This window comes from Lolium rigidum, chromosome 1 (genome assembly GCF_022539505.1).
Source record: "Lolium rigidum isolate FL_2022 chromosome 1, APGP_CSIRO_Lrig_0.1, whole genome shotgun sequence".
In the NCBI taxonomy this organism is placed as follows: Eukaryota; Viridiplantae; Streptophyta; class Magnoliopsida; order Poales; family Poaceae; genus Lolium; species Lolium rigidum.
Genome location: NC_061508.1, coordinates 116242114 through 116314202, shown reverse-complemented (window position 1 = coordinate 116314202; position 72089 = coordinate 116242114). Strand labels below are relative to the sequence as shown.

Here is a 72089-nt window from a genome sequence, read left to right as displayed (position 1 = left end):
AAACAAGCGTCATAGGGGTTATGCCGAGGCTGCCTCCGTTGAAAGTGAATTGATGTGAAATGACGTGAATGAGGTGAACTGTCCGGCCCAAGCCCTGTGCAGTTCCCAGGCTGACGGTTTGTCTTCACTGGGAGGCCAAGCTCATGGGGAGAGGTGCCTATACTAGGGTATGTAAGTGAAAGGTTATGATTGGTAGTCCGCATACGGAGTATGATAAATCAGGGCCAGTTAACCCTGACGGATTATTGCAAATGTTGTGGCACAAGTGTACGACCTCTGCAGAGTGTAGAACTATTCGAATAGCCGTGTCCACGGTTACGGACGATTGGAAAGGCCATACTGTTCCGTCATCAGACCATTTTCAAAGATGTGACATATGGCTTGTGACTTGAATTTGAAAGGTGAATGGTGACTTTGAATTGAATCACAACAGAGTTGTGGGAATGACACTAATGTTCCCACTTGAGTTAGTCTAGGGATTCAAGCATCTTTACTAAATGTTTATAAAATAAACTTGGCTTTATGCAAATAAACCTAGAGCTTAGTATCCCCTTACCACAATTGATAGTACTTACATTAGTATTAGTTTGCGAGTACTTTAAAAGTACTCATGGCTTTGTCCCTGGCTATTCAAATGGCCAGACTATGAAGGTGAACAGCTGTACGAGGAAGATGGACAGCAGAACGTCTACGACAACTAGGACTGCTCCTGACGTCAAGCGTTGGCACTACTAGGAAAAGGCCTAGCCGTAAGACAGCCAGCAGTGGCGCACCATGACTGCCGTGCGCCACTACTACTTAGCAGTGGCGCACCACAAAACGGTGGGCCACTGTTACAAAAGTAGTAGTAGCGCACCTCGAATGTGGTGCGCCGTAAGTAAGTGGTGACAGGAGGCCAGTGATGTCTACGGGTGCTTCTATTCTTGTAGACAGTGTTGGGCCTCCAAGAGCAGAGGTTTGTAGAACAGCAGCAAGTTTCCCTTAAGTGGATTACCCAAGGTTTATCGAACTCAGGGAGGAAGAGGTCAAAGATATCCCTCTCAAGCAACCCTGCAATCGCAAAGCAAGAAGTCTCTTGTGTCCCCAACACACCTAATAGGTGCACTAGTTCGGCGAAGAGATAGTGAAATACAGGTGGTATGAATAAGTATGAGCAGTAGTACGGCGCCAGAAAATAGCTTGCTGGCGTGCAGTTGATGGTAGTAATATTGCGGGAAGTAAACATGCAGTAGAACAGTAAACAAGCAGCGATAGCAGTATTTAGGAGCAAGGCCTAGGGATTACACTTTCACTAGTGGACACTCTCAACATTGATCACATAACAGAATAGATAAATGCATACTCTACACTTTTGTTGGATGATGAACACATTGCGTAGGATTACACGAACCCTCAATGCCGGAGTTAACAAGCTCCACAATAATGCTCATATTTTAGTAACCTTTAGTGTAAGATAGATCAACATAACCAAATAGATCACATCAATACCATCATAGTAATAGTTAACTTCACAATCTACAAGAGATCATGATCATAGCCTACGACAAGAACCACACGGGGCACACACTAGTCACCTTTACACACGTGCGGGAGGAATAGAACTACTTTAATAACATCACTAGAGTAGCACATAGATGAATTGTGATACAAAACTCATATGAATCTCAATCATGTAAAGCAGCTCATGAGATCATTGTATTGAAGTACATGGAGAGAGATTAACCACATAGCTACCGGTACAGCCCCGAGCCTCGATGGAGAACTACTCCCTCCTCATGGGAGCAGCAGCGGTGATGAAGATGGCGGTGGAGATGGCAGCGGTGTTGATGGAGGAGCCTTCCGGGGCACTTCCCCGCTCCGGCGAGGTGCCGGAACAGAGACTCCTGTCCCCCAGATCTTGGCTTCGCGGTGACGGCGGCTCTGGAACTTTTCTCGTATCGTGGCTTTCTCCGTAAGGGTTTTCGATGCAGGGGCTTTATATAGGCGAAGAGGCGGCGCAGGAGGGTCGAAGGGACGCCCACACCATAGGGTGGCGCGGGCCCAGCCCTGGCCGCGCCACCATGTCATCTGGGGCCCACAGGGCCCCCCTCTGGCGGCTCTCGGGTGTTCTGAATGCTTCCGGGCAAAATAGGAACCTGGGCGTTGATTTCGTCCAATTCCGAGAATATTTCGTTACTAGGATTTCGAAACCAAAAACAGCAGAAAACGAGAACCGGCACTTCGGCATCTTGTTAATAGGTTAGTTCCAGAAAATGCGTAAATACGACATATAATGTGCATAAAACATGTAGGTATCATCAATAAAGTAGCATGGAACATAAGAAATTATCGATACGTTGGAGACGTATCAGCATCCCCAAGCTTAGTTCTGCTCGTCCCGAGCAGGTAAAACGATAACAAAGATAATTTCTTAAGTGACATGCCATCATAACCTTGATCATACTATTGTAAACATATGTAATGAATGCAGCGATCAAAACAATGGTAATGACATGAGTAAACAACTGAATCATAAAGCAATGACTTTTCATGAATAGCATTTTCAAGACAGGCATCAATAAGTCTTGCATAAGAGTTAACTCATAAAGCAATAATTCATAGTAAAGGCATTGAAGCAACACAATGGAAGATTAAGTTTCAGCGGTTGCTTTCAACTTGTAACATGTATATCTCATGGATAATTGTCAATGCAAAGTAATATAATAAGTGCAATATGCAAGTATGTAGGAATCAATGCACAGTTCACACAAGTGTTTGCTTCTTAAGGTGGAGAGAAATAGGTGAACTGACTCAACATAAAAGTAAAAGAATGGTCCTTCAAAGAGGAAAGCATCGATTGCTGTATTTGTGCTAGAGCTTTTATTTTGAAAACACATAGAGAGCATAAAAGTAAAGTTTTGAGAAGTGTTTGTTGTTGTCAACGAATGGTAGCGGGTACTCTAACCCCCTTGCCAGGCAAACCTTCAAAGAGCGGCTCCCATTTTATTTTGTTTTTGTGTGGCACTCCTTCCATCCTTTCTTTCACAAACCATGGCTAACCGAATCCTCGGGTGCCTGCCAACAATCTCATACCATGAAGGAGTGCCTTTTTATTTTAGTTTTATTATGATGACACTCCTCCCCACCTTTGCTTTCTCAAGCCATGGCTAACCGAATCCTTCGGGTGCCGTCCAACAATCACATACCATGGAGGAGTGTCTATTTTTGTTAATTAATTTGGGACTGGGAATCCCATTGCCAGCTCTTTTTGCAAAATTATTGGATAAGCGGATGAAGCCACTAGTCCATTGGTGAAAGTTGCCCAACAAGATTGAAAGATAAACACCACATACTTCCTCATGAGCTATAAAACATTGACACAAATAAGAGGTAATAACTTTTGAATTGTTAAAGGTAGCACTCAAGCAATTTACTTTGGAATGGCGGAGAAATACCATGTAGTAGGTAGGTATGGTGGACACAAATGGCATGAATATTGGCTCAAGTATTTGGATGCATGAGAAGTATTCCCTCTCGATACAAGGTTTAGGCTAGCAAGGTTATTTGAAGCAAACTCAAGTATGAAATGGTGCAGCAAGACTCACATATAAACATATTGTAAGCATTATAAGACTTTACATCGTCTCCTTGTTGTTCAAACACCTCAACCAGAAAATATCTAGACTTAGAGAGACCAATCATGCAAACCAAATTTTAACAAGCTCTATGTAATTATTCATTAATGGGTACAAGGTACATGATGCAAGAGCTTAAACAAGATCTATATGAGCACAACAATTGCCAAGTTTCACATTATTCAAGACATTATACCAATTACTACATGTAGCATTTCCCGTTTCCAACCATATAACAATTAACGAAGCGGTTTCAACCTTCGCCATGAAAATTAAAAGCTAAGAACACAGGTGTTCAAACGAACCAGCGGAGCGTGTCTCTCTCCCAAACAATCATTTATTCAAACAAAAACAAAAACAAAAACATACAGACGCTCCAAGTAAAGTACATAAGATGTGACCGAATAAAAATATAGTTTCAAGAGAAGAAACCTGATACTTTGTCGATGAAGAAGGGGATGCCTTGGGCATCCCCAAGCTTAGATGCTTGGGTCTTCTTAAAATATGCAGGGATGAACCACCGGGGCATCCCCAAGCTTAGACTTTTCATTCTTCTTGATCGTAGTATATCATCCTCCTCTCTTGACCCTTGAAAACTTCCTTCACACCAAACTTCAAGCAAACTCATTAGAGGGTTAGTGCATAATCAAAAATTCACATGTTCAGAGGTGACACAATCATTCTTAACACTTCTGGACATTGCATAAAGCTACTGGACATTAATGGATCAAAGAAATGAATCCAACATAGCAAAAGAGGCAATGCGAAATAAAAGGCCGAATCTGTCAAAAACAGAACAGTCCGTAAAGACGAATTTTAGGATGGCACCAGACTTGCTCAAATGGAAAAACTCAAAACTAATGAAAGTTGCGAACATATCTGAGGATCACGCTCGTAAATTGGCAGATTTTTTCGAATTTTCTACAGAGGACTGTGCCCAGATTCGTGACAGACAGCAATGCTGTTTCTGCGCAGCGATCCCAAATATAACATCAACTTTGACATAGAAACTTTACTTGGCACAAAAACATGATAAGGAGAGGTTGCTACAGTAGTAAACAACTTCCAAGACACAAATATAAAACAAAGTGCTGTAGTAAAAAAAACACATGGGTTATCTCCCAAGAAGTTCTTTCTTTATAGCCATTAAGATGGGCTCAGCAGTTTTAATGATGCACTCGCAAGAAATAGAAGTTGAAGCAAAAGAGAGCATCAAAAGGCAAATTCAAAACACATTTAAGTCTAACATGCTTCCTATGCATAGGAATCTTGTAAATAAACAAGTTAATGAAGAGCAAAGTAACAAGCATAGGAAGATAAAACAAGTGTAGCTTCAAAAATTTCAGCACATAGAGAGGTGTTTTAGTAACATGAAAATTTCTACAACCATATTTTCCTCTCTCATAATAACTTTCAGTAGCATCATGAGCAAACTCAACAATATAACTATCACATAAAGCATTCTTATCATGAGTCTCATGCATAAAATTATTATTACTCCCAACATAAGCATAATCAGTTTTATTAGTTGTAGTGGGAGCAAATTCAACAAAGTAGCTATCAAATATAGGAGGTATATTGTAATCATAATCAAATTTATCCTCCATAACAGGTGGTAACAAAAGACTACTATCATTATAATCATCATAAATGGGAGGCAAAGTATCATCAAAGTAAATTTTCTCCTCAATGCTTGGGGGATTAAAAATATCATGCTCATCAAAGCCAGCTTCCCCAAGCTTAGAATTTTCCATAGCATTAGCAACAATGGTGTTCAAAGCATTCATAGTAACAACATTCCCATTAGCATGCATATAAAGTTCCATGGGTTTCTTAATTCTTTCTTCAAACACATCATGTCCTAATTCAAGATAAAGTTCATAAAGATCTCTCATATTTTTGTTGTTTTCCATTATGCCTAACTAGTGTAAACAAGAAACCAAATGTCGCAATTGCGTAGTCTAAAGGAAATAGCTTCGAGCACACACACAATGGCGCCAAAAAAGTACTTGCTACCTGGAACCGGAGTATGAGTGCCTTTTACCTTTCCTCCCCGGCAACGGCGCCTGGAAAAGTGCTTGATGTCTACGGGTGCTTCTATTCTTGTAGACAGTGTTGGGCCTCCAAGAGCGAGAGGTTTGTAGAACGAGCAGCAAGTTTCCCTTAAGTGGATTACCCAAGGTTTATCGAACTCGGGGAGGAAGAGGTCAAAGATATCCCTCTCAAGCAACCCTGCAACCGCAAAGCAAGAAGTCTCTTGTGTCCCCAACACACCTAATAGGTGCACTAGTTCGGCGAAGAGATAGTGAAATACAGGTGGTATGAATAAGTATGAGCAGTAGTACGGCGCCGGAAAATAGCTTGTCGGCGTGCGGTTGATGGTAGTAATATTGCGGGAAGTAAACATGCGAGTAGAACAAGTAAACAAGCAGCGATAGCGATATTTAGGAGCAAGGCCTAGGGATTACACTTTCACTAGTGGACACTCTCAACATTGATCACATAACGAATAGATAAATGCATACTCTACACTTTTGTTGGATGATGAACACATTGCGTAGGATTACACGAACCCTCAATGCCGGAGTTAACAAGCTCCACAATAATGCTCATATTTTAGTAACCTTTAGTGTAAGATAGATCAACATAACCAAATAGATCACATCAATACCATCATAGTAATAGTTAACTTCACAATCTACAAGAGATCATGATCATAGCCTACGACAAGAACCACACGGGGCACACACTAGTCACCTTTACACACGTGCAGGGAGGAATAGAACTACTTTAATAACATCACTAGAGTAGCACATAGATGAATTGTGATACAAAACTCATATGAATCTCAATCATGTAAAGCAGCTCATGAGATCATTGTATTGAAGTACATGGAGAGAGATTAACCACATAGCTACCGGTACAGCCCCGAGCCTCGATGGAGAACTACTCCTCCTCATGGGAGCAGCAGCGGTGATGAAGATGGCGGTGGAGATGGCAGCGGTGTTGATGGAGGAGCCTTCCGGGGCACTTCCCCGCTCCGGCAGGGTGCCGGAACGGAGACTCCTGTCCCCGGATCTTGGCTTCGCGGTGACGGCGGCTCCGGAACTTTTCTCGTATCGTGGCTTTCTCCGTAAGGGTTTTCGATGCGAGGGGCTTTATATAGGCGAAGAGGCGGCGCAGAGGGTCGAAGGGACGCCCACACCATAGGGTGGCGCGGGCCCAGCCCCGGCCGCGCCACCATGTCATCCGGGGCCCACAGGGCCCCCTCCGGCGGCTCTCGGGTGTTCCGGATGCTTCCGGGCAAAATAGGAACCCGGGCGTTGATTTCGTCCAATTCCGAGAATATTTCGTTACTAGGATTTCGAAACCAAAAACAGCGAGAAAACGAGAACCGGCACTTCGGCATCTTGTTAATAGGTTAGTTCCAGAAAATGCGTAAATACGACATATAATGTGCATAAAACATGTAGGTATCATCAATAAAGTAGCATGGAACATAAGAAATTATCGATACGTTGGAGACGTATCAGCCAGCTCCTCCCCCAACCTAGTAGTGGCGCACGTCTCCGGGGTGCGCCACTGCTACATTACTTACCTATGGCGCACGTCAAAGTGGTGCGCCACTGCTAGGAGGTGTCCAGAGCCCGTTTAGACATGATAGGCTTAGCAATGGCGCACATCAGTGGTGCGCCACTGCTACATAGGTTACCTATGGCGCATGTCTTTAGGTGCGCCACTGCTAGGGGGTGGCCAGAGCCCCTTTAGAGATGAGAGGCTTAGCAGTGGCGCACCACCTGGCAGTGCGCCATTGCTATGTCACCCTAGCAGTGGCGCACGGCTAGGTGGTGCGCCACTGCTAACCCGGGACCATTTCCTCGCTTTTCACCCTCCACTCACATGTGCCACCCACTTTCCCCAAACACTCTTCCACCACCACCTCCCACCAAATCTGGATCTGGTCGTGTTGCCCCTCCTTCCCACCTCATTTTCACCTCTTCATTCACCAAAATTAAGTTGGTAAACTTAAATTTTCTTCATAGGTAAGTAATGGTGAAGCTCTCTTAGCTCAATACCCTACTCAATCTCAACTTTTCACCTCATCCAACACTCTAGGTCTCGTCGTATCGGTAACTTTGTTGGTTTTATGCTTTGTGTGTGACCGGTTCCGATCGTCTTGCACACACACGTGTGTGTGCACATATGTTATGTGAAGCTCATGTGTTGTGCGCATGCGCGAAAAGCGTCTCTATCACGTGCATGTGTGTTGTATGCGAAGCCTCTCCACACATGTGTTGTATATGCGAAGCCTCCACACATGTGTTGCATGCATGTTTTTGTTTGCAGGGATTTGAAATGCGATGGAGTTGCCAATATTTTGCCGAAATGTTGATTCATTTCCGTTTCGGCGAATTGTGGGCATACTACGCATATACATATGTCCTATTTTTAGGGAAGGTCATGCCAAAATTTTCTTTTGGTATGCTAAGATATCCATTTTCTCTATACCCGCGAGCGACCATGGTCCGCATGATGAGCGAAGGCGTTGTGGCTAGGTTTTTGAAAGCTGCGACGGCCGAGATGATTAGAAATAACCAAAAGGAGATAAGATGTCCATGTCGAAGATGCAAGCTGACGAGCCTTATGGACCCTAAAGCCGATATGGTACGGGACCACCTTCTCGTGCGTGGTTTCATGGATGGCTATCGGTGGGAAGGCGACGAAGATGATTATGAATTTGTCCATGGGATTTCAACAAGAAATAAGGAAGGTGGTGAGCACCATGTAGAAGTTCCCGGACATGATCGGGATGTAGAAGATCCCGGCCATGATCATGATCACAATGTAGGAGATCATGGACCCGATGATATGGAAGATCAAGATGGAGGACCCGATGATGAAGATCATGAAGATGAAGACGATGGACCATCGTCGATGGACTGGGTGCAGGACCCTTATCTTCAAGAGCTGCTTCTCAGCGTACGAGTAACGCAAGGGATGCCGCCCGAGAGAAAGCCAAGATGGATCAACTGGAGGTAGACGCGGTTACTCCATTGTATGAAGGATGCAGGCCGGAGGATACCCGCCCGAAAGTAACGCTCATGGCTCGCAGATGAAGGTAAAGCACAAAATGACCGACACATCCTTCAACGACAACATGTCATTCCGGCACGAACGTCTTTCCAAAGGTAACACGTGTCCGACTAGTATCGAGGAGGCCAAGAAAATCGTGTGTCCTCCGGATTTACCGCATGTGAAATATCATGTGTGCTTGAACGATTGCATCATTTATCGGAACGAGCACGCGGAGTGTACCATATGTCCGGAGTGCGGCGTCAGTCGGTACAAGAAGGGGAAGAAAGCTCCTCGGAAGGTGGTGTGGTACTTTCCGATCACTCCTCGTCTGCAGCGGTATTTCGCGGATCCTAAGCAAGCAAAGCTAATGCGCTGGCACGCGGAGATGAGGAAGGGAGAAGATGACGTTGATGATCCGAAGAAAAAGAAAAAGGACAGGATGTTGATACACCCTTCGGATGCTAGCCAGTGGAATGCGTTGAACCTCGAGTACCCAGAATTTGGGGACGATCCTAGGAACATAAGGCTGGGCGCGAGCACCGATGGAGTCAATCCGTTTGGCAGCCAGAGCAGCACGCATAGCACATGGCCCATGTTTGTGTGGATGTACAACCTCCCCCCCTGGTTGTGCATGAAGAGGAAGTACATTCAAATGAGTATGCTAATTGAAGGGCCGAAACAACCAGGGAACGACATCAATCCGTATATGGGGCTTCGAAAGAGGAGCTAGCCACGCTATGGGACGCGCCTGCCAATACGTGGGACGCCGCCGCGGAAGAATATTTCCCTATGAGAGCCGCGCTGCTCACGACGGTGCACGACTTTCTCGGTTACGGATATGTCACGGGGCAGGTGGTCCATGGATTCAATGCATGCGTCAGGTGCATGGATGACACAACGTACCGCCAGCTAGATAGAGATCCGGGGTCCTCGAAAACGGTGTTCATGGGACATCGAAGGTGGCTTCGCGACGAAGACCCATGGAGGAAACGCAAGGATCTGTTCGATGGTCAAGACGAACCCCGAAGACGGCCACGTACGAGAAGCGGCGAGCAAATAGACGAGCTATTGAAAAATTGGAATGAGTGCCCACCGCCGGGAAGAAGCGAAAGGCGCCGGAGCCGCTGCTCAAGGTATGGAAGACGAGGTCTGTTTTCTGGGACTTGCCGTACTGGAAGATCTTACGTGTGCCTCACAGCCTTGATGTCATGCACATCACGAAGAACGTGTGCGAGAGTCTGCTTGGTACCCTCCTCAACATGCCAGAGAGGACCAAAGATGGGCCGAAAGCAAGGTACGACTTGCTATCAATTGGGATCAGGGAGGAGCTTCACGCGGGACGCCCTAATGATGATGATGATGATGATGATAATGACGATGATGAGGCGGAGGACACGCAAAGTCGTCGCAAGGGCAAAAAGGCCAAGAAGATCGAATATTACTGCCCCCCGCGTGCTTCACTCTAAGTCAGAAGGAGATCGAGCAGTTTTTCGACTGTCTCCTAGGAGTAAAACTTCCCTACGGGTACGCGGGGAAGATAAGCAGGTACCTAGACAAAGCGAAGCAGAGGTTCAGCGGGATGAAGTCTCACGACTGTCACGTGCTGATGACGCAAATACTTCCGGTTGCAATCCGTGGGATCATGGACGCGCACGTCCGTGAAACGCTTTTTGGCCTATGCAACTTTTTCGACGTCATCTCTCGGAAGTCTGTTGGCGTGAGGCAACTTAGAAGGCTACAGGAAGAGATCGTGGTGATACTGTGCGAGCTTGAGATGTACTTCCCGCCCGCTTTCTTCGACGTTATGGTGCATCTCGCTGGTACATATCGTGGAGGATATCATCCAACCGGGGCCGACGTTCCCGCACAAGCATGATGCCGTTCGAAAGGATGAATGGTGTCATCAAAGGGTACGTTCGCAACAGGGCACGTCCAGACGGAAGCATAGCCAAGGGCTTTCTGACCGAAGAGTGCATCTCCTTCTGCACGAGTTATCTAGAAATCGAGAACCCCGTTGGCCTGTCCGTAAACAGGCATCTCGGGAAGCTCGCTGGATGGGGTCACCGCGACGGTAGCCGCGAAATGCATGTCGACTTCAAGGGTCGAATCGCCGACTTTGAAAGAGCAAACCTAGTCGCGCTACAACACATAGACGTGGTCGATCCTTGGGTGGTAGAGCACAAAACCTTCATCGCAAAGACGTACGGTGATCGGGGCCAACGAGAGGACGGACGGAGATATAATCAAAGAGCACAACTCAACCTTCACGCGGTGGTTCAAGGACAAGATGCCGACGTACCCTATAGACGAGGATTCTTCTGCGGAAGAAAAACTCATATTCGCCTTGTCACAGGGCGCCGAACACAACCTCGATGATATTTCGGGCGTACGATATCAACGGCTACACATTCTACACCGAGGAAAAGGACATGAAGAGCGATTATCGAACTCCGGGGTAACGATGGAGTCCTACACCGGTGACGTCAAGCGGAGATACTACGGAAAGATCGAGGAGCTCTGGGAGCTGAGCTACGCCGGAGAGAATGTGCAAATGTTCCGTGTCAGGTGGGCCAAGAACGTCATAAAAGAAGACCGGCATTTCACCACCATGGTTATACCCGAAGCCAAATCCAAGACAGCGGGCGCAAAGGTCACCGCAAAATATGAGCCATGGGTACTAGCTTCCCAAGTGGACCAATGCTTCTTCATTACCGACCCGCAAAAGCCCAGCCGTGTTGTCGTGAGGAGAGGCAAAAGGAGCATCATCGGAATGGATGGAGCAGCCAACGAGCTAGACTTTGACCAGTACGGCGATCCGAAGATGGAAGATGACGACGACGATGATGAAGAACCATACACAACAAGAAGAAGCAGGACCACCCTACCTAAAGGCCGCCCATTCAAGAGAAGAAGTCTAGGAGTTCCGGGGCTAAATTATTCAACCGCGAGAAAGAAGGGCAAGAAGATTGTGAAAAGATAATTATGTATCATTTTCTTGTATGAATAATGGTTGTCATATTGTTAATCTACACATTGTACCGATCAAAATAGACATATAATTTATATTTTTGGATATTTTCTAGATTCTATAGTATTTTAAATATTCTACATAATTATAATTATTTATGCTTTTTATTTTGGTGTATTATGCTATGTACTATAGTGTTAAATCAATTTAATTAAAAAGTGAAAAAATGGGGCCGCCAGGGTTCGAACCTGGCCGGCCAGGTTTGGCAAACCAACCAGGGGACAGAGCCAGTGCGGTACTAATCGATTTCTGTCAAACGCTGGTCTGTTTGCATTTTGACCCAAACCTATACTGGTAGTGGCGCACCCCTAGAGGTGCGCCATTGCTAAGCCTCATAGTGGCGCACCCCCGGAGGTGCGCTATTGCTAAGGGGTCTCGTGACTTAGACAAAAATCCCCCATCTCTCGACCATCCTCCCCATTCCCCACTCGATCTCGATTCACCTCCCACCGGCGACGCCCTCTCCGACGCCACCTCCCACCGGCGATACCCTCTCCGACGCCACCTCCCACCGGCGACCGCCCCTCCCTCGATTCACCTCGGACCCCGGCGACGCGCGCAGACCCCGGCGACGCGCGCAGACCCCGGCGACCACAGACCCCGGCGGCGTCGCGCAGGTACCCCTCGATTCACCTCCCCGCCGGCGGCCGCCTCCCCCCTCGATCCCCACCCGCCTCACGGTCTCGCCCCCAAGCAGATCCTCTCAAGCTCGCCGCGGAGCAGGAGCAGCACGTCGGCGTCCTCGTCTGCGACCTCGTCGGCATCCTCGTCTGCGACCTCCTGCCCCATCTCGCCGCAGTAGGTATCCGCGGAGTAGGAGCCACCGCTCGACCGCTGACGCCGCCACGCCCTCGACCGCTGACGCCTTCCAAGGTAGCCACCGTGCCCCTCCTCCTCCTCGATGTTAACTGCTAGGAGTCACCGCCAGTTTGCTTGCTACTGCTGCTGCTCCCCCTCGATGGGTTATGAAATTTGACAACTTTTTTTTGCAAATTTGCATGAAATTTGACATGGTAGTATCTAGTAGCTGCATTATCCATTTATAATTTCGGTCAATTGCTTGTAGTATACTACTACGATGGTCAAAATGCAGGATGCAACATCATTTAGTCCTAGTACTGTGCCGTAGTACCTTGAGTGCTGCTAATTTTAGTGTTTCATCTGCTGCAAATAAATATACTACGTAGAAGTTAATTGGCACTGGTCATAGTTCCTCATAATTTGGCACTAGTGACACAAAAATTCATCTACGTACTACAGCAACTTTTCTGAAACTTGATTTGGTACTCCTAGTACTCTTCACTTGCAAATGAAGCAAAAACACCTGAAGGAAATGCACTACTTAGTTCTAGTAACAGCTCTTGGTTTCTCTTCTGAATCAAATGATGTTGTTCAACCATGTTGTTGCTTGCTTGCTGATGTTGTTCTGGTTCCTAGATGTTGCTTGCTGCTACACTAGCTATTGCATGCTACTGGCTGCTTCTAGTTGCTGTTGTTGGTAGCTTGCTGCTGCTACTGCATGCTCGAGCTGCTGCAAGAAAGAAGAAAGTAAAAATACTGAAGATAAGAGAAAATTAAACAATATGGTACATCTGTAGTGTTGCTGCTATGTGCTTGCTAGCTTGCTACTACTAGTTGATCCATCTGTTGACATCTACTGCATATAATTTAGATGCTAAAAATTTGCTACTGCTAGTTGATCCATCTGTTGATATGTGTATCATTTAGTTCATTGAGCCCATCCTTTATTTTGATGTTTACATGTATATTATGTTATTTTGGGAAGTCTATGGTGACTTTACCATGCAACCAATGCCTCACACACACTAATTAGCAGTATACTGGTTCATTCTCTAGTTTAGTTCATACACACTAATTTAGTTCTAACTGTTGATGCTCACAATGTTCATTTTGATGTTTACAGCACTAGTTGTAGCAGCACCTGACCGCCAGGCGCACCTTGGAGCAGCAGCTGGAGAAGCACGCCGTGCCGCCCTCGACCGCTGACGCTGCCACAGAGGACCGCCGCCGCACTTGCAGACAGGTAGCCCCCGATGCCCCTCCTCCTCCTCTAGTGCTGTTGCTTGCTGGTGCTACCTAGGCTGCTGCTAGGTAGCTCTTTTATTTATAGAGGTGAGGTGCTGCTAGGTGCATGTGCTAGGTAGCTCTTTATTTTTAGAGTTCAAAGCTTACTGACTTTTTTTATTTTGAACATTTGCAAGGCTGAGACTTGGAGCAGGAGCAGGAGAAGCACGCCGCGCCGCCCTCGACTGCTAACGCCGCTGCAGAAGACCTCACCTCTCGACCCGGAGCAACACCTCACCTCTCGGCGACTCCCCGCGACTCACGGTGAGCAACACCTCACCTCTCCTGCTTGCTGGTGCTATCTGCTAGTGCTGCTGGTGCTTGCTGCTGGTGCTTGCTGCTGGTGCTTGCTTGATGCTGGTGCTTGCTAGTGTGCTGCTGGCAGGCTGGTGCTGCTGGCTGGTGTGCTGCTGGCTGGCTGGTGCTGCTGGCTGATGTTGCTGCTGCTGGCTGGTGTTGCTGCTAGCTGTTGCTGGTGCTGCTAGCTGCTGCTGCTGTGATGTGATTCCCCTGTCGTGCACCTATGGTGTATTTTTGTGTCATATTCTTGTGCAGGGATCGACAGAGTTGCCCATTATCGCCGAAATGTTGATTCATTTCCGTTTCGGCGAAAATGGGGCACTCATATGTCCATAAATTAGCATAGGTCATGCCCAATTTTTCCGTGAAATCTTGCGCTAATTTTATGCATTTTTTCCTACTTAGTTCGAACATGGCCAACAACGAAGAGGCCGGCGGCAGCGGTAGCAAGCCATTCCGGATGCTAACCGATGAAATGGAGGTGATGGAGTCACAACCTCGCCGCGACGACGGCGAGGATGATGGCACCGATCCGAGTACCGAGCGGATGATGCCGCCGAGGATGACACCACCGATGGTGCCGCCGAGGATGACACCACGGATGGTGCCGCCGAGGATGACACCGGCGCACCGAAGAAGCTACGGAGGGAGCGTCGCCCGAATGTGCTCGGCACCGTGAAGCGGGCATTCACCGAAGTGAACGCCAGTGGGCATCCAACGGCGCCCCTAATTTAGTCAAAGGGTACTCGCCCAACTCGGGTGCATCCTCCGGTGCACGGTCTCGATCAACACCGAGAACCTCGGGCATCCCGACCGAGCGAATTTGCGCACCCTCCTCTTCAAGAAGCCGCACGAACGATACGAGTTCCCGGTGGACTGCTCGAAAAGCGTCTCATGCGGAACAAAGTGCACAATGCCGCCCTCACGAAGATGAGCACCGCCCTCGCTAGTTGGAGGAACCGAGTGAAGAAAATGATTAATAGTGGTGCGAGTTACGACAAGATCAAGGAGTCAAATCCCTCGATCACCGAGCAAGACTACGCTGATTTCAAGATCAAGTGCGAGAGCGAGTCAACGTCGGATTCTAGTCAGTGGGGGAAGGACATGCGAAAACTGAACTTAGGCACCCACAAACTAGGTCCCGGCGGTTTTAGGGTGGCGCAACCGAAATGGGACGCCGCGGATGAGGAGCGTGTGAAGAACGGCCTCGAGCCCCTCTTCTCGCAATACAAAAACAAGCAAACCAGGAACTTTCTCCTGGCTCGGTACCGTATTGACCCGAAAACAAAGGAGCTCACCACCACTCCGGAGGTGAAGGAGTTTGAGGCTCTTCTGGTCAGGAATGCACCCGCTTAATTAGCTCCATTATAGTTGCATTCTTATTGATGAATCCAAATTTCTAAATGGTTCATGCATGTTCCTCCCGTAGGCTTGGGGATGGCGTGAGCGAGCCTGGTGTGATGGTACAAATATCCATGTCTTGTGCATCCTACCTGGTCTCGCTCACTCCATCCCTAAATGTTAATATTTTTTTTGACCGACAAAGTATGAGGCATTCCATTTAGTTCATACTAGCTACTTATCTTCTTATTTGAGTTGGCACTTCTTAATTGCATTGGCCGATGATTAGAATGGTTGGTCACTTGTACACTCCGGGTGTCGCTAGTGAGCCTGGTGTGATGGCACAAATATCAATCTCTTGTGCATCCTACCTGGCCTCGCTAACGTCATCCCGGGATGTTCATATTTGTTTCGACCGACAAAGTATGAGGCCCTTGTCATTCTTCCATTTGCTTTCGCACCATTGGCCGATGATTAGAATGTTTGGTCACCTATACGCCGCAATATACTTTGTAGACGGGCCCCTTTCGCCGGCCGCCGTTCGTTGAACGAGTCCTTGACGAGACAACAACGCCGACATGTCTCTTCGGCGCAGAACCACGCCGAGTCCAGCCGTCTCCCTTGTGGCCGTGTCTAATGGGCTCTGCGCTTTTCTCCATGGCCGGACCACGATTGGACTCACCGGGAAATACGGATAATCGCCATCACCACTATCGCCGAGTCCACAGTGTAGAGTACTTTGCAGCGGATGCCGCTTTTCTTCTCTCGCCGTCCAGTGAACGAGTCCTTGATGCAAAGACCGTGCCGGCCTCCGGGCAGGCCGGCACGGTCTTTGCATCAAAGACTCGTTCACCGCACTGCAAGGGAAGAAAAGTGGCATCTCGCTGCAAACTGCTATGCTCCCGTGGAGTCCGGCGATAGTGTTGATGGCGATTATCATTATTCCCCGGTGAGTCCAATCGTGGTCCGGCCATGCGTAAGAGCGCAGGAGACGCGGCCACAAGGGACGCGGCTGGGTCTGCCGTGGTTCTGCGCCGGAGAGGCAGATCAGCGTTGTTGTGTCGTTAAGGACCCGTTCACGGAACGGCGGCCGGAAAGGGGGCCCTTCTGCAAAGTATACTCGCGGTGTATACTGCAACTATGGTTTTCGACCATAGTATTTGTGTTGACCAATAATGTATGAGGCACTTATTCCATTTTGTCATTCCATTTGCTTTGAGATTTTCAAAATGCCGATGATTATAATGGTTGGTCAACTCTCTGGGGAGGGGCAAGTGAACCTGGTGCGATGACACAAGTATCAATCTCTTGTGCATCCTACTTGGTTTCACTTACCCCTTCGCGGAATGTTAATATTTGTTCCGACCAACAATGTATGAGGCATATGCTATTTAGTTGATACCACTTGGCTCTTTCTTCCATTTTAGTGCCGATGATTAGAATGTTCGGTCAATCTGTACACTCCGGGGTGTCGCTAGTGAGCCTGGTGTGATGGCACAAATATCAATCTCTTGTGCATCCTACCCGGCCTCACTAACGCCATCCCGGGATGTTCATATTTGTTTCGACCGACAAAGTATGAGGCCCTTGTCATTCTTCCATTTGCTTTGGTATCTCAAAATGCCGATGATTAGAATGTTTGGTCACCTATACACTTGGGGAGGGGTCGGTGAACCCGGTGCAATGACACAAGTATCAATCTCTTGTGCATCCTACTTGGTTTCACCGACCCCTTCCCTAAATGTTGATATTTGTTCCGACCAACAATGTATGAGGCATGCCTTTTAGTTCATACTACTTGGATCGTTTTTGAGTTTGCTCTTATTCGTTGCAAACATCTATGAGCGTGCACTAATGTTTCTTTGGCTTGTTCATATATGTGCGGATATGACGTGGTATGTCGTGTACAAGGGCAAGGTTCCCGGAGTCTACAACGACCGGGAGGAGTGTCGGAGACAGAGTTCACCGTTTTAGCGGTAACAGCTACAAAGGGTACACCACTAGAGCGGAGGCCGAAGACAGATACGCACGCTATCTGGCGGGAGAGAGGACGGAGCGGAGGAGGAACCGGATGAAGACCACTTTCATCGGGACGATGCTAGTAGTGACTCTAGCTCTCTTCTATGTGATGCTAGTTTAGATGATCGACCTTGTGTAACCGCCACTAGCTCATTTGTGACTTGTAACACCGTAACACTTATCTAATATTTGAAATCTTGTGAATCATGGAGGCTAATGTGAAGGACTATGTATTGGTATACTGTGCTAGCTGCTTATATGTGTTATATATATTGTATTTGTGTTGTTATAGTCTGATATACAACCTGTACAAATACCTGCCAGGAATACAAAAAATAAAAACGAAATACTAGCAGTGGCGCACTAGAGGACCATCGCGTGGCGCACGACCAGTAAGTAGCAGTGGCGCACTAGTTTGGACCTTGTGGCGCACTACTCTCTGATCCCCTCTCGAAAGTAGCAGTGGCGCACCGCTGCTGCCACCAATGGCGCACGTCTGAGAGACTGCAGTGGCGCACTCGTACAGGCAGCAATGGCGCACCAGAACGCCATAACAGTGGCGCACCCCAGGAGGTAGCAGTAGCGCACCGACACCATAGAGTTGTGGCGCACTACTGCAGAACAACAGTGGCGCACCCCTTTGGGGTAATAGTGGCGCATCACTGGACTTGTCAATGGCGCACCACGTAGTGCGCCACTGTTACTTAGGGTAGTTGTGGCGCACCACTAGTGCGCCACTACTAAAACTTAGCAGTGGCGTGATAGTAGTGGCGCACCAGCAGTGCGCCACTGAAGGGGAAGAGTGGTGCGCCACTAAAGAGCTTTTTCCTAGTAGTGTGGCCTGTGGATTAGATAGCCACTACTACTTCGCTTCCGCTTTTCGTGATGTTCGTTGATCAATAGATCAACTACTATTGTAATATTGGATCATGTGATCTATCTTTGTAAGAAGATTATGTGTTGTAATAAATGATGACTCTATGATATTCAACTATTATGTCTCGCAACAACAATATTCCTGGGATTGCGATGTATGGCATAATAGGCATCTGAACTTAAAAATCCGGGTGTTGACTAGTTGGTATCAGAGCCATTGTTTGACCTTAGGAGACCCTAGTTTAGAATGGACGTTCTGAAAAATTTAGTTTCTAAAACAAATAAAGTGATTATGTGTGAAAAACTTACTCATGTTCTCTTCTACAAGATCTTCTTAAAATAATAAGCCATGATCCTCCTTATAAATCCATCTAAAATTTTGCCACACCTGCTCACATCTCTAACTTACTTATCCATTTCACTTTCAGATGGAGCACTACGCCCAGACGGAGTCCTACGAGCTGGAAAATGGAGGAAGTTTGGTGTTCGAGCGAGACCTGTTCTTGGTGTCCGAGGAGCTTGAACGCCCACCTCCCCAGTTCCACGGAGTCCGGATCCACAACACCCCCGAAGGGGAACAGCAGTGGATGATCACCGCTGACTTGAAGGGAAGCCCGGAGCCTCCCATATCGGAGAGGATCCTTTTCTCCTTCAAGGCATGCAACTGGGTGGACGGGCTTGCTCATGCCCTTCAGGAGGGACTTGCCCGGGTGTGCGGACAGAACATCGCCGCACTCCAGGGAAGTCGCTTCGCCCACTTCGCGAGGCACGACACCATGGGGGAGCCCATGGCACTCTCTTCGCACCCGGTGCTCAAGATTCATGTGGAGCATTTGGACTTTATGCTTCATGAGACCCGGAAGGACCTGGAGCTGACGCGTGTCCACGCCCACCGTGCCTAGATGGCTTTGGCTCATCATGCCGACGCCATCAGGCTACTCGCCAAGGACCGCCGGTCACTCCGCCTACAGCGCGCCAAGAATGTCGCTACTATCACATGTCTTCGCGAGAAGATACGCACCTTGGAGGTGATTGTCCGGACCCAGCAGGACCAGATCCAGGAGATGGAGGAGGATGGAGAAGACATCCAGGGAGGCGATGACTTCCTGAGCGACGACAACGACTTTGAGGAGGATGAGTTCACCGATGAGGAAGACTACGAGTTTCTGGAGGCTGCGGAGGATGTGATCATTCCCATCGATGTGGATGAAGACGATGAGGAATAGTTGCACTAGCCTCACTTACGTAGGTGTGAGTTATATCCCGCACCATGTATCGTAGTTTGTGGAAGAAGGATTCTTAAAACCCTTAGTGGTTTAACTTGTAATGTGTGATGTTTGTTGTGAATAAATAAAGTGTGTGCTATGTTCATCATGAAAAGATTTCAAGTGTTAAGTTTAAAACTAACTCAAAAATAAGCCATAGAAAATTCCCTCTTACCTCATGATCTATCTACATGTTCAGATGGCCCCACCAACCCGCAACGCCACCCAGGATGCCATGATGCAACTGCTGCAAACGATGATGGCAGACCGAGAAGTCGAAAGAGCTGAACGCCAAGCCAACATTGCTGCACTGCAACAGATAGCTCAGAACAATCAAGGCCATGGAAACCAAGATCACCCTGGGTCAAAGCTGAAGAATTTTCAGAACACCAACCCTCCAATGTTCAGCAAGACCGAAGAGCCACTTGACGCTGATGACTGGCTCCAGACAATAGAGAACAACCTTGAAGTTGCGGGAGTTGAAGCCGCAGAAAAAGTACTGTTTGCCACCCACTACCTGTCAGGACCTCGCGCAGCCTCGGTGGACAAGTGCCCGTGCAATGAATGCGGGACAGATGATGACATGGGAAGACTTCAAGCTGAAGTTCAGCAAGTACCATGTGCCCCAAGGACTAATCAAGAAAATGAGAGACGAGTTCCGCGAACTCAAGCAAGGAAGAATGTCCGTGGTGGAATACCGCGACAGGTTTCTCACTCTGTCAAGGTACGCCCCGGACGAGACCGACACAAATGAGAAAAGAAAGGAAAGATTTCTGAACGGACTGCATGACGAGATGCAAACGGTGTTAGTGAACATTCCGTTCGCTGACCTCGAAGCCCTCGTGGACTCAGCCATACAGATGGAAGGAAAGTTGCATCAGGCCAATGAGAACCGCAAGCGCAGAATGATGAACCAGAGTGGACCCCACCATACCCAGAAGCACCGCAATAACTCCTTTGGAGGATTCACCCCCAGAAACAACAGACCACCTGCTCACACTTATCGCCCCAATTACACCAACAACAATGGAGGACCCCCGAAGCCCGGAGGCAACAACAACAACAACAACAACAGCCACCACAACAACAACAACCACAACAGCAACAACAACAATGGGAACAACACCAACACCAACACTGGCCCGAGGACTGGAAGCAATGCCATCCCCGTCACCCCGAAGGACAAGTCAACTGTAAACTGCTATGAATGTGGAGTTGTGGGCCACTACTCCAAGGAGTGCCCCAAGAAGCTTGCCAAGATCGCCGCCAACACCGCTGCACCTGCCCAGCAATAGCGCCGCTTCGCAGGTAGAAGGAACCAGAACAACAACAACGGCCGTCTCTACCACATGATCGCCATCGAAGCTCAGTGAAGCACCCCGCACCCCGACAAGTATGCCTTCCTGTTAATCAAAATGCTCAATCTCTCTTAGGAACCTAACTTTTCTTAAAATCTCGGGACGAGATTTGTTTAAGGGGGAAGGGTTTGTAACATCCCAGAAACTCAAAACAAAATAAATATATTTCCCTAGTTCCAAATTTTGGAACCAACAAAAACTTTTATTAAATTAAGTCTGATACATAGTGATCTTGTTTAATTCTTGTGCTATTGCCATGATTGCTTGTTATTAGTATTTGAAATAATCTTAAACCCTAAACCCCACCCCTCTTTTCATCATCCATTTTAAAAATAAAATAAAAGGAAGTTAAATAAGAAAAAGGCATATGTGCCTATGGCTATCTCTATAAATCTTTACCCTAAGATTTTCTACTTTGCTTAGAGGTTTGTAAAACCTTCATACACCTTACCAAAGGCTTATCAAACCAAATCCAAGTTGTTTCCAAAGAAAATAAAAAGAAACTAAAAATGCCATAGAGGCATATGAGAGTAAAATAGCAAATATGTGAATTTAAGAAAATTGACCCTAAGAGATGTTGTGAATGGTGGGATCACTCCTATATACCATTTCAACACTCAACAACACCAATTGGGTCAAGCCAAGTCAAATTAAAAATCAAATGCAACATATGCATAAAGGCATATGTAACACATAGCCATTTCATCAAAATTTGATCTAAGACTTTAAACCTTGATCAATTAATGTGAAACTATCCCTCAACCTAAAATAACACTAAATTGACCCCAACCCATGTCCAAGTAAAGCAAAGCCAACAATTTACAAGAATAATGAAAAGTGACACATCACCTCTTATGTGTTATGGCCATTTTTGCAAATCTTTGAACAAGACCTTGTTAAATGGATTCAATGGTTTGGAAATGTTTCTAAACTAATAAGAATCACCTTAGAGTCAACAAAAATCAAATCACAAAGAGAGAAATCAAATAGGGAGAAAATCCCCAAAATTCACTCACATACACTTAGCCAAATTTTGCAAATCTTCACCAAAGGCCACCATTGCTTGATCTATTGCTTGGAGAATACTTATATATGATAAACAAACACAATTTCATCAAAGAAACAAGAATCAACCCAAGGCAAATCTCAAAACCTACATACATGTGATAATGGTCAAAATGGAGTTTTATAAAATGTTCCCTACTTTACCCCATGGTTTTGACTTTTCTTCCAACCAAACTTGGTCAACCAAGGCCATGTAATCCAAGACCAGGTCAAGGTGAGTAACTTTCATGTTGACCACCATGGCCAGAGTTGACTAGGTTGACCAGAATAGTTTTGACAAGTGGGGACTTTGAAACTATGTGAAGATGACCCACTTTTTGAATTGTTGCAAAACTTCACCAAGATGAACACCAACACCACCTTTCCATCACATTAAATATATGATTGAGCTCCACCAAAAATAAACCCAAAATTCGACCAAAAGTTTCATGCGGCCATTGTGTCGAGCACCTTGCAGGCATGATTCTGATTGGGTAATCCACCTCTTTGTCCAGCAGATTTTAGCCTCCATCCCTTTAACCTGGTGATCATCAACCCCCCTGTACCCTTCCTGCATCATCCTATGACATGCAGCCCTACTAAAGTCGAAGCAATGATCAAGAACTCACCATGCCGGCCATGAGAGACCTCACCATGCCACCCTACCTCAACACCTCTCTCGGGTCCATCCAACCTTGTCAACTAGACTCACCGGGAGGTACTGAGCATGCTAGACAAGATCCCTTGTCCAAACCATGCACGACAAGCCTTGGCCACGCCGTGATCACCGCGTTTGGGCGCGCCAGAGCGTGCATCGGCGTGTCACTGAGCGCCGCAGTACACCGCCTCGATTGCACGCCCTCGTCCTTCCCTTCCCATCCACTTGCGCATGCACACTCCACACCCTTCCCGTACCTCGCCAGACACCGCCATTGGCCGTCGGCCGCGCCGTAGCCATCGCCATGATCAGAACCTTCCGCCACGGTACTGCAAGGACGCCACCATCACTAGCGCGCCACAGACCATCATTTGATGTGCCATCACGCGCGCTAGCTCCGCCTAGACGTCGCCTACATGATGCGCTCCATAGCTTGCCCCTTCGCTCCCTGGAACGACCTCGACGTCGTCGACCCCTTCTCAGCACCCCGCGGCCACCCCTCGACCCTATAAATAGAGGCGATCGGCTCCTCCTCTCTGCACACCATCTACTCCCCTCTCCTCACTGAGCCTCCTCCACCAGTCAATTTCACCACCCATCGCCGGAGGAGCTCCAATTGCGAGCTCGAAGTCGCCGGAGCCCGCAGATCCTCTACATCGCCTGGAGCCGCCCCGAGCCTCGCCGCTGTACCAGGGGCCTCTACACCCTCGACAACATCACCTCGACCCTCTCCCTCGACCGCCGGCGACCTACAGCACCCTTCGACCCCCTACCTCTGCCGCCAGCACGCCCTCGTCTCGCTGGAGAAGAAGACGAGCCACGACCGTGCGATCCTCTCCTGATCCGACGGCCATCACTCACGCGTACCGCTTCTGTTGAGGTAAGTCGCTGACGCGTGGGACCCCATGTCAGGCGGCCCGTGGCGTGTGAAACGCTACTGGGCTGGTTGCTCCCTTTTCAAACCAAATCGGCCCATTTGCTTTCCGCCTAGCCTACGCATTCAAATCTGGATTTAAGATTTATTCCAAAAACCCTGCAGATGCTTTAGTAAATTTTGAATAGTTTGAAATCTACCAAACCAAATCTAGCAAATTTTATATATTCGGAAAGCTCATGAAATTATCTAAACAATGCCACTGGCCTCATGTCCAAATTCGCAATTAAATTTAAATGATAAAAATAACAAGGCAGGGCCTTTTCTAACTTCAAATAAATATTAAAAATTATCTATAAATCATTTTAAGTTGATTCCAACTCTAATAAATCACATTTGACATAATCTAATTGTTTATGCAAAAATATAGCATAGTTGTTTTGCATGATCATGGACTAGAGTCAAATAATGGCTATGGAGCCATTTCTAGCCCATTTAACACATACACATAAACTTATTTAAATAGTATGGGGGCTTCTCTCTCATTTAAATTGTGATCCTAAGTAATTCAACTAGAGGTACTGACCTTGGTCTAATAAGCCTCATGCTTGGTTACTTAGAGATTTTAAATCATTTAGATGATAGTTTTAAATTATATGAGGTATAGCTTCTCACTTAAATCATTACTCAAAGTGCTTCAATGAGAGTTGATGACACATGTATTAATGACCCATATGTTCCTATTTGAAAATATTAAATCCTTCTCATAGTAGTATTTAAATTGTTCAAACCTATCTATTAAATCATATGAGATATTTTGGTCTCATTTAAATCTTGTCTCAACCAAGTTAATATGAGGTAGAGACCATAGTCAATTAAAACTCACATTAAATTAGTTGATGATATTAAACCATTGCAAGGTGTTATTAAAATGGTATGAGGTGCTCACCTCATTTAAATCATATTTCTCAAGTAATATGAAGTAATATGATGACCTCTACTGCATAGGTTCATACTTGCTTAATGGTGAAATTTAAACCAAAATAGAAGTAAAATTGCAAGGGTTATTTTAAATCACATGAGATAATGAATCTCAATTAAATATTGTTTCTCAAATGATGAGTGTGAATTGTTGACCTTGGTCAACATGTGATCATCCATGGTTGTTTGAGAAGATTAAATCTTAAGAAGATTCAATGAGCGGAAATTATTTCTCACAAACTAAAGAGAAACCCTAACTCCATTTTTCAATGAGAGGAAATTATTTTCCTATTACTAAATAAGGAAACCCTAGCATAATCTTGTAATAAATGTTAAGTAGTGATGCTAGATCATTTGTGTGAGCCACTAAGGCTAATTAAGAGTACTTAAGTATTGTTTGGTGATTGTATCCTCGTATTCGTTTATAGACGCTAGTACCGGAGACTATCAAGAGGAGGAGGTATTCTACCAAGAGGAAGAAGAACACTTTGATCACCTCACCAATCAAGGCAAGCTAATATTCTTGCAAGCTAGACTAATGCAAGCTATTTTGTTTGCAAGCTAACCCTCTTGCAAGGTTCCCTTGTGCAAAGCTCTACAAGAGCAAGGCCACATTACTTTTACTTTATGCTTAATGCTCCTATCCCAAGTTTTCACCTTACAAGCTTTACTAAAACTTGTTTATCAAAGTTACTTTTTGATTCATGATTCACTTGATTTAGATATAGAGTGGAACAATAGCATCAAAGTTAGCCTAGAGCAAGACAAGCTAGTTAGCACCCATCATGACCAGTTGCCAATGCTAAACAAATAAAATTGACTACTCTAGATGGGAACAGGTGAAATGAAAGGACTTTGAAAACCTGGGAATGATGAATCATTCTATTGAGATATATTGAAGGTGAATATGACCTATGAATGACTTGGTGAATTTTACGAAAACTTATGGTTGGGTTCGGATGCGATACCATTCCAATTTTGAAAGTACCCCCACAATACCCAACATGGGTAAGGGCTTAACTAGAAATTTATGTATCTTAGTATGGGTTCCCTCTAAACAAGCGTCATAGGGGTTATGCCGAGGCTGCCTCCGTTGAAAGTGAATTGATGTGAAATGACGTGAATAAGGTGAACTGTCCAGCCCAAGCCCTGTGCAGTTCCTAGGCTGACGGTTTGTCTTCACTGGGAGGCCAAGCTCATGGGGAGAGGTGCCTATACTAGGGTATGTAAGTGAAAGGTTATGATTGGTAGTCCGCATACGGAGTATGATAAATCAGGGCCGCTTAACCCCGACGGATTATTGCAAATGTTGTGGCACAAGTGTACGACCTCTGCAGAGTGTAGAACTATTCGAATAGCCGTGTCCACGGGTACGGACGATTGGAAAGGCCATACTGTTCCGTCATCAGACCATTTTCAAAGATGTGACATATGACTTGTGACTTGAATTTGAAAGGTGAATGGTGACTTTGAATTGAATCACAACAGAGTTGTGGGAATGACACTAATGTTCCCACTTGAGTTAGTCTAGGGATTCAAGCATCTTTACTAAATGTTTATAAAATAAACTTGGCTTTATGCAAATAAACCTAGAGCTTAGTATCCCCTTACCACAATTGATAGTACTTACATTAGTATTAGTTTGCGAGTACTTTAAAAGTACTCATGGCTTTGTCCCTGGCTATTCAAATGGCCAGACTATGAAGGTGAACAGGTGTACGAGGAAGATGGACAGCAGAACGTCTACGACAACTAGGACTGCTCCTGACGTCAAGCGTTGGCCTGTGGATTAGATAGCCACTACTACTTCGCTTCCGCTTTTCGTGATGTTCGTTGATCAATAGATCAACTACTATTGTAATATTGGATCATGTGATCTATCTTTGTAAGACGATTATGGGTTGTAATAAATGATGACTCTATGATATTCAACTATTATGTCTCGCAACAACAATATTCCTGGGATTGCGATGTATGGCATAATAGGCATCTGGACTTAAAAATCCGGGTGTTGACAAGTTCGGGTCGCAAACCCTACTCCCCTCCGCCGTTCCTCTCCCTCCGCCGCCGCCAAGCACCATCTCCGGCGAGCAATCCAGCGTGGCCCAGGCAGCGATCCACCGGCCGACGGTGGGCGATGGCGTCCCGTGGCGGCTCCGCAGGCTGTGGCGTCGGATTGGGCGGCGGTGACTCGCCGCCGCGTCTACCCGTCTTCCGCACCGATGCGGAGCGGCGCAAATGGAACCGGTCGGAGGGCGCGCGCAAGCGCAGCGCCCGCCGGTGGACGAACTGGGGGCTCACGCCCGCAGGGAAGCTCGCCAGGTACGACAACGCCGGTGAGGGCTCCTCGTCCGGCCAGTCAAGCCGCGCACTGCGGCTCCCCGTCGCGGACAGCAGTGACGACGAGGACCTCGTCCCCGCGCGGTCGCCCACCTTCTCTGCCGGGGACTATGTCCACGGCAGCGACGAGGAGGACGCCGTCCTCGCGCAGACCAAGGCCATCAGCGCGGTGGAGGCTCGCCAGCGTTTCCGCCGGGAGGAGGCGGAAGCCGTCCGCCTCGTCCCGCCGGGAGGCCCGCTTCCACCGCGTGTCGAGCTTGACGCCGACGACGCGTGAAGATCATCAACGACAGCGTCGGCGCCCTCTGCCGCTGAAACGCTGCGCCACCACAGGAATCACCGCGCACGTAGGTCACTATATTGGCCGCATTTTTCTTTAGCTAACTAGCGCCCGCCGGTGTACCAGTAATGTAGGTTTAATTTTACGAACAATGTATGTTTTGATGCTCAATCGGAGCATCAATTTGATGTCGAACTATGATCATCGCCTAGTTTACCCGCCCCCTTTCAAATTCCGCTTTTCAGTTCCATTTTTACGGTTTCTAATCTGCGCCACTGCCAAATTCGAACGAACTATCGTTTTCGGAAGACTGAAAATCACTTTTTCGGTTTGCACTTTTTCGGGATCTGTTAGAGATGCTCTTAGCTTGGCTCTTTGGATTCCCGAGCGGAGGCTCCATATTGTGGGCACGACGACACCAAGCGGTGGGTGCCGCGTGGTCTGCGTGGGAGGCACTCGTGGTGTTGGCGACCTCGTGCTCCCTCCCAGATCTTGGCGTTGTCTACCTCCACTAGTAGGAAAACCCTTATAGGCAAAGCTTAGTTCTGTGGCGCACCGTTTTGAATGCGCCACAGAAACTTATTTTGTGGCGCACCAGGAAGTGTGCGCCACAAAAATAGCTTATTTTTGTGGCGCATGGCTGAACCGTGCGCCACGTAAATTATGTGGGGCCCACATTCTCGCCACCACGAATTATTAGGGTAGGTATTTCGTGGCGCACAGCGCTTCGCGCCACGTAAATAACTATTTCGTGGCGCACCGGCTCGGTGCGCCACGTAAGTAGTTATTTCGTGGCGCACCGGCTCGGTGCGCCACGGAGTAGTTATTTCGTGGCGCACTTCGCCGGTGCGCCACGGAATCAGGGTAAGTTATATCATCCCCGTACCCCTCCCCTCCCCTCCCCACGCCCGTACGTTCACCTCCCCTCCCCTCTCCCCCGCCGTCGCCGCCATGGTCGTCGCACTGGCCGTCGCCGCCGCCGCCTCCTTCCTCCGTGAGGGCCGCATGCCGCCCCGCTCCACCCATCCCCGCCACTCGCAGCACAAGCCGCTGCGGCGTGGAGGAGGAGGGGCCGCCGCATGGAGGAGGAGGGGCCGCCGCGTCAAGGAGGAGGAGCCGCCGCGTCTTCCTCCTCCTCCACCCCCGCCGTCGTCGTCAACCTCCTCCTCCACCCCTATCGTCGGTGAGCTCCACCTCTCCCTCCCCTCCCTCCTCCTCCACCCCTGCCGTCGTCGTCAACCTCCTCCTCGATCCACCCCTAGCGTCGGTGAGCTCCACCTCTCCCCTCCCCTCCCTCTTCCTCTACCCCCGCTTCCGGATGTGTTGATGTTGTGCTCGATCCGGATGCTCTTGTGCCGCCGTTGTTCTCCGGATGTTGATGCTGCTCTGGACAAAATTACGGAGAGGATGATGTTGTGCTCGATCCGGATGTCGTTGTGCTGCTCGTTGTGGTCATCATGAATAAAAACAATCAAACATTCTTTTTGTTTTATCGTGTCGTTAGCTATATATTTTTTCTATGCTCCGCCCGTGATGCTTGTGTTTTGGAGCAAGCAGCCGGCATGGCATGTGAGAGAGAGCATGAGAGAGTTCTTGGGGGCAGAGATGATGGCAACATCATGACTCGGTCCCGCATTGGTCCCGCTTTGAATTAGTAAGATCAAGTAGTGGCTTGAGTTCCCGTTGGTAACCAATACCAACAGAGAGCTACTTCATTTTAAGTAGAATTTCTTTTAAGGACTCTAGCTAGATTAGAGGGGAAAAAGATTGCTGATTTGTTGCCTATGATAATGGATCATCAAATGTTTCCCTTTGTCCCCGGTTGCCTCCTTAATTGATGCCTTATGATCCAAATGATCCAAGTCCCTTGCATGATCCCATTTGTCCCTAATGTTGCTTAATTAAGATGAATAAATTCCCTCTAATCACCATTTGGAGATCAAGACTAGTTCTTGATATCCATTAGCTAGACTCCAATATTAAAAATGTCTCCCAAATATGGAGACAAACATTTTAACATTACCCCAATTGATGCCTTTGTCCCCGGTTGCCTCCTTAATTGATGCCTTATGATCTATTTCTTGTTGGCTTTGATGAAAATAGAGATATCCACGGTAGGGGATCATGTAAATGAATGCCACCGTGGTATCCTTTGAAGAAAAAGGACTGTTTACGATGGTTTTAAAAGGCTAGGTGGTGCTAGGTGATTAAGTTGGCTACCAAGACTTGTCTCATCCGGTTAGCTGGGATATGCTATGTGTTGTTGCTTGTTTAGGCATATCTATCACTTACTCGGATTTACTCGGTTCTTGATTGGCCTCTCTTTTGCCGCATCACTTGGTCTATATACCAAGTGATGAATAATCCCTTTGGAGCATCTCGCTCCATGCATGCTATGTGTGTTTGTGCATCTTGACTTATGTCACCATGGTTGCTGGTTTGGTGGTGTTTTTGTACTTGCCGATGATTAGATGGTTGGTCGATATCACTCGTACACTCGGGGTGGAGCAAGTGAGCTCGGTGTGATGGCACAAATATCAATATCTTGTGCATCCTACTCCGGCCTCACTTACTCCATCCCCGGATGTTAATATTTGTTTCAACCAACAAAGTATGAGGCATATGCTATTTAGTTGATACCACTTGGCTCTTTCTTCCATTTTAGTGCCGATGATTAGAATGTTCGGTCAACTTTACACTCCGGGTGTCGCTAGTGAGCCCGGTGTGATGGCACAAATATCAATCTCTTGTGCATCCTACCTGGCCTCGCTAACGCCATCCCGGGATGTTCATATTTGTTTCGACCAACAAAGTATGAGGCATTCCATTTAGTTCATACTAGCTACTTCTTAATTGCATTGGCCTTTCTTCCATTCTCGTGCCGATGATTAAATTGTTTGGTCACTTGTACACTCCGGGGTGGGGCCACCGAGCCCGGTGCGATGGCACAACTATCAATCTCTCTTGTGCATCCTACCTGGCCTCGCTGACCCCATCCCTGAATGTTAATATTTCTTTCGACCAACAAAGTATGAGGCATATGATATCTAGTTGAGATACCACTTGGCTCTTTCTTCCATTTTAGTGCCGATGATTAGAATGTTTGGTCACCTATACGCCGCAATATACTTTGTAGACAGGCCCCTTTCCTCGGCCGCCGTTCCGTGAACGAGTCTTTGACGAGACAACAACGCCGACATGCTCTCCGGCGCAGAACCACGCCAGCCCCAGCCGCTCTCTTGTGGCCGCGTCTCTCGCGCCATGCACTCTTCGCCTTCTTGCCCGGTGAACAATAGACCGATCGTTGGAATAAGGAAGCCGATGACGGCCGATCGCAATCTAATCTTGCGACCGACCGTCATCGGTTTCCTTATTCCAACGATCGCCTATTGGTTCACCGGGCAAGAAGGCGAACAGTGCAGGACGCGGGACACACGGCCACAAGGGGGGCGGTTGGGACTGCCGTGGTTCTGCGCCGGAGAGGCAGATCGGCGTTGTTGTCTCGTCAAAGACCCGTTCACGGAACGGCGGCCGGGGAAAGGGGGCCCTTCTGCAAAGTATACTGCGGTGTATACTGCAACTATGGTTTCTGACCATAGTATTTGTGTTGACCAATAATGTATGAGGCACTTATTCCATTTTGTCATTCCATTTGCTTTGAGATTTTCAAAATGCCGATGATTAAAATGTTTGGTCCCCGTACACTTGGGGGTGGCGTAAGTGAGCCTGGTAAGATAGCACAAATATCAATCTCTTGTGCATCGGACTTGGTCTCACTTACGCCATCCCTAAATGTTAATATTTGTGTTGACCAACAATGTATGAGGCATTTATTCCATTTCTCTTGTGCATCGGACTTGTTGGTCTCACTTTCTTCCATTTTCATCATAGTAGGAACTGGATATGAAGACCCCGATGCAAGCGAGCCTGGTGGGTAGAGATGAGGGAGCAAAGGAGGAACCGGATGAAGACTACTTTGTATCTCGAAATTGTGAAATTTGTATGAATTAAGAGTTGTATGCAAAACATTTGACACTTAATTGCCACTATATATGTATTCGATCGGGCTCTAAGTAATGTGATGATGATGTTATGTTATATCTCGTGCAATGTACATGATATTTATATTATATCCGAATGTTGCTGTATATAACCCGTGTATCCGTATTGCTGTCTATAAACCGCATGTGTATAGCAGACAGCACAAAATCGTGTATAATACAAGCAAATTCCGTGGCGCACTAAAAACCAATTCTATGGCGCACGCTTTTCCGTGGCGCACCTAAGAACAAGTGCGCCACGTAAACCTTAATTCCGTGGCGCATGGGCAGGTACGCCACAGAAACCTTATTTTTGTGGCGACGTTTCTGTGGCGCACCTCCCATGCGCCACAGAATCCATTTTTGGTGCGCCACTGATGAGGCTTTTCCTACTAGTGCTCGATCTTCTTCGATTTTACCTTGCGGTCTTTGCGAGGTGTTGTGGCTGGTGGGTTCCATGGACGGTGGTCTCTATTCGGGTGAAAGCCCTGCCTGACGTGGTCAGTTTTGGTGATATCGTTGATCGCGAGCGCCGCTTACCTCCTTGGAGGCGTCATTGAGGATTGAGTCCCTCCACCATTGGCTCTAGGTGAAAACCAATAGTCCGGTCTGCCGATCGGGACAGTGGCGGCGCGTTGGCGACGCTCCCTTTCTTGGCCGCCGGACGGGTCGAACTCGTGGCAGAGTCCTCGCGTCGAGCTCGCTCGCCAGAAAGGAATGAACCGGTACGCGGGGGTGCGAGGCCAGATTCCATGCGTTTCCGAGCTCGCCACCTCGGAAACTCGCTAGGCAGAGCGGACATGTGCGGGAGGTGGGCTTGGAATTGGGTCAAGTTTCCGAGCTGCGATTCTGTGGCCACCCAAACACACGAATTGGGCCAATCTGGGTCAAATTCCATTTTCGAGGCCAGATTCTGTGCATCCAAACACAGCATAATAGCATTTGGTCTTGCCTAGCTGGTCACTGTGGGTGTCGTGCTTGGGAAGCGCTAGTGTGATTTTCAGAGTGGTAGGCTTCCCCCACCCCCCGTTGGGCATACTTTGGATCTCTTCTTGTTTCAAGTTTACAAGTTGAGCTCTAGGGTGAGCACTTCGTCGTATGATGGTACGACGCCCTCAAACCTGGGCGAGAGGGTGCGCCCTCTTTGTCTTAGTTCGAAGTTGATGAAGGCATTCCTCCAATGATGTGGTGTCTTCCTCCTGTGTTTCCCCGTCTACCTTGTCCAGCGAGTGTTATGTGTTTGAAGATCCATGCTTTTGCAAGTTGTGAGTCTTGTTGTATTTTGTTGTGTGCTTGTAATGTGGGTGGTCTTTGTAGGTGTACTCCCCAACAACTTGTAAATCTAACCGAAACTAGCTTTATCAATTTAAAGATGGGCCTAATGCCTTATGTTTTAAATAAAATTATCCTGCTCATCTCTTAGAATGGACAAAAAAAAATGTATTGTTCCGCTTTTATTGCAGGTTAAGAAACATAACCTACATGAGGGAACCATTTAGTAAAAAGATTTCTGAAAGAAATAGCAAGAGGGGAAGTGATGACGAAATCAAATACCCACGGATGAACCTAAAAGAACTTCCCCATACGACATTGAAATGCAATTGGTTGTGTTGTTAATTATTAGGATTTTGTTTGTCAGAACCGACACAATATAATATTATGGTGTGCCTTGCTTTGACAATGGTAATATTGTATTTGGCTTGCTCTCTTTAGCCGACGGGGCTGCCACCACAACATATTTTGATTATCAATCTATACAGAGCAGGCAAGTGATGTGGATGGTGCCTTAGTGATCCTGGTTGCTAGCTGCACCTCTGGCCCCTACCAATTATCACCGCCTGCTATTTCTTAGTTTGCTGGCCTATGAAAGGGAAATTGTCCCGTTCGACGGCTGCAGCCCCGACTAAGGGTTGAAGAAGACAACTAGAGCAGCGAACATAGAAGATACCGAAGATGGTAGAAGCACTCCAAAAGCATTATCGGTTACTGCCTCACTGCATCTGTGCACATGATTGGCTTGCAAGGTTCATACAGAGAGCCACACTGATCAAATCATTGCGTGCGGCTTTGGTACCATTGCCACAATTTGACTTCCATCCATGCATCATACAGCTACTATGGGTACAACACAAACCAACACAAGAACACTTGATGTATCTCATCCCTAAAATTCTTTCATATCCATTGTTAGTGTGTGTCAACTTATTTTTTATTGTCGTACTACTTGCTATTTTGCACGTGGTATTAACTAAGAGAGATCGGCTCCTTAGAAAAACTAAGAGAGATCGGCTATCGTCCCAACACTTGTATTGCCTCCTTGTCACAAGGTATGTGTAGTATATAGTTTCGATATTTATACCCAGTGGTGATAAAAATAAGTAACATGCATAGTGGTTACCTCTGACAATTCGATTCAGAGTTATTTGTGTGGCCTGCATGGATCCAATAGGACTTAACTTCTATTCGTATGGAACAATCGACATTTATGCGCATATAACTTCCTCACAATCCACACACAGGCGAACCGAGTCAAGTCCAACAACCATTCAGAAAGTTGGTCTAAGACTACGATATGCAATCTAGATGTTTGAGTCATGAGAACTAAACAATTGGAGGTTGAGATATTAACTCAACATTATGCACGTCTGCAATCAAATGGAGCATTTTACTATATGTCAGCTATTGCCCTTGGGAGTTTTCAGCCAACAAAGGTTATGTTGCCACAAAGAGTTCTTCGAGACACACTTAACTAAATTTTGGGTACAATGCAGTGATAGTTATTTCTCTATAACTTTTTAGTTATTTCCAAAGATCAGCATTTTCTTAGACCAAGGAAGCATTTTTAGTTTTAATTAGCCAACAAATGGGTGAGTCCTCGTTCATTGAATTAACATAAGCCTTTTGTTCAGCTATTGCTTGAAAAGGAGACCTTTTTGTATTTCAAACTTCGTTTCGCTGCATGACATCAACGTGTAAAACTGAAAGGAAAGCACATAGTAACATGCATGTATTTTACTATATATCAGCTATTGACATGTGAGTTTTCAGCCTACAAATGTTTTGTTGCCATAAAGAGTTTGTCATGCCACACTTGGCTAAATTTGGGTACAACACAGTGATAGTTATTGCTCTATAACTTTTTAGTTATTTTAAATGATCAACATTTTTTTAGACCAAGGTAGCACTGTCAGTTGGCTTGTGTGTTTCCATAGACCCCCAAATTTCAAAACAGTATAACCTCCAAAGAAGTATCGTGGTATTATTTCATCTCAACCATCGTATCCGCAATCCCGAACATGTATCGTTTAATCTCAACCGTTCTAGTGTTTCACTCGGGAATATACCTCTTCAGTGTTTTACACTGTTTTGACATTTGGGGGTCTATGGAAGCACAATTCTTTTCAGTTTTAGTTAGCTGATAAATGGGTGAGTCCTCCTTTCATTGAATTAATAGAAATGTTTCGTTCAGCTATTGCTTGAAAAGGAGACCTTTTGTATTTCAAACTTCGTTTCGCATACATCAACGTTGAACTGTGGAAAGCACATAGTAACATGAAGGCATGTATTTTACTATATATCAGCTATTGCCCTATGAGTTTTCAGCCACACTTGGATAAATATGGGTGTAATGCAGTGATAGTTATTGCTCTATAGCTTTTTAGTTATTTCAAAAGATCAACATTTTCTTAGATCAAGGTAGTATTTTAATAATTAGCCGACAAATGGGTAAGTCCTTGTTTCATTGAAATAATAGAAACGATTCGTTCAGCTATTGCTTGAAAAGGAGACCTTTTGTATTTCAAACTTCGTTTCGCATACATCAACGTTGAACTGAACGGAAAGCACATAGTAACATGCTGCCAAGTATTTTAATGTATGTCAGTTGTGAGTTTTCAGCCTACAAATGTTTTGGTGCCACAAAGAGTTCTTCGAGCCACACTTGGCTAAATTTGGGTACAATGCAGTGATAGTTAATGTTCTATAACTTTTTAGTTATTCCAAAAGATCAGAATTTTCTTAGATCAAGGTAGTATTTTTAGTTTTAATTAGCCGACAAATGGGTAAGTCCTCGTTTCATTGAATTAACAGAAACGATTCGTTCAGATATTGCTTGAAAAGGAGACCTTTTTTATTTCAAACTTCGGTTCACAGACATCAACGTAGAACTGGATGGAAAGCAAATAGTAACATGCATGCATGTATTTTACTATATATCAGCTATTGCCGTGTGGGTTTTCAGCCTACAAATATTTTATTGCCACAAAGAGTTCCTCAAGCCGGCTAAATTTGGGTACGATGCAGTGGTAGTTATTGCTCTATAACCTTTTAATTATGTCAAAAGATCAGCATTTTCTTAGACCAAGGTAGCATTTTCAGTTTTAGTTAGCCGACAAATTGGTTAGTCCTCATTTCATTGAATTATCACAAACGTTCCGTTCTGTTATTGCTTGAAAATGAGATCTTTTGTATTTCAAACTTCGTTTCGCATACATCAACGTAGAACTGAACTGAAAGCACATTGTAACATGCATGCATGTATTTTACTACATATCGGCTATTGCCCTGTGAGTTTTCAGCCTACAAATGTTTTGTTGCCACAAAGAGTTCTTCAAGCCACACTTGGCTAAATTTGGGTATAATGCAGTGATAGTTATTGCTCTATAACTTTTTAGTTATTTCAAAAGATCAGTATTTTTTAGACCAAGGTAGTATTTTCAGTTTTAATTAGTTGACAAATGGGTGAGTCTTTTTTTTTTTTTTTTTTTTTGAACAGGGATTGGGGTCACAAAGGACCCGATGCTGCCATTCATTGAAGGTGGGTTACATATACAAAGAGGAGCTCAACTGAAAAGAAAATTACAACTTGCCCCTCACAATTTGCACTAAAGACCCTGGAACAAAAATAGGAAGCAATCAGGTCTAGGTCGTCTTCTCCACCACATCGAGCTAGCTGACCAGGCCGCCGGCCTTCTCCTCCATCACCGGGGAACTGGCCACTTGGGATGGACGAGAAGAAGAGAGCCGATGCAGATCCGCTGAAGATTAAGGGCCTCCGGAATGGCTCGTCGGCCAGGAGGTTGATGAAGATGCAGCACCAACAGCACCACATCACGGAGTGGTTCCGTTGACCAAGGATAACCACGGCGTCACTTCGCCGCAGTTGAGGAACTCCGCCAGAAGGAGCAGCCACAAATCCCTGCCATGCCGGAAGTCGCAGCGCTGCTTCTCTCCTCTCCCATCGCCCATCTCCTCGGTGGCCAAGGAGGAGAGAAAGATCTGCAGCATGTACCACACCTGCACAGCTATCATCCTCTAGATCAGGATCTAGAGGCACGACCACGAGCTTATTCAGGGGATGCGCCATGGAGAATCCTTCGAGCAGCTGCAAGCTCCACGCTGCCACTACCACCCAGATCTCCACCGCTAGCCACCAGACGCCACTCTCCTGCGCCGGTAGCACACACCCCAGCGGCATAACGCCAGACCAAGGCAGAACGCCTAACACCCTACTAGAGGAAATCCTACATCTACTAGGCCTAATATGCACAGAACTATCCCCGGCGCCTCGCCTTAGCCCTTCCCAGCCAGCATCGCCGGCGAGAATGGCGTCGGGCCGGCCCGGATCTCTCGAGACGACTCCCAACTACTGTAGCGAGGTGAGAGAGGGGAGGGGGATCGACGGAAATTGCGAACGAAGACCACGTAAATGGGTGAGTCTTGGTTTCATCGAATTAATAACATAAATATTTCATTCAGTTATTGCTTGAAAAGGAGAGCCCTTTTTTATTTCAAACTTCGTTTCACAGACATAAACGTAGAACTGAACGGAAATCACATAGTAACATGCAAGCATGTATTTTACTATATATCAAGTACTGTAGCGTGAGCTTTCAGCCTACAAATGTTTTTTTGCCACAAAGAGTTCTTCAAGCCACAGTTGATTAACTTTGGGTACAATGCTGTGATAGTTATTGCTCTATATATTTTTAGTTATTTCAAAAGATCAGTATTTTCTTAGACCAAGGTAGCATTTTCAGTTTCCGTTAGCCGACAAATGGGCGAGTCCCCGTTTCATAGAATTAGCATAAACATTTTGTTCAGCTATTGCTTGAAAACGAGACCTTTTATATTTTGAACTACGTTTCGCATACATCAACGTAGAACTAAATGAAAAGCACATACTTTTTTCTTTGAAATGGGGGAATGTTCCAGCCTCTGCATCAATAGATGCACACATTCATTTATTAACAAAAAACAAAAAATCAAAGTTCACGGATCCGAAGGATCGATACAAAAATCAACCATCAAAAAAGAAGCCATGTAATGCTAAGACTAAGCATCTTGCAATCTATTAGTACGCTGCCAGGTAGCCCGATAGAAAATTATCAGTAGGCGGTTGCACCCAGTAACCATGCATCCCCGATGATCATCCGGGGAGATGAAACACCATAGTTGAATCCAATGTGCAGCCGTATGGATACCTGCATAAAATATGTAGAATATTTCTTATTAAATACAATATCATTTGTACAATTCTAGATCGACCAACGTAGAGCCGAAACACCAATGAAAATTTTAGGTTTAGTCTTCGTGTCGATACCATGCAGACATGTATCACTTCATTTTCGATCTGTTCGGCAGCATATTGCTTCGTTTTTGCAATAACTATTTTCTCAGCATATTTAACTCAAAATCCTAGTCTATATTTTGCCTTCCACAATTCACCCAATGTATTGTATGTCATTGTCCTCGAGTATTACACTCATCGCTCTGCATAAAACATAGGAAGAACAGATAACATTTTGTCCATCTTTTTACTCTAGGAACTGCGGGATAGAGACATAATATGAATCCGCTATTTTGCACTCCGTGAATGTAGGAAGAACAAAGACGGATATCCACTTTGACTTCTAGGAGTATATGAACCCATTGCCTGAAAAAATATTTCGAAATGTCAAAAAATTCTGCACATCTTTTGTGCGTGCACCTAGATATTTAATGTCTGTACACAATGAGATATGTTTTAACATTTTTCGACAAGTCGCAAAATATGTGCTTTTTCCCCAAATAAAATGTGGATGAACATAATATGTGTCGATGTAGGCGCTGATATTTTTCCAGAATTTTCTAACATTTCGATTCTTAGGTGTTTTTATAATTAATTTATGTACGTCTGGGAGTCAAAACACCACCTCGAAGCAAAGAGCATTTAGTTCCACCTTTTACATCCAAAAAAGTACATGCATGATGTATCATAATGACAAGAAAAAAATATTCTATTTCTTGTTCCCAAGTATCCAAGAACTACATGAATCAATGCTAGTGCCAAGCTTAGCTTGGTTTTTGTCTCAATACGACCACTGAAAGTAGGACAGCTTGCATTACAGTTCCATATTTAACATGTATTTCTATTTTATCATTATCATGTTTGTAGCCTAAGGTGAATGGTCCTTGCTTAAGGGGTTGAAGGAGTAGATGTACAAGCACAACATCTGAATGTTTAAATTCCAACGGATACGAATTTCAGTTCCTATTTATAATTCCTTAACGATGATTAAAACTAATACTAATGTTTAATGATCGTATACATCTCTAGTTCATATACATCTCTAGTTAGTGCAGAGGTTGGGAAAGGAAATTCTCCTCCAACCTTTCAGGTAGTACAATGTTCTTTAGGACACAAATACATAAAGTCTAGCCTCCCGACTTGCTCGTGGGCCACTCCACAGGCACCGCCCGCCGCCACAATAGGAGACCCTCCTCCAGCTCGCCCGTCACCTCTCCACCGTCACATGAGGACATATCATGGCAGATTGCGGCTGTGCGGCATCTCCTTCCCCAACGATCAACATGATCATCGTCTACCGCATAGTCAGTGCATTGTTTAGATCCAGGTGATCATGCGCTGGCTCCTATGCCTGCAAGGATCGGGAACGTGGGCAAAACCAGATCCTTTAGTACAACTATGGAGGAAGATACATCAACTGTTTTGTTAGGCTGAGGCATTGAGCGCAGCAGGGATTTGGTTACCGACTAAAATACCGCGTTTACCAACCGGTAACCAGAATTCCCCCTTCGGTAAATGAGTTTATTGGCCAAAAAATTTCAGTGACGTGGGCATAACCCTTCGGGTACTCGACATTGCCATACCCGGTGCAAACTATGAAGTTGGACCAGCACAAGGACTCAACAAGCTAGACCTGCACGCGCCTCAACTTGGACTACAAGGAAAGATGACTCCAATACGAATCCTACTAGGACTCTTGTAAACCCTAGCTTGGCTGATATATAAAGCCAGGCAGGGACACCCCTTAGACACACACAATCAGAAACATAATTTTAGAGGCAACACGCCTAGACACCGCAACCCGCGGATTAGAACTAGACTAGATCCAACAACTCCGCCTATGGCGGCCCCCTGTACTCATATATTCATATAGTGGATTGCTAGCAGGACGTAGCGACCCTCCACCGCGGGGGCGTGAACCTGGGTACGTCGTGTACCGCCTCGCTCCCGGAACTTCCGTCGTCGCATTTCTCTAAAACCCAAGCCCCTCAAGGTGGGCATTGCCGAGGAACCGCCTCGACACTCAGTCTATTTATATTTGGTTTAAATTTAAGCTGATTGGTTAGTCCAACCTAAACCGTATGTGTTCCCCGTCCACTATAACCCCATGCCCCGAGTCATTTGTCTAAACCCTTCACCTCCTTCTCCTCCAAACCTTATTATCAATATATTTAGATATTTTTCAGTTTGAAATTCAAATTCTGTTTCAAAATCTCGTCAGTTATTTGACCGGTTATCTCCGGTAATCGTGGTTACCAGAAATCTCAGTCCCCTTTGAGAGTTTTTCAAACCGGTACCCAAAACCTTGGACCGCAGTACCAAGAGACCAGCGCTGCTTCATCTATAAATACATCAAGTGATGGCCATTGTTCTGATCTGGACATCGTCAACCCCATGCAGTGCAAGCCTCTTCGACTCCCGACGTTACTGCCACTCAATGGTCACCTCCATGCTCAGGGGTGGTCCTGCCCTCCCACACTGCTGATCTTGGACCTCCCCCATAGGTGACCTTAGGCACGCCACCATCCTTCAATGGATTCGGGTCTACCTAAGGTCCACGGTGATCTCCACCTGCATGACACCCGTTTTTCATCGGTACCATTGGGCATGTCGACAACGAAAAGTCCATTGCCGTGATTACCAAGATGCTAGTGGAGGAGGGGAATGTCAATACGGTGTGTTCGGTTAGATAAAAGAGGCTTGAGCGTGAAAGCACAATCTCAAATGCTCATATAAAGTTCGAGAACACTATGTGTTGGGTGTGATGATCAAAACTCAGCAAGTCTCTTACATGTACATGGTTTCTTCAGTTGCGTGGTGATGTCCACGTTTAACTATGCACGTGTATCTTGGGGCGTGTTGATAGTGGATGAGAAGAAAGAGGATGCTTCATAGCATGTTGTGGTAAATGCAGTTTTGTTGCATCATGATGTCAACATCAAAACTCATGCGGGCTGTGAGCGTGCCAATTGGTGCATTGCAGGAGTTTCTGGCTATTGTGATTACCAATTGCTTAGGCAGAGCCTTATTATAATTCTTTTATTTTTCATTTTTTAGGCTGAGTAAATTCTTGATGTCTCGACTAGCCCTCGACATTTTTTTGTTGATGAGGCATGTAATTGATATCTTCTTGATACTAATATAGTCTCTTTGTTGAAAACATGTTTCCAACTTACCTCTCACCCAACATTTGCACCACTCTTTTGCTGAAGAATTTCGAGAGTTGCGCTAATCTGAATTTTGTACTAAGAGATTGAAGAATGTTTTTTACTTATTTTGCCCCTTGTTGGAATATGTAGCAACTATCCATCATGAAAGTAGATATATTTCAACTTTTTTCGGAATGTGATACATTTCAACTCTAGTACAGGAACTCCAAAGCCCTAGGTTATTTCAGCATTGTGCACTTGGACATGTTGTGAATGATGGTGATTAATTGTACTCCTCAAAAATGGCGGGGTAGAATGTTTTCGGACAATCTGATTGCGAATTGTGGTTTGACAATGCCTCTTTACCAGGTACTGTTGCAACCATATCTTGGTTTGGATTCTCGATCGCTGCAGGACCGCATGAGCAGTCAGTTGTTGCGAGGGTCAAGCAATGATCATGGTTTTTTTTGCTTGCACATGTGACATTTACTTCCCTCAGTGTCGCATCCCATCTCCTTTTCCTCGACTACCCATGCCGAAGTTTCCATCGTTGAGTGAGAGTTGAACATGGTAAATGGAGCAGAGAAAGCTAGGCGGCGCCAAAGATCATGCCCTAGAAGCGTCGTTTGTTGCTACACCACACCTTTGCATAAGGTTTGCTTGGAAGGCCTCTCCTAACCACTAGGATAGATAAACCAATTGAAGTGTTTCACACTCAAGATGCACATTTTCCACGACCGGAGACCCATTATGCATTCATGACACTGCTTTGAGAAGGTCGTGAAGCAACATAACAGTTTCTGATGTATCCCATTCCTAGGTCATCATTGCCAATGTAAGACTAGTCATAGTGGGGAGTAACATCGAGTAGTGTCATGCATATGACACTAGCCTATGTTACTACCTTCATAGTGCATAGTAACTTAGATGTAGTATCATGGGTGAGTGTAGTAATTAGCTTGTAGACTCATTCTACACTGAAAAGTGTGATGTTATGGTACATACTACAACCATCTCTTTCTTCATTAAATGCCATGCCATGTCATACATTTGCCTAGTTCGCAATGCATGTAGCTCTAAATACATTAGGTACTCCCACTATGAGTAGTCTAAGAGCATCTCCAGTCGTGTCCCCCAAACCGTCCCCCAAACCGCGCCGGATTGAGCGTTTGGGGGACGTGTTTCATTCGTGCCGCGTTTGAGGGACGTCGCTCCCCAGTCGCGTCCCCCAAACCAAATTTCGCAAATTTTAAACTTAAGCGAGATTCATCCAAACTTGCCATATATTACATAGATTCGAACGAAATTTGACTAAATTTAAACTAAACCTAATCTAGAAGTACTTGCGACGGGCTCGTCCTTCACCAAGCCGCTTGGTCCTGCCTCGCCGTCGTCGGTGAGGTCCACCAGCGGCTTGCCGGAGTCGCGGATGGACATCGCGATCGCCGTGTCGAGGTCGCCCCTCCAGGCGTCCTTGTCGTTCATGGACGCCAAGAACGCCGCCCGCAGCGTCGAGGTCGCTCCTCGGCGGTGAGTTGAGCCCGCTGGGCCTTGATGGCGTCCCTCCATTGGTCCGTGCCCGGCTTCGGCGGCGGCGGGACACCAATGCCGTTCACGGCCATCTTCCAGCCGCCGCTGCTTGGCAGCCGCATGTCCGGCGGACCGGATACCGGCGTGGTACAACGCCCACGCCTCCCGCACGGCGAGGCCGCCGCGGCCGGGCCGCTGCGCCGCGGCGATCTTGCGGGAGGACGAGCTCGACATTTTTGGAGCGGCGAGGAGAAGATCCGGGAGGTGAGGCGGCGGCGACGAGAAGGTTCATGAGCGGTGAGAACCGCAGAGCGTCTTAAAACAGCCGGCGGCAGCCGGTGGTTGCACGCAACAACGCCGGCGCGGACGGCCACGCGGCCTTCCACGACGAGACGCGGCCCTCGCGTCGCCCGGGAAAACAGGACGCCATTAACGTCGCTTGACCAAAGGTAGGCGACAGGGTTTTAGCCTTCCGAACCGCTGACGGGTCGGGCCCGCGTCGGTTCGCCTCGCTTTTCGTTGTGTCCGGCGTGCCCGGAGCGTCCCCTGTGGGACGGGGACGGGCTCGGGGCGCCGGACACCGTATCGGGGCGCGCCGGACAAAAATGGGCTTTGGAGGACGCGGTTGGAACGCATTTTTTGTCCGGCGCGCCCCAAATCCCTTTGGGGGACGCTTTGGGGGACGCGGCTGGAGATGCTCTAAGTATGTGTCATGTTACCCTTCATGGTTCCTATTCTACCCATAGAGTATTGCTTGTGTTTCCTCCTTGTGACATGCATTACATGTAACTATTATTATTATTAACTATATCAAGGCTAACCCTGGTTGCTGACATTTTAGCTACTGAGTAACTGTTCATGGGGCGTTTTCCTCCAATTAGCGATGGCCACAACATTATTCTGCACTGTAGATGGCTTCACCGTACTATACATCAAGTTTGGCTTTCTTTTTTTCTTCTCGTGTGAAACCCTTGATTACCGACTCTTTCCGGTTACCTTATGTGGTAGTATCCGCTTGTTCCACATTTTTCATCTTACTTTTTCCTCTTTCACCGTCAATAGCCGGTCGAATCTCCAGTTGCCTGCCGCTCTATAAAGCTTTTCACTACCACGCGGTCAAAGCGGTGCCGACGTCCCATCTCGAAAAATCCAGGCTCATCCCCACCCAATCTCATCGCTCTCCCCTGCCTCTTCCTCCCCAATCCCATCCCAATCGGTCATGTAAAAAAATCGCCATTGATGCCGCTCACATGCTCCGCCCAGGAGCTGTCTGCCTCCTCTCCCTCCCAGGCCGCCGTGCGCCTCTCCCTCCCATGCCGCTGTGCTGAATATGTGCTGCTAAGGCTGTCGACGAAACTGGCAAAGGAATCCTCGACGTCGCTCGCGTCGGTCGGGAAGGCGGTGGGATTCGGCGAGTCCAGCAGGGCCTGCTGCGCCGCATCGTCAGTGACCCGGTGGCCGCGGACGCGGTCTGGTCAGCGGCGAACCCCCAGAAGACGTCGTCGGCCGTGGTCGCGTAGGGGGAGAGAATGGTGGAGTCGGTGAGGAGCTGGCGGTCGAGCACTGCCTGCGCGAGGAGCGGGTCGGCGTAGGGCCGCAGCGCGCTGGCCTCCACCCTCCGCAGCGCCCGCGCGCCGGCCTGGGCTGATGCCGTCACCAGCGAGAAGGGGGAGCATTGGGTGGGCGCGGCGGAGCAGAATCGCAGCATGGCGGGAGGGGTCATGGCATCAGATGGCACGAGGGGCGGGGGCGAGCGAGTTCAGGAGCAGTGAGGCGTGGCTGGGTGTGCGCGCACGCGTGTGTGGGAAGGGGCCAGCCACTGCCTCTTCTCCTCAAGGAGCCCTCGAATGTGTACTAAACGTCCCCCGGCCAGCAATCTCTTGCAGCGAAGCTCCCACCTCTGCTTCTGGTTCTCCCCATCAAGGTGATTAATTGTGTGTTCTCTCTTTTGTTGCATTTGTGTGGATCCGAAAATAGTATATCTAATGGCTCAAGACTGACGCTTCTCTCTGTTTTTTTGTTTGTTGAGGTGTGTTATGGAAGAAGAATACGAGGTTCTACAGAAAGATTGGTCCCAGATCTTGAAACTCTAGCAGGTAGGGTTTGGATTTATTCAGACATGAGGTGTATTGTAGGGTAGGGATCTTTGTTTATTCAAAGAAAATTACACTTGCTCTCTTCGCATGTCTGTTCGCATTTTGCCTCTGAACTAATCTCAGTAAATATGAAAATGCAGGTTCAAGGAGAGCATCTGATGGTTCTTCTCGCAATTCCTCTTTTGTCTCAGTCGTAAAGGTCAGGTGTATCATGCTTGGTTGTATTTTCAGTATATGATTTCCGTGCGTACCTCTGAACTAATCTCAGTAAATATGAAAATGCAGGTTCAAGGAGAGCATCTGATGGTTCTTCTCGCAATTCCTCTTTTGTCTCAGTCGTAAAGGTCAGGTGTATCATGCTTGGTTGTATTTTCAGTATATGATTTCCGTGCGTAATGCCGAGTTTCACATCTTGAGGGGGTTTAAATTATAGCTTTTTTGTATCTTAATTCAGCTGTAGCTTACCGATGATTGTGACGGGTGCACAAAGACCACAGGCAAAGTCACGAGGGTATATTCTCCTCGCTTTGTACCATGGTTTTCTTGATTTTATTTCACTAGGTATTCTCATGTAAACTAGGATAGCCCCGTTTTTTAGTGGGAGGATTGGTGCAGGTGGCAATGGCGAGAAACTGACCCGATCAAGCACCTCCACAACTGCTCGAGAGCCCCTGCCAGATGAAGCATATTTTTCTGTTCCAATCACCTCTCTCTTGACACGGTCCTCTCTCTCTCTCTCTCTCTCTCTCATAATCTCTTCTCTGCATATGCTTACATTCGGAATCAATTTGTTGCTGAATTTCGTGAATCTTTTGCTACTGAATACGTCCTTCATTTCATTGCCTAGGTTTCAGTCTGCCCATTGAGTTGAATTGTACCTTGATCAGCCCATGGATGAGCAAGCAAACAGGCTATATGTACAGCTAAAAGGTGCGGCACCACTCTCATCCAATCAATTACATACCTACAGATGTAAATTTTTCTATCTGAAGCTGAGATGCAATGTTTGTTTTGGTTGATGCTAAATCAGTTTAGCCGCAACTTTTTCTTAGTCATGGCTGCACGCGCTTAATATTAAAAGCTAATATTTAGGGATACCTTGCAGTTTTTACCTAGCTAGCAATGTTTTCTGGTTACATTAGGCTATTATGTTATAAATAAACTGTGGCATTGTCTAAATTTGTAATTCCCGCTTGAAAATATTGTTTTCATTGTTTCTGTCATATTTTTTTTCCTGGCTCCATTCTCAGCTGTGTGGGTGCTGCAGGGAAGGTGTACCTGTGCCTGTGAACGGCGACTCACTAACCTCCGCTAGACCTTGAGCGCAGCCTGCAGAATCACAGTTATATCGTGCTTCTTATAAGCATTGTACGCGATGTAAATTTGGTGCTCCAGATAAAAGGCTGAGAGACAGATTTGCGTGTGCAGCTGAAAAGCAAATGTTTAGGTCCTTAAGCAATAAGAATTCTTTATTGGCTTAGAAACTCAATTTTTGCCAAGAGTTTACAAGGACTTTCCGTTCACAAGCACATGTATTGAACACTCATTGTTGGTGTGTTTTCTTATGAGCACTCGATGTTGGTCTTTTTTGGGGGTTTCCATTTCAGGCTATCAATGGTGAGGTGGAGTCAAAGTACTTGGTGGACGTGTGGTCAAGGAACCACCCCTACTACATTGGCGAGTGGCAGCTCCTCAGCTTTGGCCATCATTTCCAGTATCTCCTTCTGTAGGTTTGTATTTTGTGAGATTTTTACAAAGCGACTGAAGTGCAACGTGACAAAATCTGATTTTCAGTTATTTGTAACCCTGCGTTCTTATTCATTTGGTGGTGAAATTGTACTTTCTGTAGCTCCAGCAGCAACAATGACGATGGCAAGCTGGAGAAGCCCATGACAGAAGCCATGGATGAGTTGTACGGAGAAGCTCCTCTACAAGAGCCTGTTGTCAATGGCATCAACACAAGGTTCGCCCTCTGCTCCTCTATGTCAGGTAGCATTCTTAGCACATACTTTTTGCTCATCTATGTCAGTTGTCATTTGTAGATTCAATTGCTGCGTAGCGCTCACACTACAGTGGTGTCAAAGTATGTCTGTACAAAAAGAAGCATTTGTATTCATTCAGCTTACTACATGTTTCCTTACATTAAACATGTGTCAAATGGTTTACTCGGTAAAAATGATTTGATTATATCAGCGGCCTCGCCCAGCTCCTCAGTTGTTCTTTTTGTTCTTCTCTGTTCGAGCAGATCAACGGCTTCACCGGCACCGGCGATGGGATCGTAGCGCAGCTCCTCACCTCAGGGCAAGCAACTGTCCCGAGGATAACGCAAAAGGTGACGTATCTTCTGAATGTTAGTGTACATGTCATCGTTTCATCCCAACAATAGTTCATCCTATGTCCATGTCAGGTAACATTTGATCGCATTGCATGCTAGAGGGCGAGCGAAGAATCCGGGACTGTCTAATAGTTTATTTGATGCTACGCATTTGTGCTCTCTACAAAGCTCAAGGATATCCAGCTCGGCAGCTGTGTTCAGTTCAGTGTGCAAATGTCAGCACCAAAGTGAGAGATTTAGGTATGTTATACTTATCGTTCTCATAGAGATCTGCAAATAGATGAACCATGGTGTGTCCTGGTTCGATCTAAAATGTTTGTATGCTCTATCTAAATTTGTCTCTTTCTTTTGTTCATTCCAAGATGATTGTCAAAAATTTGAGGTGGAAGCAAATTAAATCAACGCCCTGTAGTTTTGAAGCGGGCTTGCACGGCAGCAAGCTCCGCGTCGTGTGACAAGAAATACCAAGGATATTTGCTTGGGAATCCGAAACTCTAGAAAGCTTATGAATGTGGTGTCTCCATGGAACTGGATTCAACAAGTGTATTTGTTGTGGCCTCAACAACTTAAACATATGACACTGTTTATATTGTACGCTGAGTGCATGTTTTGCAATAGACTAGAAGATGCAAACTGCTTTATTCTAACATTTCCCTCATGTAATAGCCTATGTTCAAGGACAAACAGTTATGCAGACCTAAAGGATATCACAATATCTCATAACTATTTGTATCAATTAGATCATATTGGTCAAATTTGAATATTTGATATATTTAAAACCAGTGAAACCACGGGCGCGGCGTGCGCCGCGCCGTACACTTCCTAGTAACCTATATAAAAGTTGATCAGATCAGCGCGCTCACAACGTTTTAGCTACTGTAGATATGGTATTTATCCACTCTTCCATCCAGCCATTGCCTGACACGTAGCTCTCTCCTTTTTTTCCTCCATCGTTTGCTCAGTTAGTTGCTTTTTGTCTCTTTTTTTTTTATCAGAGGGGCAACCGGCAACCGGCTGTTGGCCTCTTTCCCTCTTTTCTACCGTCAATCGTTTCTGGTTATATTCTGGTTGGGTCGGTCAAGGCGGTGGATGGTCAAAGCGGTGCCCTCGATCTCCTTCATCTCTCCTCCTCCCTATTGCCATCGCCCAGATTCTTCCCTGGAGCCGGCGCCCTCTCCTCCCTCTCCGGCCGCTGTGCCATCTACCTATGTGGCTGATGGTGTGGAGGAGGTTTTTGGGCCTTTCCGCTCCTTCCCGACGCGGATGGCGGCGTGATGTGCCCCAAATCAACGCGAAGGGATGGCCGCGAGGGTCCTGCGCTTGGGTGCTAGAGGGCTTCGACATCCTGGTAGTTGGCCGCCATGGCCATGGCTTGATGTGTCGCGATGCCGTACCGCTCTGCAGCCAGGTCTTGACGAGCAGTGACACCCGGTGGGGGACTTCAACTGCAAGATTCGAGGCTGAACAGGGCACTGCTGAGGGATGTTGATAAGCAAATAATTTGATCGTATTTCCCTTCCCACCTAATAATTCCCTTTTTCCTTCAGCCTACGTCATTCCTTTTCCTCCATCTTATTGATTCCCTTTTTGTTTGTATCTTTCTGGTCGCCCAGGTGTTGGCCTAGGTTGTTGTGGTCTCGGCATCCATTATAAAGATCAATTTACATTTGGTTCCTCCATTCTTGGAAATTGGAACTACGATTTCTACCACCGTTAATGTCAACCGATACTAAAAATAATATTTTGCAGGGTACATGGATCCAGCGACCTGGCAAAATTTGTTTGACTTCGACTTCATTATTGTTACAGAGAGGTACCTTCTAAATATTCAGACACTTCATTTAGCTATTGTCACTTATAAATACAATGCATAAAACTAGCTTGAGGAATTCATCTTATCATCTATGAATGCTCACTCCAATATCAAAGAACAATTAGTAAATATATGTTTTTTTAAATACAAACGCACCTGCATATTGGCTTATTGCACTTATATTTCAACTGACTGATTTTCTGCAACGTAACCAACCAATGCTAGATTCCATCTGTTGTATAGTTAGTTGCTAACAAAATTATTTGTTCTCTGCATGAAATATGCACTCGGGCTTAACTGATGCTTCAGGGCAACACAATGGAAGGCTGTGACATCTAATCAAATATACATGTACAGAGAACAACTAAAGGAAGGTTTGATCTACAGATTTGAGTCTTTTATTGTAGCAGCAGCGCTGAACAAATACAAGATAACAGATCATGCTTATATGATCAAGATTTCTCAATGCACAAAGGTCATCGAAGCCATTCCAGAGACTGAAAACTTTCATCTGTTCATGTTTGATGTTCTGCAGTCACGCACAGGGAACAACACCGTTCTATCAGCTTCCCGGTTAATACAAGCCTGTACATTTTATTTTTAATTGCCTGATTTTTATGTCCACTTAACTCTCTTTTTTCATATAAATTGCAGATTATTGTTAATGGATATCATTTCATAGAAGACGCATTAAGAGCCAAAGATGCATATTCGCTTAAAAGAGGTTAGGTATGGCTTTTCGTATAGGTAGCAATACTTCAGCAGGCTGTTATGAAACTGCATGCGTACTGATAGTAAACAACCTTTGTTAAGCGGTAAACGCAAGCATGTTCCCTCTAGGTATTGCAAGGTATTACTGATGTTCTACATAGAGGGCTACAGAGTATGATTTGGATTGTTGTTACAAATCGGTATCTCAAAACATACTTTGTTATTTCTAACTTTTACTTGCCTTCCAATTTTGCATCTCCTAGAATGATATGTTGTCCTTATATCAGGACCTTAAAAGCAAGAAAAAAGATTAGGTTATGTCGGCATATGATTTTAGGTTCGATTTTTCAGTTTATGAATTCCTATAATTTTGATGATTCTTTGTTACTCAACTTTCAAAGAGCATAGTGATTGCAATTATTTTCATACTAGGTGTTGCAAAGGTGTTGTTGGTGTTTTACATCCATTTGCTGCACAGCTAATCTTTCATGGTAATTTATAGAACAAGGTGTCACGAAGGTATTGGTGATGTCCTATGTCCATTGCTTCACAGCTGCATAACATGTCTTCACAGCTGGACCCTATTCATTGAAACAACTCTACGAATACACTTCTCCATTTACCTTTCTCAAAATGTTTTCCTTTCATTATACTGCAAGAAACTTGCTGTTGATCTCCATTTACCCTTCTCAAAATGTTTTCCTTTTATTATACTGCAGGAAACTTGCTATTGATCTTCCTTCGACACAAGTGTTCCCACCATATCAAATATGCAATGAATCGGTTCAGTAGAGGAAAATATTAGATGATATTAGTCTTAATGTCATACTTCGCTACCACTTCTTGGGTATTAAATTTACAAGCTTCTAAATTTTGTTCCGTCGATTGGCAGGAAGTGGCCGTGCTGGGTCCGATGGAGTGGCAGTTCATGCTGGTGGCGGTCCTCCTACTGGTGATCATTTTCCTAAATTGATTGGTATGCAAGCTACCAATTTTACTTCTCCTTCAAAGAACTCTGCTATCCAGAGAGATCATTCAACCGCAAATACAGTAGGCTTTATTTAGATAAAAGAACTATGTATCAAGCTCCCTGTTTTCTCTGTACCTTTGAGTTAGTGTGCTCGAAACTGCCACTTTATAATGTTCTGCTGTATCTGTGTGTTGTTGTATATAGTTGCAGTCAATGAATATATCAGAGACTTTCTCTTCTATTTCATCTTCTTCATATTATTTTCTAACGCCTCAGAAGATCCGCGTCACAGCTGTCTACCATGTCTGTAAAGTTTGCTCTGCTTATGATGATATTTATCTTGGTGAAGAAACGTGTCTTCAGTCCATGGTTTTACAATACTTGCCTAAAGCTCGTGACCTTTTCATAATCTATTTTTACATAAGCTTATCGATTGATATTTCTATATATTATCCAATGGTCTGCTTTATTTAATTTTATGTACCTCACAGATCAAGTTGTAAGACAGTAGTCATGGATCCATGTGTATAGAGGTATATGTCATAAATAGGAGTCACATCTATTTTTGCTAAAGCCTTCTTACTAGATGAGGTACACATTACCATATTTGGTAATCCAACCATATCATAATAATATTTAGGCATAGTAGAAATATTAGCACCTATCTTACGTAAGCATAGCATTCAGATTTACCGACAGTATAGGGGGAAGTGATATCAACATAGCTGAACACCAGTTGCCAGAGTTAGCAAACTGAAAGTCTCAGGGTGTTTTCCGTTTTCTTAATGTGATGGTTTCAGTTCTAATCTGTGCATTACGTTTTCCTGCTGGCAGCAGTGAACATCAACAAAACACTTATGATATTATGCAGTCATAGCTACATATATTAGTCACAATAACTACTGTATATAAAGGCAAAATAACATACCGGTTTCTGTGAATTCTAGCCGCACTTGCTCCAGTATATAGGCAGTATAACACTCCTCGCCGCCGGATCCATCCATCCCGCGGTCGTGCATGGATTCAAGGCGGCATGTGCCGTCACCTCGGCAAGGGCGTCCAGCTCCACCCCGACCCGACCCGCCCGCTTCGCCACGACCCCTGCTGCCCCCATGAACCACCGAGCGCGGCTTCCGCGCATCACCCTCTTCATGTCCATTGAATGGAGAAGCTCGACCCACACGATGGCCAATGCGGGCTGTGGCCGCAACCATGGCATAAGAACACCTCGCATCCCCGTCTTTCCGCCAATTAGGCCTGAGGGTCAGGACAGGACTGCGGCGGTCAGGTCGCCGTGGCAACGAGGACCAGCCAGTGAGGTCGTCCCACTAGAGCAGCTGCTGCGCGGCGTAGCCGACCTCGATGCAGGTCGCGTCGTCGGCGGGGAGCTGCGGGCTGGCCAGCTCCTGCTGCGAAAAGGACGACCACTAGCTCCTCGGTGGTGATATTGCGGTGGACCCGCGGCTGACCCTCCTCGACGCGGACATGCAGCCGCTGCTCGCCGACCTGGTCATCCACCGGCTGATCCATGGCGCAGCCGCGCAAGGGACAGCATGCTCAAGTGCTCAACTCGGCACTGCTTCCGGAGTTGGTGTCCGGGTGAGCTCTGACGAGCATGGAGCTCTGCCAGTGGACAGCGGGTGAGGAGAAGGGCGGGGATGGAAGGGAGGGAAGAGACGCTGCCCAGCTGCCTGAGGCTGGGTTGGACGCGGAGTGGGGAGGCGGGGCAAGCAGCGCCGATGCGGGGAGGAGGATGGCGAGTCGGTCCGATTTGGGGATGGAGCAGAGGAAGGAGACGGTACATATGCTAGAGATAGGCTTCCTCACTGTTGCCTCCCATACTGTCCTACTCCGTACTTAGCAGCCACTTAGGCCCTTTGTACTGACAAGTTCGCGAAGCCTAAAGCTAAGATAGTCATCAACACGAAAGGGCAAATCCATTTCACTACTAATTTACCTACGATATTCTGATTACAGCAATCAGATTATACGTCCTTTGAAAAAGAGACATTTTGTTTCTTAACAGCTCATACAAGTATCCAACGTGAATTGTCACCGGTATCCTTTATCGAAATAAATCTCACATCAGCGCGTATAATTTAAACTAATCGGTTTTACTATGAAGCGGGGCGCCGCCGCTTCGTAGTGTACATGCAAACATGAGAATGGTTTCAAGAAATGATGAGAGGTAGGAAGGGTTCAGAGGACGATGCACGTGGGTGGGCCCCCATGAGACACGCGTCGCTCAGGAGGAGGAGGAGGATGCGAGCGTTTTCCTTTAAGATAAGTGTAGCATATAGACTCCATTTGCTCGAACTTGTGGACTTAATTCATACTTTTCTCTGTTTGAAAGTAAGTGTAGCATATAGACTACTTTAGTGATAGATACATAGGAATCTAGATAAATTTTTGACAATTGTTTCAAAACGGAAGCAGTACTTGCTTCCTTCCTTATAGGGCATCTCCAGCGGCGCGGCGCATTTTAACGTCCGCGCGCGTCCGTTTGCGTCGGTAGAAATGGTCAAAATCGACCGCGCGTCCGTTTGCGTCGGGGGTGGCTACAGCGGCACGACGCATTTTTTGGCCGAAGCATTTTTTTAAACATGAAACATAATTTACATAGTTAAAACATAAAAAACCCTAACGCCTACTGCTGCTCCTCGTTGCTGTCGAGCACGATGAGCTCTGGTATCACCCACGGCCAGTAGCCATCCGGGGGAGCGTACGCTGGGCGCGCCGCCGGTGCTGGAGGTGGAGGAGGCTGCGGCTGTGGCGGCGGTGGAGGCGCCCAGGGCAGCGGCTGTGGCGGCGGTGGAGGCACCCAGGGCTGCGGCTGTGGCGGCGGTGGTGGCGCCCAGGGCTGCGGCTGTGGCGGCGGTGGAGGCGCCCAGGGATACGGCCGTGGCGGCGGTGGAGGAGGCGCCACCGAGTCCTGTAGCGCCAGTCGAAGCGCTTCATCCTCCGACAGGCCCGGCGGCATCACGCCGGTGGCGTAGCGCGGCAGCGGCGGCTGCACAGGCGCGTCGTACTCGGAGACCAGGGCGCCGACCTTCGCCATCTCGTCGTCCGTCATGTTCTTCGGGAAGTCGAAGTTGCGGCCCTCCGCCATGGCCTGCTGCCATTCGTGGAAGACGGTCGCGACGTAGTCGTCGCTGTCGTCCTTCACCTCCTCATTATGGTAGGCGAGCGCCTCGATGTAGTCGTCGTTGTCGTCGTAGGCAGCGTAGGCGTCGTCGTTGTACTGTGCCTGACGACGCGTCGGCGCCTCCTGTATTCATGGACGAGCCGGCGGTGCAGACGCGAAGGGAAAATCCTTGTCACCCATGAAGCCCGCCCTCCTTCGCCTATCCGTCTCCGTCGACAGATACGTACGCCAACTGGGCGAGTCGATGGCGTACGCCGGGTCGGCGCGGAGGTCCGGCTGCAGGTACCGCCTCCTTCGCCGGATCTCCGCGCTCCGATCAGGCTCGCGCGCATGGACTGGAGGGATGGGTACCCGGCGGCAGCTGAGCCGCCAGCCGCCAGGGAGTTGCACGCGGGACCAGGCGTCGTCGCACGGCAACCATTTGCCGTGCATGAGCCTCCCCACCGTGACGGGGAGCGGCACCCTCTTGATGCCGTTGCCGGAGGCCTCGAAATCGTTCTTCTTCCCCATGGTGCTGCGGCGGTGGTGTTACGAGTGGAGGTGTGGGCGAAGGACGAACGCGGCCGGTGGACTTTTAAGGGCGGCCGCGTGTGGGATACGATGCCATTGAAGGCGGCGCAGAAGCCCAGCCACCGCCCGCCAGTGCGCGTGCAGAACAAGCAGTCACGCCATTGATGACGAAGGCTGCGGCGCAGACGCGGAAGCGTTGACCGCCGAAGCGGTGCCCTCGATGCAGACTCGCTGCCAGGCGGGTCCGATGGAGACGCGAGCAGACACTTTGCGCGTCCGCGCAGCGTCCGCAGAGACACTTTCCGTCGCGCCGCTGGAGAGGGTGCCAGACGCATTTTTTTTGTCAAAGTGGACGCAAACGGTCGCTCGCGCCCGCTGCAGATGCCCTTAGCTTGTTGTACTCGATCCATCCTTGGATCGCTGGATGGACGGACGTGCTCTAGCATGTGTTCCAAAGACGGACGGGCGTGCCTACGGCTACAGCAACAAACGTGTACGTACGGGAGTCCACGCCACAGAGAAATATGCATCGAGATCTTCTTACCGGCTCCACAAGATCATATACAAAACCCAAAGGACGGAACACGTAAGGAAGAAAAACCCTAGGCGGAAAATCAAGTGCTAGATCGTCGGTCAATCGACTACTAGGATGGATGGTGAGCAGGCGAGGGCGGAGCCCGAGGAGGGCAGCCGATGGGCGATGGCCTGCATTGTGGGGTGCGCGGGCGCGGCGCTAGTCTGCATATCCTACTACGTGCTGGACAGCATGGAGGAATTGGACAGCACCATCCTGCTCTGGCTTCTGTTCTTCCTCCCCGGAATCTTTCTTTTCTCCCTCGCCTTTACTTTTGTGGTTGACCCGCGCGGCGCCGTCAATCCCTACCTAGATAACCTGTTGTCGCTCTAGCTAGAAAGTCATTATCTTCGGGATCTCGATCTGGGATGGCTCTGCTGTTTGCAAATTAAGTCAGATCTTCCATCGTATTATGTCCGCCCTTTGAATAATTCGGAGACGGCGAAATACACAAGTTTCCGTTTTCCGCACGTGCGTGCGACCAAGGTTTGTTTCTTTGGACTCGCGGGTGTTCCAAGCAGTCTCACAAAGATTTACTCCATGGTTGGGCTGTCATGCATGTTTGCTGTTTCAGCCTCAAATAGTTTACCCTTTTTTTTTTACATCTTCTATACCTACTTTTGAATTCGGTGCAGTAGTCCTTGTGGTTCTTCTAATCTGCTTTCCTCTTCCAATTCTGTATGTTCTGTAAATGACTATGTAACTGGTCTTTGATAATTGTACAACGTCGTATTTTCTTGTTTTTTCTTTATCTGAAAACCTAGAGAGTAGGCCTTAGGCGTGGAGTGGTGTTGAGTGGAGTTAGGTTAACCTGATTGTGTGCAATCAGGTTTAACTTCTTGTACTTATTTTTTCTCGCATCGTCATATTTTCTTGTTTTTTCTTATCTGAAAATAGTGTCAATTTCATTTCTTTTTTGTTTTTGAGAATTGGTTCCGTGCCCCACATAGCCTTGTGCTACTTTTTTTTTTGAAATTTAAACACCATATATTAGGACAGCAAGCCGCATCATTAAAAACCTTCCAACCCCCTTAGATACCCTGGAAGGAAAAGAGTGCGTCGGAAACTTGCCGCCTTTCAATCATAGTTCATTTGCATCATCAAGAAGGCTACGAAGAAGGAAGCTAGGGGGATCATCCTCCCAATTACAAGGAATTTTATCTATGAAACAAACTCTAGCTAACTCATGAGCAGTTTTATTCGCTTCTCTTGGACAATGAGCATAGGAAACATCTCCAATCTCAAGGACCAAATCAATGCAGTCCGCATAAATGGATGCTGAACCTGTCCACCAGTTTCTAGTCCAGACAGCGCCTCAGTTGTTCCCAGAGAGTCAGATTCGGCAAGAACAGCATTACACCCCTTCCTATTTGCCAACCACAGTCCCTCCTTCATAGCAATAGCTTCAGCCTCCGCTACTGATGACCCACAAGTATAGGGGGTGTATCGTAGTATCTTCGATAAGTAAGAATGTCGATCCCAACGAGGAGCAGAAGGTGTTGACAAGCAGTTTCGATGAATGATTCACTGTAAATGCTCACAGACAAGTTTTCAGGGGGTTTTGATATAGCAGATAAATAAAGTACAAGTAAATAAAATGCGAGAGAAATAATTGCTGCGAGTGGCCCAATCCTTTTTAGCACAAAGGACAAGCCGATTTGTTTACTTATAATGACCAAACGTTCTTGAGGACACACGGGGATTTTAGTCTAGTGCTTTCGCTTCATACAGCTAATTAATCTTCATTGTTTTGATAAGTGTTGTGTGGGTGAACCTATGCTAATGCACCGCCCTTCCTAGGACTAATACATACTTGTGATTATACCCCTTGCAAGCATCCGCAACTACAAGAAAGTAATTAAGATAAATCTAACCACAGCCTTAAACTGCGAGATCCTGCGATCCCTCCTGCATCGATATACCAACGGGGGCTCAGGTTTCTGTCACTCCGGCAACCCCGCAATTGGCAACCGAATACAAGATGCACTCCCCTAGGCCCATAAATGGTGAAGTATCGTGTAGTCGACGTTCACACGACACCACTAGAAGAATGACACCACAACTTAAATATCATAATATTGAATATTACTCAACCATAGTTCACTACTAACATTTAGACTTCACCCATGTCCTCAAGAACTAAACGAACTACTCACGAGACATCATATGGAATACAATCAGAGGTGATATGATGATGAATAACAATCTGAACATAAACCTTGGTTCAATGGTTTCACTCAATAGCATCAATAACAAGTAGAAATCAACACCGGGAGAGTTTCCCCTATCAAACAATCAAGATCCAACCCAAATCGTTACAGCGGTGACGAGGTGCAGCGGTGGTGATGGCGGTGTAGATGGTGGAGATGATGATGATGATGATGGAGATGATGTCCAGCTCGATGACGATGACGATGGCGTCGATTCCCCCTCCGGGAGGGAATTTCCCCGGCGGATTCCTGCCCGCCGGAGAGCTCTTTTCTCTCTGGTGTTCTCCGCCCCGCAGAGGCGGCTGTAACTCTTCGCGACGTACCCTCTGTGGCTTAGGTTTTCGGGACGAAGGCATACGCGAAGAAAAGGAGGCGAGAGAGGCTGTGGGGCCCCCACACAACAAGGTGGCACGGCCAGGCCATGGGCCGCGCCGCCCTATTGTCTGGGCCCACCTTGGGTCCCCTCTTCTCCCCCTTCTGGCTCCCTCCGTCATCTGGAAAAATAGGATTTTTGGTATAATTTCCTTCCGCAGTTGATCTTCCAAAATATTGCGTTCTGACGGTGCATTTTCCGGCTGAATCCTGGTTCCGGCGCTTGATCCTCCAATAATCATGAAATATGCAAAATAGATGAAATAACATAAGTATTGTGTCCCAATATGAAATATATCAATGAATAACAGCAAATTATGATATAAAATAGTGATGCAAATTGGACGTATCAACTCCCCCAAGCTTAGACCTCGCTTGTCCCCAAGCGAAACTGAGCTCGATAAACAAGACCACATGTTTATGGAGTGAAGAGTCGATAAATAAAATACGGACAAGAAGCATCATATTGATTCACACAAGACATTCTAGTAAACATTCTCTTCATATAACTCAACTTGAAATAAGTAAAGAGAGATCACAAGTAAAGGTGCATAGGAAATCATAGATGGTTATGGCAAACTTTGTTCTTGGTCAGAGAACTACTAACGGATTGTACTTATCTTCTAAACAAAGCTTTCATATTAGAATTTATATAGCAGGGCTTTCATTGTCAATCATAACAGTCTCCTCATAATCATTGATAACTTTCAAAGTCATATTCATTCAGATAAAATTTGTACTAAACAAGAAAGTATAAAGGACATGATTAGCTCAATCATAGCATAAATGGTTAGTTCACAACAACTCAATTGCTTGCTTAAGACATAGGGAAATAGGTTTACTGACTCAACATAAAAGTAAAAGATAGGCCCTTCGCAGAGGGAAGCAGGGATTCAATCATGTGCTAGAGCTTTTCAAGTTTTGAAATCATATAAAGAGCATAAAAGTAAGATTTTGAGCGGTGTTTGTTGTTGTCAACGAATGGTAGCGGGCACTCTAACTCCCTTGCCAAACGAACCTTCCAAGAGCGGCTCCCATGAGGGACGGCATCTCTACCAGCAAGGCAGATCATCCCCCTTCTCTTTTGTTTACACATGTATTTTAGTTTTATTATGGATGACACTCCCCCCAACCTTGGCTTTCTCAATCCATGGCTAACTGAATCCTCGGGTGCCTTCCAACATTCACATACCATGGAGGAGTGTCAATTGCAAAATTAAGTTGCTTACTGATAAATCAGGGCAAAACATGTGAAGAGAATTATTAATGAGAGTTATTAATTGGGGCTGGGAACCCCGTTGCCAGCTCTTATTGCAAAATTATTAGATAAGCGGATGTGCCACTAGTCCATTGGTGAAAGTCCGCCCAACAAGATTGAAAGATAAAACACCACATACTTCCTCATGAGCTATAAAACATTGACACAAATAGGGAGTAGTATAGTTTGAATTATTTAAAGGTAGCACATGAAGTATTTACTTGGAGTGGCGCAAAATACCACGTAGTAGGTAGTTATGGTGGACACAAATGGCATGGGTTTGGTCTAAGGTTATGGATGTATGAGAAGCATTCCCTCTCAATACAGGTCTTTGGCTAGCAAGGTTTGATAGCAAGCATAAAGGTTGAGGGAAACAAACAAATATACATATGACAGAAACAATCATGCATCTTTCTCATAAGCACAAGCAATTTTAACTTCAGAATACCAAACTCATTAACATAGAGATAATAGAGTAATATATCTACATGTATTCCCTTTTCCATTTAAACATCAAGATGTTGTTGCTATTGACCAATGCTAAGTTTGCCAAAACCAAATAGATTCACTTAATGCTCCCAAAGTGATATCAATACTAATGTCAAGAGTAATCATATAATGGAGATTGAAAACTAAAATAAGGTGTGCAAAAAGTAAATGATAAGACTTCTCATTAATATTCCATAACGATAACTCACACCAACGGATACATAGATAACCAACTAAGAGAGATACTTCCACATTGCAAACTATTCCATATGATAACTTCCCTACTCATGATATGACACTACTTGATAGTAAAAGATAAAGGTAGTGATGATGTGATACCGCAGCACACCCCCAAGCTTGGAACAAACCAAGGGGATGCCAATACCGATGAAGAATTACTCCTTCGGTGGTGATGGTGATAGATTCTTCTCGCGCTTCTTAAGGATCTCCTTCAGCTTCAGCTTCTCAGTTTTGCAATTCTGCACCAAAACTTGAAGAAACTCGTTGTTATCTGAATGTGGCGGTGACGGCCTTGTGCTGGGAATTGAGTAATATTCCAGCATTCTGCGAAGTCGCTGGTTCTCCTCCTGAAGTATCTCCACTTCCCTCTTTAGAGCACGATATTGATCACAAAACTCATCGGCAACACGTATTGCTTCTTCCACACAAGGGAAAGAGTCGAGATCCAGAGCAGGCGGAAGAACTCCCTGCAAGTTATGAGAAAAAGAACGCCCAGTGTTAACCGATCCCACCAAGATTGGCTTACTCTCCATAGTTTCCCACTCTCCTTTTGCTGATGCTATCTTCTTCTTCTCCTTATCGATCCTTTCATCCATCTCTTCCTTCCAAGGCTCCTTGTCTTTGTTGTGGGAGACCATGGTTCTTCTAGATCAAAACAAATCCGCGAAAACGACTCGAAACAAAACACGACGAGAAAACGATATACGGACCTCCAGGGGTCCGGGGGATTATATAGCAAATATTTCTACGACAAAAGGAAGGTTCCAGGCCGAAAACGAGTGGAAACGGGACGCCGAGGGACTGTCCCCATAGGGCGGCGCGGCCAGGGTGGGGCCCGCGCCGGCCTATGGTGACGGGCCCTCGCGCGTCTCCTCCACTCCGTTTCGATCCCGTAATTTTTCATATTTTCCAAAAACAGCAAAAATATTGTTCGAAAAGCTAAACGCGGACTTTTTATTACTAAAACTGTTACCTATTCAAAGTCGGACTCTGCAGAACTGTCAATTTGATCTTTGATGAAAGCTTCCGGAGTTATCACTTGGATAATATCAATATCTTCATTATAAGCGTCTCCAGAAATATAATGCTTAAGTCTTTGTCCATTCACTACTTGTGTGGCGTTACCTTCCAAAGATCTAATTTTTATTGCTCCTGAACGGTATACCTCCTCAATAACATATGGTCCTTCCCATTTTGAGAGTAATTTCCCTGCAAAGAATCTAAGACGAGACCGATACAATAGAACTTTATCTCCAACATTAAATTCTCTTTTAATAATTCTTCTATCATGCCATTTCTTAACTTTATCCTTAAAGAGTTTAGCATTTTCATAAGCCTCACTTCTCCATTCATCTAAAGAACTCAATTGTAGCAACCTCTTCTTACCGGCAAGTTTAAAATCTTTATTAAGTTCCCTTACAGCCCAATAAGCTTTGTGCTCTAGTTCTAAAGGTAAATGACAAGCTTTTCCATAAACCATTTTATACGGTGACATACCCATGGGATTTTTATAAGCAGTTCTATAAGCCCACAATGCTTCCTTTAACTTACTAGCCCAATTCATTCTAGATTTATTAACGGTCTTTCCCAAAATAGATTTAATCTCTCTATTTGATAATTCTACTTGACCACTAGTTTGAGGGTGATAAGCGGAAGCAATTCTATGATTAATACCATACTTAGCAAGAGTTTTTCTAAAACCTCCATGAATAAAATGAGAACCTCCATCGGTCATAATATATCTAGGTACTCCAAATCTAGGAAATATAACATCTACAAGCATTTTTATAGAGGTCTCACCATCAGCACTCTTTGTAGGTATAGCTTCTACCCATTTAGTAACATAATCAACAGCGACAAGTATATGAGTGTTACCTTCGAAGAAGGGAAAGGACCCATGAAGTCGAATCCCCAACAATCAAATGGTTCAATAACAAGAGTATAATTCATAGGCATTTCATTGCGTCTAGAAATATTACCAACTCTTTGACATTCATCACAAGATAAGATAAACTTCCTTGCATCTTTGAAGAGAGTTGGCCAATAAAAACCTGATTGCAGAACCTTTTGTGCGGTTCTATCTCCAGCGTGATGTCCTCCATAAACACTACCATGACATTTACTCAATATCTCCTGTTGTTCATATTCAGGAACACATCTTCGCATAATACCATCTACTCCTTCTTTATATAAGTGTGGGTCATCCCAAAAATAATGCCTCAAATCATAAAAGAATTTCCTCCTTTGCTGAGCTGAAAAGGTTGGAGGCAAATACTTCGAAACAATAAAGTTAGCATAATCAGCATACCAAGGGCTCTCTCGCGAGCTCACCTTTATTACAGCCAATTGTTCATTTGGAAAACTATCATTAACAGGAACATGATCATAAGTAATATTTTCCAATCTAGACAAATTATCAGCAACAGGATTGTCAGCACCTTTCCTATCTATAATATGTAAATCAAATTCTTGCAAAAGAAGTACCCATCTAATAAGCCTTGGCTTAGCATCTTTCTTTGTCATAAGGTATCTAATTGCAGCATGATCAGTATGAATCGTGACTTTTGAATCAACAATATAGGATCTAAACTTGTCACAAGCAAAGACTACGGCTAACAATTCCTTTTCAGTTGTAGCATAATTTCTTTGAGCAGCATCAAGAGTCTTACTAGCATAATGAATAACATTTAATTTTTTATCTACTCGCTGTCCAAGAACAGCGCCTACAACAAAATCACTAGCATCACACATAATTTCAAAAGGCAGATTCCAATCAGGAGGTTCGACTATAGGAGCAGTTGTTAAGGCTTTCTTTAGAGTTTCAAAAGCTTCCTTACAATCATCATCAAAAACAAAAGGTACATCTTTTTGAAGAAGATTAGTAAGAGGCTTTGAAATCTTGGAGAAATCTTTAATAAATCTCCTATAAAACCCAAGCATGACCAAGAACACTACGAATACCTTTAACATCCCTCGGATAGGGCATCTTCTCAATTGCTTCAACTTTAGCTCTATCAACTTCAATACCTCTCTCGGAAATTTTATGTCCCAATACAATTCCTTCATTAACCATAAAGTGGCATTTCTCCCAATTAAGAACAAGGTTAGTTTCTTCACATCTCCGCAAAACTTTATCGAGGTTTCGCAAGCAATTATCAAAAGAATTCCCATAGACGAGAAAAATCATCCATGAACACCTCTACAATACTCTCGCAAAAGCCATGAAAAATAGCAGACATGCATCTTTGAAAAGTAGCAGGAGCATTACATAAACCAAAAGGCATATGCCTATAAGCATAAGTTCCATAAGGACAAGTGAAAGTGGTTTTCTCTTGATCTTTAGCTTTAACAACAATTTGTGAAAATCCAGAATAACCATCAAGAAAGCAAAAGTGAGTATTTTTAGACAATCTTTCTTGCATTTGATCAATAAAGGGTAAAGGGTAATGATCTTTCTTAGTAACTTTATTAACTTTTCGAAAATCAATGCACATTCTATATCCTACAACTACTCTTTGAGGGATGAGCTCATCATTATCATTAGGCACATGATCATTCCTCCTTTCTTAGGAACACAATGCACGGGACTAACCCATCTACTATCGACAATAGGATATATAATACCAGCTTCAAGAAGTTTTAATACCTCATTCCTTACCACCTCCTTCATCTTCGGAATTAGACGACGTTGATGTTCAACAACAGGCTTTGCATCATCTTCCATATTGATAGCATGTTGGCAAATAGAAGGAGAAATCCCCTTCAAATCATCAAGAGTGTAGCCAATAGCTCCTCGGTGTTTCTTCAATATTTCCAATAACCTTTCTTCCTCAATTTCTGAAAGCTTAGAACTAATAATAACATGATATATTTTCTTATCATCAATATGAGCATATTTAAGATTATCAGGTAAAGGCTTTAAATCAAAAACAGGATCTTCCTTTGGTGGCGGTGTTGTACCCAAATCTTCCACCGGTAAATCATGCTTGAGAATAGGTTGGCGAAGAAAAATTTCCTCAAGCTCATCTCTTTCTTTCCTAAAAACTTCACTCTCGCTATTCTCCAAATGTTGCTGCAAAGGATTATTAGGAACAAGAACAATAGATGCACACTGCTCCATTTTAAAATCATCACTAGGCAAATCAGCTTTATAAGGAATTTTGGTAAATTTAGAGAAGTTAAATTCATAAGATTCACCAGCAAATTTAGTCAAAATTTTCTCTTTGTTGCAATCTATAATAGCTCCACAAGTATTTAGAAAAGGTCTACCAAAAATGATAGGACAATAATCACTAGCAGCAGAACCAAGTACCAAAAAGTCAGCGAGGATATTTAATCTTACCACATAGAACTTCCACATCTCGAACAATACCAATTGGAGAAATAGTTTCTCTATTAGCCAGCTGAATAACCACATCAATATCTTCAAGTTCACAAGAATCAATTTCGTGCATAATCTCCGTGTAAAGCTCATAAGGAATAGCACTAACACTTGCACCAATATCACATAGACCATAATAGCAATGATCACCAATTCTAACGAGATAGCATAGGAACACTAACTTGTTTGGGTTTATTAGGATGTGAAATAATATTAGAAGCATCTTCACGAGAAAATAATATGACCATCCTCCACATTTTCAGTCACAAGATCTTTAACTATTGCAACGACGGAGTTCAACCTTAATTTGTTCTTCGAGTTCTATAGGTTTCTTTTCACTTTTATTAACCACACTAGATATAACAGAGTACTCTTTTATTTTAGCAGGAAAAGGAGTTTTTTCAATATAAGCTTCAGGAATAACACGATCAACAGTTTCAATCACTACACATTTGTTTACAGATGAATCAATTTTATCTTTATATGGTTCATGATACTTATCAAAATTCTTCTTAGGCAATTCATAATGAGAGGCAAAAGCTTTGTAAAGATTTGCAACAACTTGAGAATCAAGACCATCTGTAGCACTCATATTATGAAATTTATCAGTATCCATAAAAGCTTCAATGCATTTATAATCATAAATTATACCTGATTCTCTATCCTCGTCGTTCTCCCAACCTTCAGTATTTTCTTGGATCCGATCAAGAAGGTCCCTTTTAAACTCTTCTTTGTTGCGTGTAAATGATCCAGAACAAGAAGTATCCAACAAGGTCTTGTCTTGAAAAGAAAGTCTTGCATAGAAATTATCAATAATAACATTACCAGGAAGCTCATGAATGGGGCATTTGAGCATTAAAGACTTCAATCTCCCCCAAGCTTGGGCAATACTTTCTCCATCATGAGGCCATAAATTATATATGCGGTTCCGATCTTTGTGAATTTCACTTGGAGGATAGAATTTGGAATAAAATAAAGGCACAATGTCCTCCCAATCAAGAGAATCACCATTCTTCAGCAATTTATACCAATGCGCCGCTTTACTAGACAGCGATAGAGAGAATAGTTTCTTTCTAACTTCATTCATAGCAATACCTGCACATTTGAATAACCCGCATAATTCATGCAAAAACAGTAAATGATCACCAGGATGGACGAGTTCCATCCCCTTCATAGCGGTTATCCATAACACGTTCAATAATTTTCATAGGTATTTTATACGGTATTACTTCCTCACCTGGCGCTTCATCCACTACCGTTGCAGTAGTAGCAGATTTCCCAAATAGAAATTGAAGAGAAGATCTCTCCATAATGACTTATAGCAGAGCGAGTAAATAAAATCAGCACAAACAAGTAAAGGTTTTCCTTACCAATTCCACTTACCAATAGCGCTTCACTCCCGGCAACGGCGCCGAGAAAATAGTCTTGATGACCCACAAGTATAGGGGGTGTATCGTAGTATCTTCGATAAGTAAAAATGTAGATCCCAACGAGGAGCAGAAGGTGTTGACAAGCAGTTTCGATGAAGGATTCACTGTAAATGCTCTCAGACAAGTTTTCAGGGGGTTTTGATATAGCAGATAAATAAAGTACAAGTAAATAAAATGCGAGAGAAATAATTGCTGCGAGTGGCCCAATCCTTTTTAGCACAAAGGACAAGCCGGTTTGTTTACTTATAATGACCAAACGTTCTTGAGGACACACGGGGATTTTAGTCTAGTGCTTTCGCTTCATATAGTTAATTAATCTTCATTGTTTTGATAAGTGTTGTGTGGGTGAACCTATGCTAATGCACCGCCCTTCCTAGGACTAATACATACTTGTGATTATACCCCTTGCAAGCATCCGCAACTACAAGAAAGTAATTAAGATAAATCTAACCACGACCTTAAACTCGAGATCCTGCGATCCCTCCTGCATCGATATACCAACGGGGCTCGGGTTTCGTCACTCCGGCAACCCCGCATTTGGCAACCGAATACAAGATGCACTCCCCTAGGCCCATAAATGGTGAAGTATCGTGTAGTCGACGTTCACACGACACCACTAGAAGAATGACACCACAACTTAAATATCATAACATTGAATATTACTCAACCATAGTTCACTACTAACATTTAGACTTCACCCATGTCCTCAAGAACTAAACGAACTACTCACGAGACATCATATGGAATACAATCAGAGGTGATATGATGATGAATAACAATCTGAACATAAACCTTGGTTCAATGGTTTCACTCAATAGCATCAATAACAAGTAGAAATCAACACCGGGAGAGATTCCCCTATCAAACAATCAAGATCCAACCCAAATCGTTACAGCGGTGAAGAGGTGCAGCGGTGGTGATGGCGGTGTAGATGGTGGAGATGATGATGATGATGATGGAGATGATGTCCAGCTCGATGACGATGACGATGGCATCGATTTTCCCCTCCGGGAGGGAATTTCCCCGGCGGATTCCTGCCCGCCGGAGAGCTCTTTTCTCTCTGGTGTTCTCCGCCCCGCAGAGGCGGTTGTAACTCTTCACGACGTACCCTCTATGGCTTAGGTTTTCGGGACGAAGGCATACGCGAAGAAAAGGAGGCGAGAGAGGCTGTGGGGCCCCCACACAACAAGGTGGCGCGGCCAGGCCATGGGCCGCGCCGCCCTATTGCCTGGGCCCACCTTGGGTCCCCTCTTCTCCCCCTTCTGGCTCCCTCCGTCATCTGGAAAAATAGGATTTTTGGTATAATTTCCTTCCGCAGTTGATCTTCCGAAATATTGCGTTCTGACGGTGCTTTTTCCGGCTGAATCCTGGTTCCGGCGCTTGATCCTCCACTAATCATGAAATATGCAAAATAGATGAAATAACATAAGTATTGTGTCCCAATATGAAATATATCAATGAATAACAACAAATTATGATATAAAATAGTGATGCAAATTGGACGTATCAGCTACCGATCCAACATAGGGTACGTACTTTGTTGAAGCAGCTAGAAACCTTCCATGAGAGTCACGTAAAATAGCTCCCACCGCACCTTCCCGAGAAGCCACATGAAATGATGCATCAACATTAAGTTTCACATACCTCGGCTTTGGTTTAACCCAAACAGCACCCGTCGAGTGGCCCTTTTGACCCGCCTTAGCATTAGACGTGATAGAGAGAATTGAAATCATACATCTATTCACCGGAGGGACCTCTTCATCATGAGTTCTCCTTCTTCTTAGCCACCAAATATCAACATGCAACATGTGGGACCTATGAGCCAGCAGCTTACTCAACGTTTCAAAGGCGGCAGAGGATCAAAAGAAAAAGGAAATAGCGAAAAATCAGAGGGTGAAAAAAATCCAAGAAAAGAAACTTTTATTGTACATAGAGGATGACATGCGGGTCCCATGAGCCAGCAGGTTCCTCAACGTTTCAAACGTGGCATGAGATCGAAAGAAAAAGGCAAGTGACCAAATATCAGGAGTCAAAAATAATTCAAGAAAAGAAAGTTGATTGTACATAGAGGATGACATGCGGGTCCCATGAGTTAGCAGCTTACTCAATGTTTCCAAGGCGGCAGGGGATCAAAAAAAAAAGGAAATAGCCAAAAATCAGAGGGTGAAAAAAATATCCAAGAAAATAAACTTTTATAGCACATAGAGGATGACATGCGGGTCCCATGAGCCAGCAGGTTCCTCAATGTTTCAAACGTGGCATGAGATCGAAAGAAAAAGGCAAGTGACCAAATATCAGGAGCCAAAAATAATCCAAGAAAAGAAACTTGATTGTACATAGAGCATGACATGCGGGTCCCATTTAGCAGCAGCGGTATCACCGTTTGAGAGGCGGCAGGGGATCGAAAGAAAAAGGCAAGTGACCAAATATGAGGTGCCAAAAAAAATCCAAGAAAAGAAATTTTTATAGTACATAGAGGATGACTTGCGGGTCCCTTTTAGCAGCAGCGGTATCACCGTTTGAGAGGCGGCAGGGGATCGAAAGAAAAAAGGCAAGTGACCAAATATGAGGTGCCAAAAAAATCCAAGAAAAGAAAGTTTTATAGTACATAGAGGATGACATGCGGGTCCCATTTAGCAGCAGCGGTCTCACCGTTTGAGAGGCGGCAGGGGATCGAAAGAAAAAGGCAAGTGACCAAATATGAGGTGCCGAAAAAAACTCCAAGAAAAGAAAGTTGATTGCACATAGAGGATGACATGCGGGTCCCATTTAGCAACAGCGGTCTCAACGTTTCCAAGGCGGCACGGGATCAAAAGAAAAAGGAAGTAGCCAGAAATCAGGGGGTCAAAAAAAATCCAAGAATAGAAAGAATTTTGGTTCATAGAGGATGACATGCGGGACCCATGATCCTACATCGTAAACGGCTCGATCGGAGAGCGTTGAACGAGATGGCGCGATCGAGAAAAAAAAACAATGCCAGAGAGGCTGCCATCTGGGCCCTACATCCCTGGGCGGTGCGGATTTGCGTTGACTCGGCCGGCGAACCCGAGAACTCGTGATGCACCACGTCGCGGGCCACCATAGGAGACGTTTTGGCCGTTTTCGTCGGGCTAGGTGGCCTCAAAAACGAGAATTTTTTTTTTGACATGCACAACGGAGAGACCAAAAATCGTCGGCCATGGTGCACCAACAACCACGGCGCGACTTCAACTTCGTCGGCCATGGCAACTTTTCTTGTAGTGATTCTCGCCCCATTCGGTTGGAGAAAACATCCACTGGTAAACTCCATGACTTCAGACGAGAGACTTTCACCTTGCAAGATGCCCTGGCATCCCGGCACGCGCGAGGACAGGATCCTAGAGCAGCTGCCTGATACGTCTCAAACGTATCTATAATTTCTGATGTTCCATGCTTGATTTATGACAATACCTACATGTTTTGTTCACACTTTATATCGTTTTGATGCATATTCCGGAACTAACCTATTGACGAGATGCCGAAGTGCCGGTTCTCGTTTTCTGCTGTTTTTGGTTTCAGAAATCCTAGTAAGGAAATATTCTCGGAATCGGACGAAATCAACGCCCAGTACCCTATTTTCACCGGGAGATTCCAGAACAGCCGAGAGGCATCAGAGGGGAGGCCCAGGGGCTCCACACAAGGTGGCGGCGAGGCCCAAGGGGGGGGGGGCGCCCCCTGTTGTCTGGTGGCCCCAGTCCCCCTCCGAGGCTCCCCTTTCGCCTATATAAGCTCCCTGACCTAAAACCCCGAGACGAATAAGCCACGGTACATGAAACCTTCCAGAGCTGCCGCCATCGCGAAGCCAAGATCTGGGGGACAGGAGTCTCTGTTCCGGCACGCCGCCGGGACGGGGAAGTGCCCCCGGAAGGCTCCTCCATCGACACCACCGCCATCTTCATCAACGCTGCTGTCTCCCATGAGGAGGGAGTAGTTCTCCATCGAGGCTCGGGGCTGTACCGGCAGCTATGTGGTTCATCTCTCTCCTATGTACTTCAATACAATAATCTCATGAGCTGCCTTACATGATTGAGATTCATATGATGATGCTTGTAATCTAGATGTCATTATGCTAGTCAAGCGGGTTTTACTTATGTGATCTCCAGGAGACTCCTTGTCCCACGTGTGTAAAGGTGACAGTGTGTGCACCGTGTGGGTCTCTTAGGCTATATTTCACGGAATAGTTATTCAACTGTTATGAATGGCATAGTGAAGTGCTTATTTATATCCCTTTATGATTGCAATGTGCTTTATATCGCTACTAGTCTATGTGCTACTCATGTGATGTTATTAAAGTAGTCTATTCCTCCCTGCATGGTGTGATGGTGACGAGTGTGTGCATCGTGTAGTTCTTGTCGTAGGCTATGATCATAATCTCTTGTAGGTTATGGAGTTGATTATCGCTATGATAGTATTGATGTGATCTATTCCCCTTTCATAGTGTAATGGTGACGAGTGTGTATGTTATGTTAGTACTCGGTTTATTTTGCAAAGATCTATTATGCTCTAAGGTTACTTAAATATGAATGCTGAATGTTGTGGCGCTTGTTAACTCCGGCTTGAGGGAGCTCTTGTAGCCCTACACAATGAATGGTGTTTGTCATCCAACAAAAGAGTGTATGTAGCACAAATGAGAGAAGTTATTATTTATTATGCGATCAATGTTGAGAGTGTCCACTAGTGAAAGTATGATCCCTAGGCTTTGTTTCCAAACATCGAATCTCCGTTTATTTACTCTTTTGTTGCATGTTTACTCGCTGCCATATTTTATTCAGATTACTATTACCACTCATATACATCCATACCACATGTGTTTTACTATCTCTTCACCGAACTAGTGCACCTATACATCTGACAAGTGTATTAGGTGTGTTGGGGACACAAGAGACTTCTTGTATTGTGATCGCAGGGTTGCTTGAGAGGAATATCTTTGACCTCTTCCTCCTTGAGTTCGATAAACCTTGGGTGATCCACTTAAGGGAAAACTTGCTGCTGTTCTACAAACCTCTGCTCTTGGAGGCCCAACACTGTCTACAAGAATAGAAGCACCCGTAGACATCAAGCTATTTTCACGGCGCCGTTGCCGGGGAGGAAAGGTAAAAGGTACTCACACTCCGGATCTCGGCTACTAAGCTATTTTCCGGCGCCGTTGTAAGTACTCGAAGCTATTTCCTTTAGATCCTGCAATTGCATCTTTTGGTTTCTTGTTTACACTAGTTAGGCATAATGGAAAGTAACAATGAGCTTCTTATTCTATTTCCTGAGTTAAGACATGGATTGTTTGCTGCGAAAATTAAAAAACCTATGGAATCTTATTTGCATGCTAGTAGCAATGATATTAGTATGAACGCTTTGAACACCATTGTTGTTAATGATATGGAAAATTATAAGCTTGGGGAAGCTGGTTTTGATGAGCATGATATCTTTAGTCCCCCAAGCATTGAGGAGAAAATTTTCTTTGATGATACTTTGCCTCCTATTTATGATGATTATAATGATAGTGGTCATTTGGTGCCGCCTACTATGGAGAGTAAATTTTATTATGACTATACTATGCCTCCTACACTTGATGAGAATAATAATGATAGCTACTTTGTTGAATTTGCTCCCACTACAACTGATAAAATTGATTATGCTTATGTGGAGAGTAATGATTTTATGCATGTGGCTCATGACAAGAATGTTTTATGTGATAGTTATATTGTTGAATTTGTTCATGATGCTACTGAAAGTTATTATGAGAGAGGGAAACATGGTTATATGCATCTTAATAATATTAAGTTTCCCCTCTTTATGTTGAGAATCTTGAAATTGCGCTTGTGTTGCTTTTCTATGCTTACCACTTTGTTCTTCATGAATTTATTTGTGTACAAGATTCCTTTTCATAGGAAGTGGGTTAGGCTTAAATGTGTTTTGAATTTGCCCCTTAATGCTCTCTTTTGCTTCAACTTTTAATTCTTGCGAGAGTATCATTGAAATTGCTGAGCCCATCTTAATGGCTATAAAGAAAGAACTTCTTGGGAGATAACCCATGTGTTTATTTTACTACAGAAATTTTTGTTTTGTTGAGTCTTGGAAGTTGTTTAATACTGTAGCAACCTCTCCTTATCATGTTTTTGTGCCAAGTAAAGTCTCTATGGTAAAGTTGATACTAGATTTGGATTACTGCGCAGAAACAGATTTGTTGTCTGTCACGAATTTGAGCAGAAGTCTCTGTAAAAAAATCAAAAAAATCTGCAAATTTACGTGTGTGATCCTCAGATATGTACGCAACTTTCATTAGTTTTGAGTTTTTCCGTTTGAGCAAGTTAAGTGCCCCTTCCAGATTCGTCTTTACGGACTGTTCTGTTTTTGACAGATTCTGCCTTTTATTTCGCATTGCCGCTTTTGCTATGTTGAATGGGTTTCTTTGTTCCATTAACTTTCAGAAGTTTTTTGCAATGTCCAGAAGTGTTAAGAATGATTGAGTCACCTCTGAACATGTGAATTTTTTATTATGCACTAACCCTCTAATGAGTTTGCTTGAAGTTTGGTGTGGAGGAAGTTTTCAAGGGTCAAGAGAGGAGGATGATATATGATCAAGAAGAGTGAAAAACCTAAGCCTGGGGATGCCCCCGTGGTTCATCCCTGCATATTTTAAGAAGACTCGAGCATCTAAGCTTGGGGATGCCCAAGGCATCCCCTTCTTCATCGACAACTTATCAGGTTTCTTCTAGTGAAACTATATTTTTATTCCGTCACATCTTATGTATTTTACTTGGAGTGTCTGTGTGCTTTTATTTTTCGTTTTGTTATTTTCATTCTCTGAATAAGTTCATCCTTGTGTGGGAGAGAGACACGCTCCGCTTTTTCATATGAACACTAGTTTTCTTCATTCATGCTTTTAATGTTCAAGGGCGAAAGTTGATCGCTTCACTTGTTGCTATTTTGTTGGAATAAGAAAATGCTTCATATGGTCTTGAATAATTTGATACTTGGCAATTGTTTTGAGCTCTCATTAAACATGTTTAAGCTCTTGCATCATGTAGTTAAATCTAGTAGTGGAGAACTACCGTAGACCTTGTTGAAATTTGGCTTGCATGATTGGTCTCTCTAAGGTCTAGATATTTTCTAG

At 45.4% G+C, this 72089-nt stretch overlaps 1 protein-coding gene and 1 long non-coding RNA gene across 9 annotated transcripts; both read left to right on the top strand.

Moving 5' to 3' along the window:
- Positions 1–44145: 44145 nt before the first annotated feature.
- On the top strand, positions 44146–45014 carry LOC124680680. The gene is made up of 4 exons (XR_006995563.1): positions 44146–44350; positions 44456–44522; positions 44663–44721; positions 44977–45014. It is a non-coding gene; the product is annotated as an uncharacterized LOC124680680 (long non-coding RNA).
- A 33-nt stretch (positions 45015–45047) lies between these two features.
- On the top strand, positions 45048–47675 carry LOC124680640. Of its 8 annotated transcripts, none has more exons than XM_047215709.1 (8): positions 45048–45243; positions 45370–45452; positions 45790–46252; positions 46372–46485; positions 46565–46605; positions 46768–46854; positions 46957–47097; positions 47220–47675. In XM_047215709.1, the coding sequence occupies exons 3-8, from the start codon at positions 46098–46100 to the stop codon at positions 47252–47254; spliced, it is 573 nt and encodes a 190-aa protein (XP_047071665.1). In that variant the 5' UTR covers positions 45048–45243; positions 45370–45452; positions 45790–46097; the 3' UTR covers positions 47255–47675. The 8 variants fall into 8 exon arrangements, 3 of the variants coding, with proteins under 3 accessions (XP_047071665.1, XP_047071677.1, XP_047071672.1); XM_047215721.1 differs by having other exon boundaries at positions 45066–45243; positions 46130–46252; XR_006995551.1 differs by having other exon boundaries at positions 45072–45243; positions 46130–46252; positions 46930–47097.
- The last annotated feature ends 24414 nt before the right edge of the window (positions 47676–72089 follow it).

Coding starts and splice junctions, on each gene's coding strand:
- LOC124680640 (XM_047215709.1), top strand. CDS start 46,098: ATGTTGGTCTTTTTTGGGGGTTTCCATTTCAGGCTATCAATGGTGAGG. Junction 46,855..46,956: donor TCCCGAGGATAACGCAAAAG/GTGACGTATCTT, acceptor ATTGCATGCTAG/AGGGCGAGCGAAGAATCCGG. Junction 47,098..47,219: donor CACCAAAGTGAGAGATTTAG/GTATGTTATACT, acceptor GTTCATTCCAAG/ATGATTGTCAAAAATTTGAG.